Source organism: Oryzias latipes, chromosome 17 (assembly GCF_053564925.1).
Source record: "Oryzias latipes strain Hd-rR chromosome 17, Olatipes_Hd-rR_3.1".
Classification (NCBI taxonomy): domain Eukaryota; kingdom Metazoa; phylum Chordata; class Actinopteri; order Beloniformes; family Adrianichthyidae; genus Oryzias; species Oryzias latipes.
The window spans coordinates 32,827,579-32,899,667 of record NC_136253.1 but is presented as its reverse complement, the minus strand read 5'-3'; the positions used below and the strand labels follow the sequence as shown (position 1 = coordinate 32,899,667).

Sequence of the window (72,089 nt, the reverse complement as noted above, 5' to 3'; positions counted from 1 at the left end):
TCTGACCTACTTATTATTTTTTTAAAAGCGGATGAATTATGCAATTTTTACAGATTTTTTATTACTTGGCTAAAATGAGAATTTGAGAAGCCTGAATAATAAGAGTTAGCAACTATTGGTTTAATCTTTCGACTCATTTGGAACATTTGGTTTGCCTTTTTTTTTTTGGATATGTTTAGTCTTTACCTATGATAAGTGCAAGTTAAAAGAAACTTTTCCATAAAAGACTAATATGACAGGTTTGTGAAAATAAAAGAAGAACTACAGAAAACATTTCAAAAGAGACCCTCCTTCAAATGCATCAGTGCCAGAATGCTCATGCTGTCCCTCTCAGCTAACTTCATTTAACAAGATCACAGACAAATGCTGACATTTTCTAAAAATACATCTTCAGAGGCTTGCAGACGCGTTATCAAGTCCAATTAAATCTATCAGATTTATCTAATCAGGTGTATCTTCACACTAGGTAATTTGCTGGCAGGGGAGGAGCTTGACAGTGAGTTGGAAGAGACACTCTGAGAGTGTCAGAGACGGGGTAAATCTCAGAGGAGAAACCCAGAAAATAATTCAAGTAGACAAGCAGGACACATGGGAATGAGGGACACACATGACGGGGAAATAAAAGGAATTTCTGAAATTCATTAAAAAATAAAAAAAGGTGAATAAAACTCAAGCTTAATTCGGTTTCCTCGTGGGAAAAAGTGCTTTCAACAAGGAAAATATGGATGCAAAGCTGCATTACACATAGCAGGAGGATCATAAACCGTATACCTCAGCAGGGATAAAAGTCAACCTTTGCTGATTCACATTCTGATTTGCACGAATGACTTTTAAAGGGCCTGCCGGATATCTCGCTCAGCTGCGGGGCAACCGACCTTTTTTCCCATGTTAACGTTCTATGACTGAACAATAAGCCAACGTGGCAGTGACAGGGTCAGCCGCGATCTACCCCGGGGTTTTCAACTACCAGTGGCTTCCTACAAACCCTGCTGGATAGCTCTCAGGTCTGAAAAAAGTGCTTTTTTTCCTCCCAAATCTAACACCAGTCATCCAGGAGTCCCAAGTGCTTCAGAAGTTCTGGGCAAAACAGATAATCGTTGTTCACCTCCGGCGTTCAGATCAGGATGACAAAAGGGAGATTCACCAGAATGAGCAGATTATTCCTTCAGGAGTCTGCCCCCCCACGACCTCAATTAAGCTTACATCCTGTTCTTACACCTCTTCATTTCTTCTGTACCTTTATTAGATGAGATCTTGTAAATGAAGACTAAAGGTTTAAACATAGACTGTTGCTCCACTGGATTGCCTGGAGATAATGAACCTTCAAGACTTTAAACTTCAAAACCCCCGGGGTTGCAGATCGGTACTGGTCCGTGGGGGAGTTGTTACCGGGCCACCGGGAGAAAAATAAGACACATGACCAAACATTTTCCCCCTATTTTATTCACAACCTGATTCTGAAGGAAGTTTTATTTTGAAAAAAAACATCCTACCCACTCCTGATGCATGTCAAGTTCAGTTACATGTCCAAATTCCATCCGTTGCCTTCTTGGGGCGGCAGCACCAACTGCTAAACTTGAACCCCAGAGTTAACAAAAAACAAACGTATTTGAAAAGTTTCTTTTAGCTGAAAAAGACGAGTGAGGAAACAGAAGAAGAGCCTTTAATTTTGAAATAAATCTGCATTTAACTGACAAAAACCAGGAGTCTTTAATCCAAATATGGATTTATTGTGACAGTTGTTCCCACATACCATAATAATAATGCAGAATATTCAGCAACTGGCCATCTAATGTTACAAGGATTCTGCTAATAAAGTTGCTCACACTGTTATAAATTTATTTAGAAAACACCAGTTTTTTTTGAGTTTCTTTGTATCTACCATTCACGCCGTAAAAGTTGAACGAGACTGAAGTTAGCGTCTGATTTTTTTCAGCTTTCGCTTTTACAGTCATGGGTTAAGAGAAAATATATTTGACATTTTGGTGGTTCCTACATGAAATCCAGTGTACAAAGAAAGTTTACAGCAGATATTTTACAAGGGATGACATTAAACTTTACCCCCAAAAGTTAAGGGAAACTGGAAGCTATTGGACATTCAATTCAGCCTCGAACAGGTCGGTCCGTGCAACATTGTCTGACATTAAACCCGTCCCTGGCCTGAAAAGGTTGGAGCCCACTGGGTTAGGCTACATTTTGTATTTTCAACTAACCTCTCCTGTTGTGAACATGGAAGTAGACCCACCGCTGTTCTATAGGTCATTGACATTTATGGCGGCATAATGCTGCCTCTTACTGGGTTATGTGGCTATTTTCAGGATCCTGTGTGGCAAAGACGTCTCCTTTTTTTTATGTATTTGTACCTGTGGATCCAGTCTCAAAGCTAATGTTCTGGAACCACTTTCACTCTAATTTGGAGAAAAACAACTTGTAAAAAAGCATTTATGTGTGACGCCCTCACACCCTTTTACCATCCCACGTGCTTTGAGTGTGTGACCTCTGCTGTCTGTTGCTATTCTGCTAAAAGCCAGAATGCTTTTTCTCACAAGTACCCATATAAAAATGTGTAATATTGTGTGTGTTTTATTGTATGTTAAATTGCACTCAAACCATTCAAATTGACATGATTTAGAGAAATAGCATGTAATATTTCTCCTTCACCCATTAAAAGGATTCATCAATCTTATTTAGATGGACATTTCTTAAAAAATAAGTTAACACAAATAGAATCACAAAAAACTGTAAAATAAAAAAAGTTTCAATATACAGCCTAGCCTATATATTAAGAAGATTTAAATTAACCGTGTCGCAGAAAATATCCCTCATCAGAGAAAAGCTGAAGAGTCAGATTGTAGATCAGGAAAGTGGAACGTCAGGCGTTTGTGGGATTTGCTCTAAATAACCACTAAAATAAGAAGGGTTGAAAGCTAGGTGACAGCCTGAGATAACCTACTTACTGCTACCATGGGGAGACGGATTCTAGAATTACTCATTTAATACCTAATCCTTTCTGTGTTACATCAAATGTTATAATTGCACTGCAGATGGACGTCATTACCTTGAAAGTTATACGATTTAGCCAATGTTTATATGGTACAAAGTCACTTAACAACACAGATCTGCAGCTTTATTTGGGTACACTTGTAAAAGTGATCTGAAGTCGGGAAGAGTTTTTAGATCAATGGAAAGAATTGGTTACTGATCGACCACACTGGAGAAGAACCATCGGAAATGTTTGTGAAGCCGTGAATGCAAACCGAATTGCAAGCTATAACCGTAGAAAGGAGCACCGAGCTCGAAAGAAAGCCTTGAATGGAATTTGAACTTGATAGAATTTGTCTTTATTATTTATGCTTTAAAGTGTTTTTACCCGTAACGTATTATTATTATTATTATTATTGAGGAAAAGAGCAAAGTAACCTGCTAAATAGGTGACTGTGGATGCTATCAAAACAGAGTAGATGTTGTTGGACTCTATAATGGTCCATTTGCAGCTTTAAAAGGTTATACATGATTTTTTTCATAATTAAAAAGAATATTTATGTGAGTTATATTTATTTTTTAAGAAATACCTCATGTGTAAAATGGTTTCTGTTTTTATGTTATTTTAATAAAGTTGTTACAAACAGTTTTTTTTTTGTTTTTTTTACAGATGAACAGGCTTGACTGTGTTAATCCATATGCTTCATGCGTTTGTGTGCTCTGGGATTAAGGAACATCAGGAAAACTTTCAAAAGCATGTTCCTAATACATCACTTGTCCCCAGACTTACTGCAGCTTCACTTGAGCACATATGCTTCCTGAAAGTAACACTGAAAGGCTGAGGTCAAGAGGAAGTCTGTCTGCTGTTCCACAAAACACTGCAGCTGATGTCCCACTTACTGCAGCAAGATGTGGGAATATGCTGGACTGCTGCCACAGATTCTTTTTATTCCTAGCTTTTTTTGAGCTGGATGGGAGAAATTGATCAGCTTTGTATATGAACTGAAGCTCACTTTCCTTTTAAAGTTAAACAAATATCTATTGTTGTTGAAGCATCTAACATATGAACACGGTGGCCTTGAAGTGCAAATCAACAAATTCCTCAGTTAACATATTAAAGATCACAATGACAATTAACCCTTGTGCTATCTTAGATGACCCCACCCTTACATTGACGTGTTCTCCCTACCATGACAAAGGTGGATAAAGGTGGAAAGATTTCATGTAATCCATGGACACCAGTGAGGATCACAAATCATTGAAGAAAAAAGGTTCAGAGCTCTGTCTAGTGGGTCTAGATGACCCAACTCCCAATGTTAAAGTGCCTAGGATAGCACAAGGGTTAAAAAAGCAAAACAGTTGATAAAAAACCATTTTTAAAATCGAAACAAAATTCCAGACACCTAAACATTCAAACATTCAAAATAGAAAAGTAATTTCCCTTAAATTCAAATGAAATGTTAAAAAATAAGAAACCGGTAAAGGTAGGTATTCTGGAACCTGTCCTTCTTTTGAAGAAGAGGGAATGCATACGAATGTTTTGCTCGATCTTTGGTAAACATGTGATTCAGCAATCGTCGCCCTTTTGCAGTGGGCGGGGCCGGGAGTTTAAAGAATAATCTGGTGTTGGAAGATTTTGCCATGCCAAATAAATTCCTGTTCAAAAGGTGAACAAACGTCAGCATTAAATCAGGGATATCCCATAATACCTACCTTTTCCGGTGTCTCTATTTTGTTTCAGTTTTTTAACATTTTATTTTTATTTTGGGAAATTAATTTTGTTTTTTCAAAATGTTTCCTTTGTCTTTTCTTTGATTGCTTTAAATATGTTTTGGTTACTGTATTTTTTAAAAATTGATTTCTAATGCTGTTTTTTATTATTTGTTTTGCTTTCTTAATTGCTGTTGTGGTCTTTAATATATTTTTACATTGAGTGATTTCTTGATGGGATTTGGACATCAGGGCCACCGTAGAACACCTCATTTGCACCAACTCACTTTTAAAGCTATTTTTGATTATTCCTCTGTTGCTTTAGAGTCCAATTGTGCGATTTTCAAAATACTTTTCCGGGTTGTAGTATCAGCAAACGATGAAAGATACCTTTATTGCTTTAGCTTTTTTCTGATGAAGAGAACCATATGGATCAAGCACAGCACACAGTACTACTACACACACACACACAAACACACACACACACCCACACACAAAACTCTGAGATCATCCAACATCCTCAGTGAGTCTGGGATGACTGAAATGTGAGCAGGAACCTCGATATCTCCCTCTTATCCAGATGGAAACCACCATTTTTGGTTGCCAGGGACATTCAAATTACGATCCTATGGGGTTTTGTTTACAAACTGAAGCAGCAGATGCTGCAAGAAAGTGGAAGTAATTACTGAACAGAAGAAATACTGCATTAGAATGTCCACTGACAGATTCCATACAATTCATTTTATTTGTGCTGTAGCTTTGGGCAAAAACCAGGAAACAAAGAGACATGATTTATCTCAAAATACATTTGAAAAATATTTATAAGCTATATTCTCCAGCCTCAGAGACAATGCATTACCAAGGAAGTAAGTACCGAGTCAGATGAAGAGTTTTATGGTTCCTCTACAGCTCTAATGTTCTCGTTTAGGGAGTGATAAGTTTGTAAAATCTTTATTTCCTTCATTTCTCATGGTGTGCATCGGAACACCTGTTTCAGGTTAGAGCAGAGATGACACACCCCGAGGGATGCAAATCAGAGCAGAGCCCGATATCTCTGAGCAAACTTAAATCTGATAACAGAACTCATACTGTTCTCATATCTGACAGAGTGAGGAGCATTTCAAATGCTGTTGCATGTGAGTGTTCATTCGGTTTTCCATATTTTAAGTCCAAATCTGATCATATTTTTATCTAATGTTAAACAATTCATTATGATTATGCTATCTTTAGCCAAAATCTTAGAACCTGTGTCGTTTTCTAGGACATAGTTTCTGCAGAGTGGCAGGAGTTTGTTAGAAATTCACCTCTGAGTTGTGGGTGGGATCCTTGGCACAGAGGATTTCCCGTCATCCCTTTGTTTACACTCTCCAATTACAGCCCTTCACAGCCTAACATTACTGATGAGGTAATGTTAGGTGAATGCATCAGAATAAAGCAGAGCGGAAAGCTTGTGGCTTGCCATTCTAGGTCCTACGTCACTGCTGCAAACTTTTTCAAACAGCATTTCTTTTTGTTGTTTGTATGTTTTTTTTTTAGGCGTTTTTCCTTACAGAGAAGGAGGAGCTAAGGGCAGGGATGTCAGTTTAGTTTAGTCTGTTTAGTTAAAGTTTTAGTATTATCCTATTCAATTCTATGCATTTATGATCCTTTTTGATTGTATGTTTACCTTACAATTACCGGCACGAAGCCCATTGAGATGACTGTTGTTGTGAATTAGGGCTATTTAAATAACATTGAAATTGAATTGAATCATGAGAAAACTGCTGCAAGAACACATCAGAAACACCAAAAACACAATTTTCACCACCAAAGATAAAGTAGGATCATCTAAAATTCATTCTCCGTCCTCCTGAAATCTAGTATATTCTTGAGTTTGCTAAAAAACAGGTTTTTAAACAGTCAATAGCATGAACTGCTGCTGCTGTTGTTGCTGTTATCTCACACTAAGAGGCTTTGTTATAGTTCTACTCACGTCCCAAGTCAGGGGAACACAACAGATTTAATCACTTTTCAGGGGTGATATCTGTGGTGATCTTCATCATATCCAATATACAGAAATAAACTCCAGAAGTGATATGTTTTGCGATGCTATGCCTGTCTATTTAGAAAAAAAAAAAGCTGTGTCAACTGAGACTTTAAGGATGTGGGATTAAAAAGCTTAAACAGAATTCCCTTCAGCTATGTGGCTTTTAAATAAATTAAACTACAGAGGCTACAGTGTGGAGACATTTCTCTAAAACATATAATGTGACTCATCCTTAGGATGCAAGAGGAACTATTGATTTTAAAAATCTCCACTCTCCTTGCAAAGTCTTTATGCTAATACTCTTTAATATGGGAATTGATAAAATTCAAAATTTATGCAAAAGTCAACCATAAAGAAGCCAAGAAAGAAAAAAATGTATTTTACAGGAAGCTGTACTCCTTTTTTACCTTTTATGTCTTGTGAAAAATGTCCGACAGGATTTTCTGACACTTGTGCAGGTTCTGAAATAGCCATCATGGCTTTTATTAGAAATCCTCTTAAGCCTGCATCAGCATCCTGGCCTGCATGGTTTCAATCCCGCAAAGAGAGCAGGGTGTAATCTGTCGAAGAGTGACATCTGGTCAAAGGTGCGTGGAATGCAGAATTGCTTTCTCTCTATAGGAGGGGCGAGTGGCAAAAGTATCACCTCTATTAGCCTCTGTTAGTCCCTTCATGATGAAGATGCTTCACTAAATGAGGCTAATGATGTCAGCAATAACTGCTATTGATGGCAATCTCAGAGAGTGCGTGTAAATGCCTCCTTTTTTTTTTAAATAAAAAACTCTGTAAGACAGAAAAAAGGTAATAAAATTAGACTAACCATAGTCTAAAGTGTTTCACTTAAGCTTTGTAAAAATAGCAGCCATTATAAGAATGGCTTTAAATTAAGTGGGGATTTCATAAAACACTAATCTGGAATTATTTTCTTAAATCAAAACTGCTAATATTCACAGGTTTTTGTGTACTTGCAGGCCACATTGCAACTATTGCATGCCCATAAACATATTTGTTTGAGCCCTGAACTGTAACTAAAATTCCACACAGGAGTGATAAACATATCTTTGACCTGGTTTTCACAGTAAGGACTGTAGGGTTGTTATTTGGTCTTCATACGTTACAAATAATTTTAAACAGCATTTTTTCATCTGCTCCTGATTCACAACAATTTGAAAAAAAAATTCTCAGTATCTCTCAATATACATCTCCAGCCCTGGCTAACTAGAATAGGCTATGCAATTCATTTACAAATTAACCCTCATTGAAATTCTATAGTGCATGACGTTATACTACTCTTCTCCCTTTCAGTGCTGCACTGTCACAGCTACCTTTGGTCTACAGGGCTTCATAGCAGAAGAAACAAGGTGTTCGCTGCACCACACTTCATTTCCTTATCGACAAACAGTCATAAACCAAAAACCATAGAAAACTGATTGCTTTTTAAATTAGAAAACTCAGTGTTTAAAAGCCATCAAGCGTTTTATGGTGGTGTTTTGCTTCCAAACTTTTTTTATTTTTTTTATGAGTCTTTCATTCCCAAAATTAGCTTTAATGTTCTTCCATGGAAGCTGGTTTTCACTTTAGCCGTCGATTCTCATTTCCCTGCCTCTTAACTGAAAACATGAAGACAAGGAGAAAAAGTTGGGTTCATTTCAACCAGGAGCCCCATTATCTAAATTACCCCGGTGTTTACCGAGTTTGCTGACTGGAATAATTTAGAGCTGCTGTGTTGAAAAGGGACTCAAGGGAGTTTGGTCATCCAACTGTGGTGCTCAAACACCTGTACCGCAGGTTGAGCTTTCAGTGGCACCTCTGTGGATACGTTTGGCTATTTTTTCTTTAATATAATTTCTAAATCTTGTAATTTTTCTATTTGACTAAGTTTTTATCAGTTATTTTTTATATATTTATTCATTTTCAAATAGTTCAAGAGAGACCACTAACTCCAAAACAGGCATTTTGCCCAACATTTAAAATTACTTTTATTAGATATAAACTGCAGAGGTTTATTTTTTATTTGCATAAATTTTTTGTCAATGTCTTTTCTTCCACGTCCTTTTATTTTTATGCAGTAGAAACAAAGCATCCCTGTTCTGTTCATTGGGTATTTGGTTGAAAGTGTCATGTCACTGGGGAATATGAATAAAAATAAGTTTAAAACCTTTCATTAATCTTTCTTCATCTTGGTTCTTAAAGTTAACCACACTGTCTGTTTGATATGTTATTCCTGATTCAGTTACACATTTTTATTGATTATGTGAAGGCAAAACCTGTTGGGAAACTTCCTGGACATGGAGCCCTAAAGGCCACGACTTAGGAAGTATCACTGCTCCAGGTATGTTTCTGCATAAATAAACAGCTAAAGTGACAAAGTAGCTAATAATACAAATACATTATTTTTTACCTAAAACAAAACAAAAACATTACAAATGAGCCCGAAAATAACTTTAAGTCTCATGGCAAAGAGATTAAAACAAAAAATCGTAAATAAAAGACTTGAGAACTCAGTTTCTCTCACTGGTAAATGTTATAAACCAAAAACAGATGTCTTGTGTATTTCAAATAATCTGTCACTTTTTTATTTCATTTGCTAAAGTAATTGAACTTTTAGGTTACCATGACAGTCTTCATTAAAGAGGTAATATATTATGCAAATTTTTCTTCAAGTAAACCAGCTTCTCAGTTTCATTTTCCAGAGAGTTAATGATGATTTTTGTGACTCATCATGTCTATTAAAAATTCCCACAGCTTGTATTTGTGTTCTAATTTCCTTTTTTTCCCCTAAATTTTTTGATTAAGTTTCTCCCTGAAATCTTTGAGTGATTACAGAAAAGGTGGAACCAATTTTATTAGGGGTGTTTTTCTGCGCAGTACATGGTGCTGCTTTGTGGATGGGAGGATGAACGGAGCCATGTCTGGTCAAATCCTGAGTGAGAACCTTCTCCCCTCCTTAAGCCAGGAGCCTTAAAATAGGTCTTCCAACAAGGCAATGACCCAAAACCTACAGCCAAAGCAAACAAGGATTGGCTGAAGAAGAAGCATATCAAGGTTCTGGAGTGGTCCAGCCAGTCTCCTGAGCTCACCCATAGAAAACCAATAGAGGGAGTTAAAGCTCAGAGTTGCTAATTCTGTGAGTTCAGAGAAAAAAAATAAAAAAAGAAAGCTTTATTTTCGCTGTTACTCCACTAAGCATGAATCCATCTCACTCTCAGAAAAGAGTGAGTTGCCCCTTAAAAATAGATGGAGCTGACCAAGACAGTCAACATAACAACATGGATGTCAATAAGTCAACAGGAAGCATCTTTTGATGTCAATAGCAGGAAGTACATCAATCCTGCTAGATTCATGTGAACGCAAGATGCGAAATGGTAAGGAACTTGCTTCATTTTGGTGCAGACTGTTGGCCCGAGTGTGTTATGGGGTGGGCGGAGCCTCACAGCATTACCCAACAGAAATAGCTAAACAAAACTAACCACAAAATTTGAGTCTCCAAACACCAGAAAAGTCTCCAATGATAACTGAAAAGTAGGTTTCCAGAAAAGAAGTTTAGTTGGCAAAACTGTGTCACAGAAGCAAATGAGCAGAAAAAAAACTGGCTGGATGGTTGGGAAGATTTAAAGAAGTGCACACTTTGTTGCTGTTTTCTTAAGGGGCAAACATTTCTCTCAGTGCACCAATCCTTTATGTTACCTTCAGCATCACTTGTGAGCAGGACATGTTGGGAAAAAGCACTGTAAGTCTCAATGCAGAAAATATATAATTTCTGTGAAATTTGAGGAGTTTAAACATTTGCATTCTGAGTTGCATTGTTTTTTTTTTAGCCTTTTTTAAGAGGCAGAAGCCCAGTCCTGCTAATGTATATCAACTTCCTGCAGCTCCTCCTGAGAGACACACAGCTGTTTAGAGATGTAAACCCTTAAGCATGTCCTGGGTTGACCTAAAAGCTTCTGCTTAGCCGGTTTCACTTGGAAAAACTCCAAAAGATGTTCCTTTTAAAAGTACCAAGTGAGGCTCCTCTCAAAATGGAGAAATGGGATTGTGATGTGAGCCTTTTTAAATGTGAGAAGCAAGGAAGAACGATGATAAACAGTAAACAATGATACAAAGTAAGAACATTTGTTTGTTTTTTTTAATCAAAGATGTGTTGCATTTTTATTTCACATAGAGTGACAGTCAATACAATAACTGGCATCGCAGCAGGTGAACATTTAGAAAAAACTTTGTGACGAACAGAATCAATGATGCAAAACTCCATAATAATTCCCAGGGCCTCATGTTGATTCTAACACACTTTAACACCTGCTTTAGGAAGTCCCGTTTGAATGGATGTGGGGTTTCCATTTCCCCGTTCTATTGTGATAACCTTCTATTTGTCACGGTTCTGCTTAGTTTGCTTGGAAGCGTAGTCAGATGTTAACAATCTGCTCATTTAGTTCAGCATGTTAATTGAACAAACTGTTCCGCACAAGTTTGAGGTCCCTAAAGAACCAACCACAGATTAGGCAGATTAAAAAACAGACAAACAACTGATTGATTGATTGATTGATTGATACTTTCTTTATCCCACAATTGGGAAATTCTTCTCCACATTGGACCTGTCCCTTGGGGGGAGCGGTGAGCTGCAGACTAGCCAGCAGCTGGCTGGGGCGAGCGGGGATCAATCTGACAACCTTTTGGTTGTTGGACGACCTGCTCTACCGCCTGAGCTAAACTGCCGCCCAAACAAACAAACAAAAAAACAAATTTGTAAGAACACTGATTATGTATGTTACTCACCCAAGGCAAAACGAAACAGAAAAAAGGAAACCTCCATTGATTGTTGTTTCTTATAGTGGGGTCGTTAAAGGGTTAAGTACTTTTTTTTTTCCATTCATGTGGATAGGACCATCCAGGTCTGTTCGAGAACGCGTCTTCCACTGTTAGAACTCATTTTCCGTTTCAACTTTAATCCCACATCCATTTGTTACACCATCCATTAATTTATCATAAATCCAATTTTTTATCCCTCTATCCATCCATTTAGTTTTTCATCTTTACAATTATCTACTCATTCATTCATCCATCCAATAATTAATCCATCCATCCATTTATAAATGAATGGACAAAAAAACAATGAATGATTGACATTGTTCATGTTGTCATTTACACAATCATCCATCCATCCATCCATCCATCCATCCATCCATCCATCCATCCATCCATCCATCCATCCATCCATCCATCCATCCATCCATCCATCCATCCATCCATCCATCCATCCATCCATCCAGCCATCCATTTTTCGATCCATCGATCTGTTCATTTTATTATCTATCCAGTTATCCATCCATCCGGCTATCCATCATCATACACCACATTGATTTCTGGTACCAAATTTTAAACAATTAAAAAATCTTCAAATGACAATGTAATCCTTGTAAATAGCCACTTGGTACGGTCTTTTGTTATATGTCTAGTAGTATTTTACAATAAAAAAATGTTTCCAGTTAAACTTTAGGTACAACTCTGACAATTATTATTCTGATAACTCATTTAAAGTATATATATAAAAACGTTAAAGGTTGAATATTATAAGCAAGAGAGTCAGTTTAATTTTTAAACTCTGCCATCTAACAAATATTCATTAAACTGTCAGAGAATGTAACACATTCTGTGACCCGATCCAGTCTTTCCTTCCTTTGACACTGCTTAGACTGTCCCTGTCCATCATTCCACCCAATCGTTCTCCTTTCGCAGGATTTGAGCCGGCAGTAAACTCCAAAGATGCGAGACAGAAACAAAACGTGAAGTCTCCAACACTGCGATCTGCTACAAGACGAACAGAAAGCCTGATCAAACCATTTATCATTCATGTTAGAATGAACTCAAGCTGACAACTTTTCCAAATTTTCTTTGATGTTCTTTGTACAACTGAATCCGATTTAGTCAAATGCTGCTCACCTGTGATGTTTATTTAAGTATCAACTTCTTTTTGATCATTTTCCATTTTGGTTTATGAAAATTTTTTAAGAATTGATTTGGATACAAACATTTTTATTGGTAATCTGCAATAATGTAATGTTTTGGTCTGTCTTGTGGTGCAAACTGTAACGTTTTTCTATTTCAGTTAGAAGTCCTTTTTAAACGTTTCATTTTTTGTTGTTTATGAATGGGTTTTTAAAATGGTATTTTTGATTTAGGAATAAATATTCTGAGAAAAACCAGAGTGAAAGGTTAACACTGAGGCATTTTTCCAGGTCAGCTGGATTAATTTACTCCTTCCCCTCTGAAATCATCCATGTTTTCTTTCCAAAATAGACTGTCTTCCAGGGAACGCCCAGAGATTCTCCTGCATTTTGGCTAAATGACTCACAATATGTTGCTGTTGTCAGTGTGAGTTGGCAGCAGCAACATACCGTGGCTTCCCAATGAATCATAGCGTCCAAACCCAGCAGGAGTCAAACTACACTGGCAGAGCTTATCAATTATTTCACCTAAGCAGGAACTTGGTATGTTTGTGCTGAGCTGTCAGATGGTTTTATAATTTGATTAATTCACCTCGCGGCCTGCATAACAGTGCATAAAAACATGTATTCAGCGGCTGTCATTTCCCCCGGATGGAGTCAAATGAAACGACCCAGGCTGACTGATGGGATCATTCTTTCCTATAATGCTGTGGACCCTCAAGTGAAGCTCAATCAATTGCTGTCAGTGTTTTCTGGAATGCACTGACCTTGTGGATTTAGCTTTTCTCCAAACTTTGTTCTGCTTTTTTTGCTTCATGTCTGTGATTTGCTGGAAAAAAACATTTGACAAATTTCTTCAAAAACATTTTAAGGGCTAAAAACTTCTCCTGACTGATCTTGTTAACATGCTCAGCAAATATCAGATAGAGCCTTATCTATTAGAGTAATTCGATCTCTAATTGACCATGTAAAAAGGATAACTCAATGTAAATGATCTGGTAATGGCAGTTTGGGATAACATGTGTATCGTTGTTTATTTAAAACCTTGTAGCTCAACAGCTGTGTAAAGTCACACGTGCCTGTATGGAGGTTGACCCATATGAATACTGCTGGTTTTTCGGTTTGTCGGGGCTTGTGGAGGGTTGTTGAGAGGAGCAGAAGCATCTTACGGGGTGTGTCTTGCAGTTCACTTGAGGCTTGTAAGGCCAGACAGCCCGTATCCACCTCTAAGGGCAGTTGTGACTAAGGGTCAAACAAAACGCAATAGACAGAAGTCGCATTATCAAGACGTGAAATCTGGAGTGGAGAAATGTATCAGAGGTACGTGAACACAAGTTGCAATGTGTTGCCATTCATGCAGTCATTGGTTCCCATACTGGCAAGACGAAGGATATGACCGTTCACACCGCCGTGTTTCCCAAGAAAAGATGGACAAAGGTTTTAAAAGAAACCAGGGGTTTGATAGTGATATAATTTTTGAAATAAATCAAATAAAGGACTAAAATTGACACAGACTAACATTTTCTTGTGACCCATCTGTCCATTTTCTGAGTCCCTTTTGGGGTTATGGGGCTGCTGGAGCCTATCCCAGGCACTGTTGTGCAAAAGGCGAGGTACACCCTGAACAGATCGCCGGTTCATCAGGGCTACACAACCACACGCAATCTCATACCACCATGCAGCCTGTGATCAATTTTTTTTAGTGAATTTCTAAAAACCTGATAATTGATAGTAAATAAATGTTGGGGTGTAAAGAGGTTCTCTTTCTAATACAATCTGATCAGTCAGATCTCAGCGGGATGCAGCTAGCTTCTTCTGTGTAGCTCAAACTTACATTACTACATAAAACATTGGGTCATCAAACCTCCTAATGCTCAAAATCCCCAGAAAAATCCTAAATAAAACCTACAGCCTGTTCAAAAAAATAAGCACAGCAGCAGCGGTTGAGTCGATTTATGTGAGATTAAACCAACTCTAAACTCTGAACATTTTTTCCGGCTGCCACATGTGAGGTTCACAACACAACCTTTATGAAATGATTCTCAGTGGAGTTATACCAACTTGCCCTGATAGAAATAGATGAAACAGGCTCCAACTCAGTCTGATATCTGAGCTGCACTAAACTTCCTTGAGGCTGCATGGCTAAATAAAGCTTCCGCTGGCTGGTTAAGAGATCCATACCTGGTTTTTATCAGTCTTTTTTGTTGCAGAAAGTTAGTTAAAGGACACTAAAGTCCAAAAATGTACATATAAATACGTTTCCAGGTCAAAATTGAAACACAATGCTTCAGGATGAGAGTTTTTAATAAATAGCAGCAGCAACTTTGCCTCGGCGTCATGGAAAGCCTCCCGCCGACATCAAACGCTTGTTCTGGACTCTGTGCTTTTGAGGCGATGCTTTTAGATTCTGACATGTCATTCTAAAGATCATACGCCTCCATGCCATTAAGATGTTAAGAGGCCATTTTTCTGGAAGACCATGCTTTTATAGCACATGTGTCAAAGCCTCTAATCTTTACTGTGTTTGGCCTTGTCCTTTTATTGGTTACCCATATTGTTGTGAGGCTTACTTCTGAAGAACGGCTGCTTGTTTTAGCTCGTTTTTCTTTAGCTGCAGCTCGCTAAATTGAAAGTTTTCTGCTGTCCAGCTGACCGACCTTTTCACAGCCTTCCATCTCACATTCTCCAACAAATGAACTTTTCAAGGTTCATCAAGGAAAAGTGAGGGAGGATGAAGACAAACAAGTTCTGTCTCTTCATACTTGTACGCGGACTAAAATTCTCCACATTGTACAGGTGAACTTAGCACAAGTCATCTTAACATTTTTCCTCAGAAAGGACGGGCGGCACTGTCTGCCAAACAGACTTCACCTTTATAAAGGGCCTATATCATGCTTTTCTAAAACCTTTCAGAGTAAACTGCATCCATATATCTGATTATATATTACTTTTGTCCCACTGAAGAACGATTTTTTTTCATGGAATATGAGTTATTTTCGCAGCTAATTGTCCCACCCAGAAGTAGGACGACTCCATCTCTGAGGCTCCGCCTGTTGCTCCTTGTGGGTGCCGCCCATTTCATGACGTCTACCTAGAGCCGGCCTCGGCAGCGTGTCTGTGTTTTATCCTCAAAAACAAACAGCATTTGAACTTTTGCATAGATAGATTTGCATATAAAAGGAAAGCGTTTCGCCGATCAATGTTAGCTCCCACCGAGAAAGTGTTAATCTTCAGTTAACCTGGGGGCGGTGCTGGTAGCGCAGAGTCTCTTCCTTCAAGGGGCGGTTCCTCACTTATCCATAAGTGACCCGCTTGTTTTCATGAATTGTGAGGGGCTCAAAACGCAGGATTTTAGAGGGATATTCACAAATGCGTGAATGAATAAAAATGGATCAAAATACCGCTTTGGGTTTTTTTTCTGTGAGGAATCAACATTGTAATACACTTAAAAGCTCAAAAAGTTGCTTTTGCAAGACATAGGCCATTTAAAATAAATGAGTTTTCTTTTTTTCAACCCTTTTTTAATGTCAAAAGCATCATCTTTTCATGCACACAGTTTATTAAAGTTTTTTTAAATCTTCAGAGGATGAATTAATAAATATGCTCTCACTGCACTACTTACATTAACATTTTTATGCCTGAATTTATTTTCAATTATATAGAAAAATAAGAGCTTAATTAAAGACCAAATGATGAAAAATTGTGTTTTGGGGTTTTCAGCGTGTCCTTGTGGTATTTCTTTTGATGATGGAGGACTTTCATAAAGAAAAAACAAGGTAAAACTGCATTTCTTCATTCAAATTGTGAAACAGGAGCAGACAAAAAATGTTGTATGAAAAAGACTTATTGGGGATCGAGAAAAATACACTGGGCGGGCCACAAGCTCCCTGTTCTGCCACATTCTGTTGCGTCCACTTGTAGAAGACTAGAAATGGATCTAGTCAGTGGCTCAGGTGGTTGAGCGGGTTGTCCAATGATTGAAGTGTCCAATGATTGAAGTGTCGGTGGTTCGATCCCCACTCCCCCCAGCCAACTGTTGTTGTGTCCTTGGGCAAGACACTTCACCCTCCTTGCCTCCAGTGTGGCTCCACTGGTGTTTGAATGTGTTTGACTGTCCCGGTGATGGTCAGAGGGGCCGTAGGCACGAAATGGCAGCCACGCCTCTGTCAGTCTGCCCCAGGGCAGCGGTGGCTACGATAGTAGCTTACCATCACCAATTATGAATGAGGACTGAATGAATAATGGACACAATGTAAGCGCTTTGAGTGACTTGAAAAGCACAGATAAATCCAATCCATTATTATTATTTTCCTCGTCTGAGCTGACATCTGACTCAAAACTGTGCACCTGGATGGCTCCAGTCTTACTCGCCATTTTTGTTGCACAGCTAATGTTAGGTCGGGGATGTGAGGGGCTGTAAGCTAGAGTGTAAACAGAGAGCTCTCCGTTATGAGTGATAGGAAGGAGGAGCTGGGTTGATCTGCACCAACTCAGTGCCAAATTTCTGATGAAGTACTACCGCTTTGCAGAAACTATGTCCTAGAAAATGACATTTAGAAAAAAAACTTCATAATCGTAATTAAAAGACCACGGGAAACGCTTTGAAAATAGATCAAAAGATGATCGGAGTGGCACTTTAAGCGTAGTCCTAGAATAAATAGTACGTTGTGAATCAGTGTCATATAAGGCGTAAAGGGCTTAAACTAAAATTTAAGGCGTTTTAGTTAATTACAATTATAACAATAAAGCTATATCTACAAAGTGCTGCCTCAAAAATGAACCCCTTTTGAACCAGCAGATTTATATTGAGCTAATCATGTTGACTTTCATCGCGGTAAGATTTATGGCAAACACCAGAATTTATGTTCTCAAAGTAAGGACACATATATGTAAATGTGTTTCAATTAACTGGCTTAGCTTTGTTAACACTCACAAACTAGGCTCATTTGTCTAATATTCGTTTTTGCAAAAATGTGAGACACTTAACATTCAGATGGATGTTAGGATCATAATCATTGTTAGAAATGAGCTTGTTATCCCTTGTGCTATCTTAGATGACCCCACCCTTCCATTGACGTGTTCTCCCTACCATTACAAAGGTGGATAAAGGTGGAAAGATTTCATGTAATCCATGGACACCAGTGAAGATCACAAATCATTGAAGAAACAAGGTTCAGAGCACTGTCTAGTGGGTCTAGATGACCCAACTCCCAATGTTAATGTGCCAAGGATAGCACAAGGGTTACATATGTAATGAGCTGTCCAAATGTGAAAAATGACCAGTTTTGATTGCGTTGCAATTTACATTTTCACCACAAGACTACAAGACTACAGAATTTATAAGAAAATAAAAGAAAAAAACACGTCTCTTCCCGCAGAAAGGGATTTATCACAGAGTGTTCATGTTCTATTGTCAGACGAGCAATTAGTGTTCATCACGTGGCCAATTCAATTTTCAGATGCTGGTCAAATCTGTGTGTGTGCGGTTGGGAGGCGCTGCAGTGGAGAATGAGTGCTGCTTAGTGAGGAAGCCACTTTCTGGTGAAAAGGTCAAGACTTTGAAAGGTAAACAGCCGAGATATTTGAACCAGTTATGAGCTGGATTTTCAAGATGAAGACGGTTTTATTGAACAGGATTACAGTCTTAGCTTCGTAAAACCTTTATTAAGTTTATCTATTTGTTTGCGGTGCTTTATTTATTTTTAATATTGTATTCATTTACCATAATTTAGACAGTCATTTTAGCCTCCTGGTACACAGAAACCTCTAGAGGGATATTTTTGCAAATCTTTTTTTACCTTTACTTTATTTACTATATAATTGGGCTGCTCTGTAAAAAAAGGACAAAACCAATTCTTATGAAAGAGCAGATTTTTCGTCTCCAGGTTGAAAGAAGCAGAACTGAAGTTCAAGTCTGAGAAGTAAACGTCTCTCTGGTGAGCTGACAAATGGATCCACTACAGTCACTAATGCACTCTTTTCCGGCGAACTGTAAAGAGCTCCAGCTTCTGTGTGATCCATCCTCAGCCAGCTGACAGCAGTGCAGAGAGATGCTCAACATTATTACAGTTTTCTAGGGAAAATGTTAAGTATGCCGAGTGTTCATCTGTGTGTTACCTTTCATTGGCCTGTTAAACAGAGAGGGTATCTATTTGTGGAACTGTCAGTCTTTTTTTTTTCCAAATGACACTCATCGAAATGTGAAATCCCACTCGGCTTCATGAAAACATTACATAAAGCTGCAGGTGCCAAGTTGGGCTCATCATACAAATTATTTCTATTATTTTTAGCAGGACTGAGAGCTGCAAATCAGATTTTATTCAGAAATATATGAACCATAACAATCCTCAACTTAAAAACTGCAGCAGCTGTCTGCTCAAAAGTTAAGGAGTTTGTGAAAGTGTGGCACACCTTTAGACTTTTGTGTATTGGTGGTAATGCAAGAACTGATAATAATGTTGTTTAAACACTGCAAAATAGGCAGCTGTGCTTCATAATACCTCATATCGAGTCCAGAGATGGCAGTAATGAATTTGAGCAACGGTGTTGGGAACTCTTTTAAAAAGGTGACATTTTAAAAGTCATATATATGGATAAGCCTTTCTGAGTAAACTATATCCATATAGATATATGATAATATTACCCCTGGCACAGTGACTTGCGGTGCGATTTCTGGCTGGTGAGGCGCAGACGTCATCAGTCAGATTTACAAACATATGAATCTTACAGAGTAGCTTATTCACCATTTGATTGGCAACAGTTAAAGTGTTTGGGTTTAAAATTTCATTCCAACTTTTTTTTTCCATTTGCAAACTGTGGCATAGAAAAAAAAATCACCAAAATTGTTATTATTGACTTACTTTGACTCATAAATGAAGTTCGTAGGGCTCTACTTCTGAAGAAACACATGGATGAGCTGTTTGTAGAAGTCTTCCTTTTCTTTCTTCAGTTTAACCCTTGTGCTATCTTCGATGACCCCACCCTCACATTGAGTGTTCACCCTACCATGACAAAGGTGGATAAAGGTGGAAAGATTTCATTTAATCCATGGACACCAGTGAAGATCACAAATCATTGAAGAAAAAAGGTTCAGAGCACTGTCTAGTGGGTCTAGATGACCCAACTCCCAATGTTAAAGTGCCTAGGATAGCACAAGGGTTACACGTCTCTCTGGCTCAATGAAGGTCTCTGCCAGAGACGTGTGTGTCCACAAATTCACTGAGCGTTTTTCTAATGCGCATTTTTAGCGGTTAAAAAAGACAACACAGGTCACAATGTGGGACCAATGCAATCAGACAACTGACAAGAAATAAGCAAATTAATTATTTCAAAAATAAAGTGTCTTTTATGATGATAGAAAAGGGTGAAATAGTAAAGCACATGTGTCAGCTGCAGCTCGGTCAGTGTGTGCAGGGGAGGCACAAGTGACCGGTGCCTCACCTGCCGCTTTCTCATGTTTTTTGGACAGAAAATTCACAAATTTGCTGCATTTCTTTTAAAGTAGTCAGTAGTAATGTAATTAATACAATTTGACTTTAATTTCAAACAAAAAATCTGTGCATTCATCTTATTTGATTAATGTGTTTTTTTTTAAAGCTGTATCTAAGCCTCCCTTCACTGCACGGTTCTGCTTTGGCATACTAAAGAACAATTTTTTTAAATGAAATCTGAGTTTTTTTCTAAGCGAATTTTCCTACAGGGAAGTAAACGACTTAATCTCTGAGGCTCTGCCTGTCGCTCCTTGTGGTTGCCGCTCATGTCCTGACATCAACCTAGCGTCGGCCTCGGCAGCGTGTCTGAGTTTCGCCCACGAAAACAAACAACGTCCGAACTTTGTGATGGATGGATGTGCATGTTGTGCATATGAAAGGAAAACGTTTTACCAATCACCGCTAGCTCCACAGAGAAAGTGGATGTGTGTGTTAGCCTGGGGTGGTGCTGGCAGCACAGATTCTTCATGGAAGGGGCTGTTCCTCACTTATCCACGTCCCAATGTGAGAAACCGCTCATTTTCTGGGACTGGGAGGGGCTGGTGCTCAGAGAGCAGGTTTACTCAGAGGAATACTCAGAAATGTGTGAATGGATCAGTCTCTGGGTTTGTTTTTCATGAGGAATTAAAATTCCAAACACTTAAAAGTCTTTTCTTAAAAAGTTGATTTGGAATGTTATAGGCCTTTAAACTCATTAATTAAAAACAAACTCAATGGAAATGCCCCCTGACCCTAAGCGGTAAAGTAGGAGACCGCATTTAGTCAAGTATCAAAAACGCATTGTGATGGTCATCACATTCAATATGTCACACATTTAATGTTTGCTGTCTTTGCAGTTTTATTGGTTTCTTGGTCACGTTATTAGCACGTCTGTTCAAATGTTTAATCTGCACGTGTGTTTTTGTGTGTAATTTATTCATTATGAAGATTTTGCACAAACGTTTGGTTAGTTATTTTAAACAAACCAGGCAAAAAAAAAGTGTTTGGTAAATTTAATTTAATTCTACCTGCGAAGTTGTCTAATGTGTTCTAATGTGTATGTGTTTTTTTTAATTAGCCGAATGTTTTTAGCCCTTCGTGAATCCTGGTCCTTATTCTTCTCCAGCACATCTCCTGTATGTTACCTGCTATTGCCGGCTCCCCGCAGAAACGAGGACATTTGCGTGGCAGGTGTGAAATGTCAAACGCCAACGATGTGGTCAGTTCGGTTAGTCGGCTGTCTCTCATATGGATGCGCGAGCTCCGATTGGCCGTGCGTGCATGCGCTCCCGGGATGCGCGCGGAGCTCTCCGCTTGTCGTTTAGCCTCGCGCCGCTTCACACGCTCTTGAGCGCCGCTGGGCTCAGTGCGCACAGTTTCCTCTGGAACTTGGAAGATTTGTCTCATCTCCAAGAAGCAGCGGCTGTCGTGATGGATGCTACCATTTATGAAATCATCTTCGGAGAACTCGGGGATCTAAATTGTAGTTTGGTAGAGGCTTTTCATGACACTTTTTTGGAAAATGCTTCTTTATCACTGCTGAGCGCTGATGGTAAGGTTAAATTGATCTCTCTTTTTTGCGCTAAGTAGCTTTAACAAGAGTTTTTATTTAGTATTTTTTTTTCTAAAAAGGATGATATTTTCTTTTCTTTAAAATATATGTATATTTTGCTTTATTCTTGCAAACCTCAAAGGTTTGTATTGCAATGCCACAGTCGATGAGATTGGAACCTGCTGGCCGCGCAGCAGCACCGGGAGGATCGTGGAGAGACCCTGCCCTGCCTACATCAACGGGGTGAAGTACAACGCAACAAGTAAGACATTTGTCATCACAAAAGTTTTACTTAATTGTTTTTTTTAATGTTCATTTCAGTCAACTCACTTTACAATGAGTGTTTAATCCAGGTAAATGAATTTACCCGTTCCTAATGCGCAAAGTAGACAGATGTGAGTGTTTCTTGGCGCAAAAAAGAGGAAATAAAAGACAATCAATATAGAAAAATGAGCAGTTTGTTCATAGTTCAGTGACCCCCTCCTCCTGCGCTCACACCTGCTGTTACTGAAACAGCTGCTCCGTGGGCGTCTTTAGAAAAATGCACTACACTTTTTTTTAATGCAAATCTCAGCTGGATTCAAATGTTAAATTGAGTTATTAGTCAGAGTTGAGTTTCTGGAGCTGTGAATTGTTGGGGGAAAAAAAAGTCTATCCGTGCGTGAGATGTAAAAATGTCCAAAACCAGCAACAGGGATGATATTATGGTCTCAGAAACTGTTTGGGCAATGAAAGCACCATAACTCTTTAAAATTCCAGTTTTTACAATAAAAAGACAGAGTAATACTGAGAAGAATACACACTTCATGTGGTGATGGTCTACAAAACGTTGTTTCTTCTCCAATGGGCTGCCTTTCCCTCTTGATTTTAAAAATTTTCATGTACAACTCTGTCAAATGTTTATGAACCATTTCCCTTTAATCACAAGTCCTGACTATTCGAAAATCTCAAATTAATTTGTCCCCCCCCCCAAAAAAAAACAACAATTAATTTTAAGATGATAAATCCGGGATCGGAAAATCTAAAGTGCAAAAGTCATTTATTGTTTCATGTTTTCAATGATAACATTTGATAACATTTTTAGGATTTCAGCTGTGTTCACGACTTAATAAACTAAATTTAAAATAAAAATTTTGTTGTCTCACAGTTTACATGAGGATTTTTACATTCGCATTTCCCCAGTTGGAACATGTCAGTTTAACATCCCAGGATTTTTCTGTGATACAAACACATTGAAATGCTCATAAAATCTTTGCCTAAATGGAAAACTATTTACTCTCTGAGACATAAAGGAATGAAATGTCTGTCAAAGATGCTGAGGGTTTACTGAACGCATGATTCACAGATATTTAGAAAATTATTTCACATGTTGAATTATTTATATATTATATCTTTCTTTCTGTAATGTGGTTTTCTAAAAACCTGCAATCAAATCCATAAACTGAGATGTTAAATAAAACTGAGTTCTAAAGACAGAAGAGTAAATATGAGCAAACTAAAAATAAAGGCAACCCAACATAGCCAGGAACAAAATGACCGCTTTTTACATTTTTCTCTTATTTGAAATTAACAGTTATTGAGCAACTGAGTGTAATTTGTGACTCCAAAGTGACTGGACGGATGTGGACAGTTTTGAGACAAACTTCGAAGAAATAGACTTTTGCAGGTAGACAGACCTTTATTCTGAAGAAGAGGGTTGTCTTGGTTTATTTTAAAAGTCATTTTAAAGTGAAAATATATGTTGTGATCACATAAGAGGAAGGTATCTTGAGATGTGTTGCTTTAAAATCTCTACGCAGCATAAAAATGGGATTTTAAACAGATTTGTTTCATTCAATTGAAATTCGTTGCTGTGGACTGTTGATCCAAAGGCTTTAGTCCTCCACCTTCTTCACCTCTCCTCCGTATAACCTGGCCGTTCCTCATGAGTCCTCTCATGATCCACAGGTACTCTGTCTCCTTGCAGCTGACCTTCATATCACTCATTCCAGAGCAAACCTCCACCTCTCTAAATGTTCCTCCACCTGCCCCCCTGCTCTCATTACAGATCCTAATGTCATCCGCAAACAGAGTTTCTGTCTGTCCATCACCACAGCAAACAAGAAGGAGCTCAAAGCTGATCCTTGGTGCAGTGCCACCTCCTCATTGAGCTCCTCTGTCAGGCTTCCGCCTTCAAAAGTCTTGTGTTCACGGATCGCTACGCAAGTTTCCACGACAGTTTTTGGGCTCTACCTACAAAACGTGAGGTCATGGAAACCTGAGGCGTTTCGAACTAACTCAAGTCAAACTTTGACCAATCAGGAACGCGCATTCACTGTGACATACGGATGGCGTCCCCTTTAATTCATGGAAGTGTCAACCGTTTGAAAATCGATCATGGAGGAGAAATTATTAATTGCAGTTTGTCCCCGGCTGGAATTCTAAGTCTTTCATATAGAGGTGTGAAAGAAAAAACCCAGAACAGAAATGTCACCACCTTGACATTTCGCACCAAGACTCTTCCAACTGTAGGTAGCGGACATGCACTAGCAAACAGTAGCAGAAGAAAAAGAAGCCCCTCGCTGCTTGTCCAGTGTGAACACCATGGGCCATGGTTTAGTGCCTTCTTGAATGCACGTCCCATCCCCGGTGTGTTCATAGCCAGCAGAACATCTGACCCTTGTCGTCCAGCTCTCCTACAACTCTTCTTCTCTCAACTTCACTCCACACTTCCTCATGTGAACCACAGCTCCTCTCTCTGAATCCTGTCATATTCACAAAGATATACAAAGATGTAAAGCAGCTTCTTCTGACCTCTAGAAACATCCTCAGAGCAAATATTTCCTCTGGGGTTCTTTTTCTCCTCATGAAACCAAACAGTTGCTCCCAGATGTTAACCTCTGATCTCAACTTCAACTACTCTTTCTCATAACTTCATGAATCTTCAGTTTTATTCTTCGGTAGTTTCCACAACTCTTCATATCTCCCTTCTTCTTGAAAATGGACACCAGAGCAACAGTTCAGTCAGAAACTCTTCTGCTACCTCTCCTAAACATTTCCATGCCGCCATATATACATGTTGTCCTCTCCTCATCTTCTTCAGTGTCTTCCTCTTCGGATGTTTTCTGATCTTTATTTACTTGCTGCTCCACAAAATCCACCTCTTCAATTCTGTGATTTCCAACATTTTCCTCATTCATCAGCTCCTCAAAGATTTCCTTCCATCTTTCCATCACACTTTTGAAACAACACATTGGCATCTCTGTCCTTCGTCTTCCTACTGTGCTGCACATCCTTCCATCTGTTTCTTCCAAGTAGATCCGCCTCTCCCTTCTTAATGTCCAACCTGTCTAAAAGTCCTCACGCACCTTTGTCTGGACTTTCTGCTCCAGGTTTAACTCATGCTGCATCTTCCTGTACTTCCGTCAGCCGTCCTCTCAGTGTGTTTTTTTTAAAACTATTTCCTCTTGTCCCGGGGTCAGTTTTGTTTAAAAAAAAAGTTTTTTTTATTAATGTTGTGCTCATGATTCATATCTCTAATTTGGCTTTGGTTTTATGATGGATGCCCTTCCTTACACAACCTCACGCATTTACCCGGACTTGGGACCAGCACAAGAAAGTCCAGAATTCTGCCCCCTTGTGGTTAGTCTTATTACATTCAGTCAATATAAAACAATTACAATAGTTTTAAATTCAATGTAATGCAATTGAGTTAGCATGTATTTTAATTTAAGTAATTTCAGTGCCCACAGGTAATTTACAGTTAAAGCAAACACGTCAAGCTTAAATCCAGTTACATTATTATTTTTTGCTTTTATAAGTACATACGTTTATTTTCTTCTGGTTATGTACTGTATCAAAAAAAGTACATACTTCAAAAGGAACAGTGCGCATAGGGAATGTCCCTTGGCTTATAAGAGTATAATTAAAGGGGTGTCAAAAGGTCACTTGAGCCAACCTTGACTATAATTATTTTTTTAAAGGAAAGCTTTAAGCCTAATCTTAATAACATAGAGGGTTCTTGCCCTCTGAAGTCACACCAGGCTCTGGTAGAAACTATTAGCTTCAGGCTGTGGCGTTGAAAAGCCTTTGAAATAAATGAATAGCATAATAATAGAACAGTTATTTGTTACACTTTTGATGTAAGAGAAATTAAGCGGATAAAAGGTGAATAATTAACTCCCTTTTAAACGATCTCATGTTGGAGGATACAGGTCACTATTACAACCTTCTGAAACAATTGAAGACACTCCAGTCTGAACAAAAAAAGGGTTTGGCCTAAATTTGTTTCATTTTTTGTAACTTTGATTGGCTGAGATTTTGTCAGTGTCACACAGCTATTTGAAGGACTGGATAATAATTTTAAGAATGAATTAAAAAAATCCTTATTATAAAAAACTCAAAAAATCCTCATTTTAGAATAACTGGTGCAGAAAACGGCAGAACCTCAACACTAATTGCGGCTGTAAAGAGCAATCGACCTCTGATCAAAAGGTTCAGATCCCGTTTTGCCTGCCCATGAGTCAAAGTGTCCTTGGGCAAGATACTGAACGAATCCCTCATCCCTCCTGGTGGTCTTGGATGTTGGATTTGATTGGCAGCTCTGCCACCATCAGTGTATGACTGTGTATCCCTTGTGCTATCCTATGACCCCACCCTTACATTGACGTGTTCTCCCTACCATGACAAAGGTGGATAAAGGTGGAAAGATTTCATGTAATCCATGGACACCAGTGAAGATCACAAATCATTGAAGAAAAAAGGTTCAACACACTGTCTAGTGGGTCTAGATGACCCAACTCTCAACATTAAAATGCCTAGGATAGCATAAGGGTTACAAATGGGACAGGGGCTGAAAAGGGCTTTAAAGAAAACTGTGATTTTGGTGTTTTTAACACGTTTTTGCGGATTTTTTCTGATAAGACAGGATTTCAGCTCCAAATTGAATTTCTGATGATTTCTTTATTCCACTCCTTGTGAATCTGCAGAAATGTCCTAGAAAACGACACAGGTTTTTTGATTTTGGCAAAAAAATGGCACAATTTTAATTAAAAGACCGCTTGGGACGCTTTAAAATCAGATCAAAAGATGATCAGAGTGGGACTTTGAAGGTACTAAAGCGCCACATAAGAACACACCATTATTTAACCTAATGTGAATGAAGGTTCTCATTTATCCGGGTGAAGTTTTGAAGTTGAAGATGATTCAACTTTATAACATTTAGCCTTGTGAACGTGTGGATAAGGAAAAAATACGCAAAATCTTTAACTAAAGCTCTAAAAATCCCTAATAAGATTAAGCTGACTATGATGTCATTTCAGGTGAATGGTGGGGACCAAAGCCAAACTTTACCAAAAGATGATTAGAAAAACATTGAATCAAAAAAAAAAAAATCCATAGGGAGAACAACACAAACAAAAGCACACTTTGTAAAGAAGGAAGGCCACAAAGCTTGTGTCTTTCAGTGATTAACTTTATTGTATTTTAGATGTATTGTCACTTATTTAGTAGGAGATACTTTTCTTTGTGTGTCTTTATGAACACAATCTTTGCTGGTGTAATCCTATCAGGTAGTCAGAGAACAGTTCCATGGTAGTAACTTAAACATCGTCAGAAAGCTGTAGGCGTGTTGCTGCTTTTAGCTGTTTCAACGGGTTTTCAGAAATAACGGGCACTGAAACGGCCATCCTGACAGATGGTAGTGTGGAGCCCTGGGTAGCACTGTCACCACAGAGCAGAACATGTTATGCTGGTTGTCTTCTGTAAGAACTTTGCATATTCATGTTGTTCTGGACTAGCTCCAGTCCCAGCTGACCCTGTGCAGGAAAATGCCACAACAGCTTAGGCCTTAATTGAAAAAGATTTATATTTAAAATCCAAAATGTATTTCTTCCAGAAGTGTTTGCTGTTAATTTGTCACATAGTTGCGTTCTTATTTGTGATAAACTCCAAAGTATGTATTAAGAGTGTTGCATACATTAAAAGAATTGTCCGACGCATCAATTTAACCATTAATTCCTGATGTTGAGTTGACTGCATCAGGAACAGCATAGCAGGAGGAGCGCTCTGGTGAAACTCACAATTGCACAATGGATACAGGAGACACATGGAGGCGGGATCTTTTCACAGGAAACCAACATGGACATGAAAAACATTAATGTGTTTAGATCCAGCTGGGTAACGGCAGCACTCACCGAGAGGTAGAACATCCCATAATCAAGTATCAATGATCAGAAAAAATAGACATCCTCCAAAAAAACTTTAATTTAAAGTTGTGGCTAAGTGTTTGTATATTTGTTCATTTAAAGATCCCCATTAGTCTTGTTAACAGTCCTGGGATCAACTTTTTAAAAATTCATACATTATTACATTATTGAGTTTTGGATAAAGACGTCATTAATGAAAAGCGTTCTCATAGTCTTAGTTATTCATTCACGGACGAAGCAAAACAATACAATATATGAGACTCCTAATTTAAATTAGTTATTTAATATAATTCATTTCTTAAGATTAGCTTTAAAACTACTAGGACTGCGTTTTACTATTATTTTTGGAGGCAGCATATTCCAGACAGAATTGGCTCCAAATATGGATGTTTTTTTGAGTGCATTAGTTCATGGCAAAGGAAGAGTAGAAGTAAAATGAGAGGCTCTTCTTGTGTTAATACCGTGTCTATTACAGGTGGGCAATAACTGAGGGTTCTTTGCAATGTCCAGATTTAATGTGCAGACAGAACCAGACTCCACGGAAGTTTGTCATTGTGGAAAATAGGAAACCATAGCGGCGCAGATGTTTGTTCTCCGAGTGCTTAGGCGACGCCCCCTTTAAATTGCCGCTTCCGTACCTAAAACTGCCACTGAGTGGGACTTTAACTTGTTTTTTACCACTCACTCAGAAATAGAAGTTAGCAAGTTAGCAAGTTACCAACCTAAGCTTAGCTAGAAGGGGAGACTGAAGCCGTTGTATCATCTGCATATAATGTGAGCAGTATTGGTCTCATGAAGCAAAAATTGCATTACCATCAAGCTGCACATAAAATGTGTCTGTCAACAGATGCACTGGTGTAACATGAATACAATGGCTTTGTTTTGATCTTTCAGTAGCAATATTGTGTATGAAAATGAGGCTTTCTTCTGAGTGACAGGCTGAGAGTCAGCAGAACAGAGAAGCTCCATTATAAAAATTAGTAGTTTCACTAATTTAGCAGGCGTGCTCAGGTAGATGGTCATAAATTCTTTACCCTTTCTCCAAACTCCAATTAATATTAATGTTAGCAGAGAGTGTCTTAAGAGCTTTATGTATTTTTAAAGCATTCTGTGCCCCTGTTTTTGCGGGGTCTGTATTTCCTTCTCTGGTTCACATGAGAGGAACATCAGCAGATTTTGGGCGTGGCTTGGACACATTCACGGTTTCTGTTTCTGAAAACATTGTGCAATAGCAATTATTCACTGTGCTCAGTCTGGGTAAATTAGATCAACGTTGGATGTTTGTTTTTCTTTTCATTCTCAAACTTTAATTTCAGGTAAAGTTGAGGTAAGAATCAAGGTTTTGCTAAACTCCTCCCTCTGTTGTTTTGCCTGTTTGCAGTGAGCACAGGTTTCTGTCTACATCCTCCACTCACCTAACTCAAGCTCTGGATTTCTTTTTCTTCAATAGAACTTTATTGATTCTCTTATCGAGATTAATAAAGGCTGAGACATATCAGTGCCACGGGGCGTACCGACCTCTAAGATGAGGGTGTCCCTTTATCTTTAATCAGTCAGGGCGAGTTTGGCTCTGCCTCGCTTTCACTGGCAGACATTACACTGAAATGAGCAATGATTAAATAAAGATTAGCATTACCATCAGACCTAAAAATGACAGACTCTGGGGCCATGGGTATTTTATTTTTACATGTTTTGTTTGCATTATTTAAACAGCAATAGGTAAACTTTGTAAATTTAGCAACATGTAGCTTCAAAAAGCTTCAGATTATCTAACAGTGTTTCCATCCAGGTGCCACTTTCACACAGTAAAACTGCAGCATTATCCTCAATAACAGTGGCTTGTTCAGAGTTTGGTTCATTAAGTTGTTAAAACATTTGCAGTTTTTTACATTTTCTTTCATGTGTGAAATCGATTTCTAAACGTCTCGCAATCCCGAACTCAGCGGTGCGTGTTATCCTCTTAACCTCACATAAACAAAAAAAACACTTCAGTTAACTTTGAACTTAGGCAGTGGAAGAAATGTGTGAGAACTTCAATTAGACATGCTTTTATTTTCTCATTTATGTGTAAATCACGAGTGCACAAAAAAACATAAATAGATACTACTTCCTGTTGACTTCAAAACAGCTTAGTGGTTTTTCTTTGTGTTTAACCTCTTAAGACCTGGCATCCACATGAGGTGTTATTGTCACAGTAGTCAATTCTGCTTAACTGGGACCCTGTGATTATGTGTGTTGGTGTCAAATATTGACTTAAGATGGGTAAAGGTGAGTTTTGGTCATTTCATATCAATTATTTGATGCTTATTTTAAGCTCCTGGTCCAGGAGAGCTTCTCCCCTGCCTGTGTTCCAGTTATCTCTGCCTTACTAATTACATGGATCGGGTGAAATCAGTCAATCAGAATCTGGAATCACCTGATCCATGTATCCAGCAGTGAACACGGAAAACACAGCTGGAAAACAAGCTTGTAAAATCCAGGGTCAGGCAGCCTACGTGTTTTTTTCCTTGATGCTTTTTTGCTGCTGAGAGTTTTTATTTTGTGACACAGTGTCAGCAAACACATTTTAATCATAGCTGAGACAAAGTGATAATTCATAACAAATAAATAAACCACACTAACGCAACTTAACCTTTGGTGGAAAAACACTTTCAAATGTTGCGCACATCTCATTCCTAGCGTCTTAAAACTGGAATGCAGAGCTGAAAGGAATGGAAGGATCTCAAAGTTGACAGGTCTCCTCCAACCTTCATCTTGACCTGCTGGGACATTTTCCTTTGCAACTTACGTTGCTTTCAAAAGCATTTTGAAAACCAAGCTTTAAAAAAAATAATGCTTTAATATGTTCATGTCATTCATTCACGCAGGTTTGGTTAGTAATCTTTTCTGTTAATTTGATGCCATTTCAGGTTTCTCTTTCAGTTCAATAAATATTAAAACTGCAGACATTTAAAACCAGTCTTCCTCTTGACAAAATCTCATCTCAGTCCATGGATTTTGTTATCAATGTTCTGATGTAAGTGCATAGCTGTCATGGTGACTCATAATTAAGAATATGTTGTATGCCTCTTGAGTGCAGTTTGTCATGTAAAGGATCATGCAATTATATCTGCCAGGGTGCGTGCTGTTACTTCTTCTCCGAGTCTAACAGAGATTTATGTTTTGGGACAACACAGATTCCTTTAGGTTTCATGTCATAAAAACCAGAAGAAGAGTAAAATCAAATGTAAAAATAAAAAGTAAAATTGTTTGTATTTAGGAATGCACCTAAGAGTTTGTAAACTGGGATGATTGCATACATATGTTTTGGTGTGCTTTCCCTCCGGTATGCATGTTTTCGATGTGTTCATCAGCCTGGCTGGTTCTCATGATCCACAGTCTTCTGCCAGACGGGCGTGTTGTGGAAAGTCTGGGTCTGGGATGGAAAGGATCAGCTGTAATCTTCTCTGCTCTCTCATGATGCAGTCCACATACTGAGGATCAGATGGCAGACAATCTTCTCCCAACAAAAACCATGCTCCACTGCTTTTTTTCCATCTAGCAACGGCGCACCAGCTGTTGATGGAGGAAGGGATTGATTCAGTGATCAAGGTGCAGATCGATCATTGTCTTTGGTAGATTGAATTTATACAGATGGAGGTTAAATCTCAAGGTCCCACTTGAGATCCTGATTCATGGCGTAGCCAGGAAAAAAAAAAGATTTCCTGGTGACCAGAAATTCTCTTTTATATCCGTATCTTCCAGGTTTTGGGAAGAAAGCTATCACACCAAGCAATAAATTCCACCCCTTAATCTCCAGCTAAATTCACACCACCCTCAGCGGGCAAAGAAAAGTCTACGTAAATGACACAGCAAGACTTTCTGATAGGTGAGAAGATGGAGTAGTCGTATTTAGAGCGTGCTCCGGCCGACCTCTTATTTTTCATACCTTTCAGCCCTCATATGCTTTAATCCTGTTTACGTTTTTCCTGTTATCACTTCTTTATATCATCGCATCTGAAAAAAATGGAACACAAAAAAAGCTACTGATAAAGAGGATGCTAGTTTTAGCCCTAGCTTAACACTTTATGCCATTAAAGTGCTACTTGAAGAACACCGTGAAAACCTGTCCGCAGAGTTCAAGTCGTCCTTTGATGCGATTGACTCCAAATTAGACCAAAATAAACTTATACTGGATAATCTTGACCAGCGCATCTCTTCACTTGATCTTGTCACTGATGATCTAAGCCAGCGTGTTATGAATTTGGAAAATACCTGATCTTCTCTCCAGAATGAGAATGCTAAGAGAAAGGCTAAGGCTGGCGATTTGGAGAATCGCAGTTGCCGTCAAAACGTGCGTATTCTTGGATTGGCAGAAGCTTCTGAAAGCGGTAATCCTACAGGGATTTTCTCCCAACTACTGCAAGATTTATATGGGAAGGAAACCCTGCCATCGCTCCCTGAAATAGACAGAGCCCATCGATTGCTAGTTTCCAAGCTGACTACTGGAAAGCCGTCGCGTCCTGTCATCCTCCACCTGCACCGCTTCCGGACGAAAGAGCTGCTCATCAGAGGGCTTTACTGTATGCAGTCCGCATCCGCATAACAACACCCAATGGAGCCAGAAAGTGGATTAACACAGTTGAAGAAGCACAGAAATATATCGATGAGCATTCTGAACTATCTGGTCCTGTTTGAAGGATGTGTTGACAAGGATTACTTCTTCAACACTGATTGCCACCTCTTCAGTCTTGAGCGCCATTCTGAGTGATACATTTCTCATTGAATTTTTTTTGGAGGTGCTGTCTTCTTTTCTCTCTTTGGGCCAGAGCATTGACTTTTGATGCTTTGTTGCTGTTGTTTTTGGGGGAAGAATGGGAACTCGAAGAGTACTTGTGAGATGTTGTCTTGGTTGGGGAGGGTGGGGAGGGGGAATTTTCACTGTCAATAATGCTACTGAATAAAGTGCTGATTACATAGTTCTGTTGCTTCAATTACTGGGTCTTTGTGACTTTTTTTCTCTCTCTCCACCACATCTTTCTAATTATGCAGTATGACTAACCACATCAATTTTACATGTAATGTCAAGGGTTTAAACCATCCTGTCAAGAGGAGAAAGGTTTTCTTCCATCTCAAACACTTTAAGACCAAAATTTCTTTTTTTTTTAACGTGAAACCCATGTTCGTAGCATGGATTCCAATCGGCTGCTGTCATGTTGGTCCGGTCAGCGATTTCATTCCTCCTTTGAGGGGAGGGCACGAGGGGTCTCAATTCTTATCAGCCATCATGTCCCATTTTAATCTCATAATGTGGTTTCAGATAAATTTGAATGGTATGTGATTGTTTCTGGCAGACTGACAAAACAATGGTTGTTTTGGTAAATGTTTATGCTCCAATTGTAATTTCTGTCTTTCCCTGGTATTATCTCTGAAAACGGGGCAGTGATGATTTAATTCTGTTCATCTATCGGACACTAATTTAACTAAGTTTATTGAAGAGGAAATAACTTTTTTTTGTTGACAGTAATGCTGATCCACTGATATCATATCTTACTCTGTGGGATGCCCTCAAAGCTTACCTATGGGGACAGATCATTTCTCATACTGCTCGTCTGAAGTGCGAATAAAATAGAGAAAGAAATGAGCTCATTCACCAAATTGGACCAATCGATAGTCAATATGCTCAAAACAATTGCCCAGCGCTGTAAAAAAACCCAAGTTGAACTCAAATCTAGATTTGACTTGCTAAGTACTCACCATACCGAGCGTTTGCTTCTAAAAAACAGGACCATGATTTATACCTATGGAGATAAGTCTGACAAATCACTAGCCAACCAACTCAAAGGATTTAAAACAAAACAGACTATCTCCAAAATACAAGTAGCAGCTGGTCGAACTACAACTGACCCATTAGATATCAATGTGACATTTAAAGAATTCTACACTAAACTGTACACATCAGAGTCCCATGGGGATGCCAGTGACATTTATAACTTTTTCAGCAATCTTGATATTCCTGCTCTTTCAGAGGACTCTCGGAAAAAATTGGAAGAGCCCATATCGGAGGCAGAAATAGTTGCGGCCATCAAATTAATGCAGTCAAACAAGTGTCCTGGTCCAGATGGCTTTCCCAAAGAATTTTTTAAAAGATTTTCTAGGTTACTCTCACCGATACTTTGTTCAGTCTTTTTAGAATCTTGTAAATTGGATGGATTAGCTCAGTCCTTTACTGAGGCCTGCATTACACTTATTGCAAAGAAAGACAAGGATCCTACTGATTGCACACCATACAGACCCATCTCACTTTGAATACGGATGCTAAGATCCTAGTAAAAATTTTAGCTCATGGATTGGAGAGCAACCTTCCTACCATTATTTCCAAAGATCAAACTGGCTCCATTAAGGGAAGACAGGAATATTCTAATATTCCTTTAGTTGGATATTATGAAAAATAATGGAAAATGAAACTCCTTTAAAAACCAAAATTACGAACTTATTTGCAAATTAAGGACACATTTTCTGCTGAGCCATATGATATGCATAACTTAAAAAGAGGACAAAGATCCTTATGTGCTCAACTGAGAGCAGGAGTGCTCCCTCTACAGGTGGAAGTAGGGCGCTTTAAAGCCATTCCTGAGGAGGAAAGACTGTGAGGTCTGTGAACTGCAAGTGGAGGAGGATGAATTTCATTTTTTGTTTTATTGTCCTTTATATGAAAAACAGAGACTTTGTATGTATGAGGTCATAGAAAAGAAATATCCTGATTTGTTTTGGTTATCTGAAGATACAATTTTACGTTGGCTTATTGAAAATTAAATCTTTTGTTTGGCAAATTTTGTCTCAAAGGCATGGACAATAAGAATGGACACTTTGTATTCTGTTAGACTCTGATTAGGGGGGTTATTGGATTTTTGTGATGGGCATGTATCTTTATGTATTATGTATTTTGTCTTTCAGTGTCATACAAGCCTGTGTGGGCTGGGCACATTAGTGCATGACACTTAAATAAATCAAATCAAATTAGACAGCTCTTTAATATAATCTATTCCTCCCCTGAAGACATACCTGAATCTGTGATTACTATTGATGCAGAAAAGGAATTTGATCGGGTCGAGTGGCCTTATCTGCTGGCTGTACTGGATGCATTTGGTTTTGAGCCTGCCTTTAATCTACGGATCAAGTTACTCTATTGTAAACCCACTGCAAGGATTTGCACTAACCCCCAAATATCAAGCCCCTTTAAGTTGTACCGTGGCACACGACAAGGCCCTTGAGCCCTATACTCTTCAATATAGCAATAGAACCTCTTGCTATTGTACTTCACAGCTGTAAAGACCTATCTGGTATTAGGAAAAGAGGTGTGGAGCACAGGGTCTCCTTATATGCAGACGACCTGTTGCGCTATGTCTCCAACCCAGCTCAGTCCCTTCCCTCTGCCTTGTCATTGCTCAGTCACTTTGGAAGTTTTTCAGGCTATAAGGTGAATATTAGTAAGAGTGAGCTCTTCCCAGTTAACGAAGCAGCATGAAGCCTAGACCTCAATAGTTTCACTCTGAAAGTCAAGCGCAGTAGATTCACTTACCTTGAAGTCACAGTTACCAAAAAATATTAATATTTATTCAAAGAAAATGTTGCAGTCTCTTTAAAACAGAACAAACTGATAGTCCGGCAGTAGTCTAGCCTTTCGATGTCTTTAGTTGGACGAGTGAACTCTGTTAAAATGGTTATACTGGCTAAACTTCTGTATCTTTTCCAAACTCTACCAATATGCATTACTGGCTCATTTTTTCAGCAACTAGACTATCTTATATTCTCTTATATATGGCAAGGTAAGCGACCTCGTCTAAATAAAATCTACCTCCAGAAAACTAAAATAGAAGGGGGACTTTCACTTCTATTACTGGGCATCCAACATAAGAAATATTGTGAATTGGTCTTTCTACTATGACCACTCGGACTGTCCTGACTGGATTGCGCTCGAGCTTTGCCAAGACAACAATGTCTCGCCTCTGACCTTTGTTGGCTCTGGTTTGCCTCTATGTTTTATTGCATCTCTTAACAACCCTGAAGTTAAACACATACTGAAGATATGGTCCCAGTTTAGAAAACAGTTTGGCCTTCACAGTTTCTCTATTTGGATTCCTATTGCTATGAATCACTTTTTTAAGCCATCGACTATGGATCCAGGCCTCCTGCAGTGGCATCACAGCGGTATCACTCGCTTTCAAGATCTACTTATAGAGGATACCTTGGCCTCATTTGCTCAACTGAAAGAGAAATTCGATCTTTTAAATTGAGATTTTTTTTCGTTACCTTCAAGTACGTTGTTTCTTTGTTTCACAACTACCAAAATTCCCAACCACTACAGAAACAGAAATAACTGACAAGATTTTTTCACTAGATCCATCCAGGAAGGGTCTTATTTCTAAATTGTATATCATTATGTTAAACTTTAAATGTCCCTCTGTGGATAAATTTAAGATGGCTTGGGAAGAAGATATGGGGCTCGCTATATCAGATGATATGAACTAGTAAGCTCATCTTCATTTTGTGCTCGACACCAACTAATTCAGTTCAAGGTGGTACATCGGGTCCATATTTCCAGGGTTAGGCTGGCCTCTATGTACCCCACAGTTAGTCCACTGTGTATACGATGTAACCTTACAGATGTCTCTTTGTACCATATGTTCTTTTCATGCCCTCATTTGAATGTATATTGGATGAGAATCTTTGATATAATGTCTCATGTATTTAATACTGATTTAAAACCAAATCCATTAACAGCCATTTTGGGAGTTGTGAAGGACCAAGCTGTTTTAAGTACCGCCAAAAAACACTGCATAGCCTTTGCATCACTCCTGGCACGACGTGCTATACTGCTTAAATGGAAAGATGCCTCTCCCCCCTCTCATTCACAGTGGCTACAGGATATCATGTCCTGCTTCAAATTGGAGAAAATTAGGTGTTCATTCAAAAAGTCTCTTGACATATTTGAAGATTTATGGGGTCCCATTTTGAGAACTTTTCCAGCTCTTTAGTAATGCAAGCTTACAGCAGCTTAGTTGCATGTGGTAGCACATAATGCAGGTCCTTCGTGATGGAGGGATATTATGACTGTGGCAGAGACAGGGAATGGCATGGGGTATTTTGTTTATTTTATTTACTATTCTTACATATTATTATGTTGTTCTTTTTCCTTAGCTTTTTTTTTTTAGTAATTTGTCTTTCAGAACTCTGTAATTGTGTTTGTATAATGTAAAACTTCATTAAAAATACCTTGGGTTGAAAAAAAAGTCTATGTAAATGTGCATAAAAGTTCAAAACTCACGCATCGCTATGCAAGTTCTACAAGCATTTTCGGGCTTTAAATACAAAACACACGGCCATTAAATGTGCGTTGAAAGTTCTATTACGTCAGACTTCAACCAATCAGGAACTCTCAAATGGTCTCAAATGGTCTTTTTAAGCAATTCCTTTTAAATTTCGAAAATGCCAACTATTGATTATAGAGGAAAAATTAATAAATGTGGTTTGTGCCTGGCTGAAAGTATATATGGGAATACACCTGTGAAAGAAAAGGCCTGGAGCACGATTCCCGCTTTCACATTTCGCACCGAACTTCTTCCAACTGTAGGTGATGGACGTGCGTTAGAGCCAAAGACGAAAAATCGCCTTCCTGTTTGTCCGGTCAAGAATGCGTGTTCAGCCTGATGTGGATGTAGCATCAGAGAAAAGATGGATGAGGGTGGTGTCATCAGCAAACCTTCCGGGCTGTGATATCACGTTGGTTCTGCTTTAGAGTTGAACCGAAAGAAACCGAAGCCTTGAGGAAAGTCTGTGCAGAACATCAGGAAAGTGTTTCCAGAGACTTTTTTTTACCCCGCTGCTTGGTGTAAAACACATTTCCTGCAGTGAGTTAACCCCTTGAAACATTTAATGCACTCTACATGGTTTGGCTGGGTAAGACTTTAGTCACTCAGCATATTCAGGTCACACATGTAACAAACATTTCACTTGCCACTGCACACCACGTTCCCCGAGGGCTCCAATCAGCACCAGCCTCTCCTGGCTCTTCTCACAACTGGCACTGCATCTACACTTTACAGTTCACACTGCAGTACAAAGCTGAGGGCACATGTTTTTGTCAAACACAAAAATGCACTTTCCAACTGAAAAGGAGCTCTTAGTCTTTAAAATCATATATTATTCTCTGTTGCATTGGAGAATAGTCTTTTCATTGCCCTTAAATGAACAATCAGCCAAGTTTTTCTTCTGCCTTTTTTTTTGTGAATAGTTCTAATTGCTCCAATTAAAATTACTTTTCATTTGTTCTAGATTTGCACACAGCATCTTTACCAATGTGCAACCTGTTTTCATAGATTCCTTCAGATTTTTCAGAGAAGCTTCTTCATTTTAAGTTCTGTATTCATGTCTTAGCAAACGACTATATTGTTTCTCACATTCCAAAATTGCTTTCCCAGCCCATCTTAGATTAGGGTATTCACACTTTACAGCTGAGAGGATGGGGCAGCTTGCCAGTCAAGCAGTTAGCGGTTCCTCGGGGGTACCACTGAGAACAGTGGTTCTGCTGTGGCCCAGTTAACTTTGTCTGCTATCCAACACCCCTAGAACTGTCTTTCCACTGCCTCAGAAGATCAATATAATGCAAAAAAAAAACAACAAAAAAAGGCTCACAAGACCTTAAGCTGAGAACAAAATTATTACAAATAAATCTTATTTTTTTCTTCAGAAAAAAAGGTACAAACTGTTTACACCATGCAATGAACAAATCAAACACAAAAAGTTGAGAAAAAATCTGCACAAAATCTAAATTTGACTATCAGTGATAGTGTCAACATGTTTGCCTCGAACACTTTTGGGTTTTTATTTTGCCAAAAAAAATTGCAAGAACTGTTATAATATTTTGACTATATCATGCACAAGACACTTAATGATTTTTTTAAGACTAAAGTCAGAAAATTCATTTCTGACTTTGATACAGTTGAGCTACAGACCCCCATCTGAAGATGTGAAATGGAGCCAATCGATCCACAATCCTGGTCAGCTGGCTCTACTTCTTTTTCTTAATTATATTTGATCTGCTTTTATCTGAACTTATGCTTTATTCATGGAAGAGGGTTGTAAGAGACTCTGATTAGCATTAGGAAATGAAAAAGAAAGATTTAATTACATAACCTCTCAGTATATCCTCAAAAAAGCAAACCAGAGCAGCTCACTCAAATGTCATTACACTGATCTCAACAAAGGAGGATTGAAACTTTAAAATCAAGGCTAAGAGTTTGTAAAAGATGAGAAACAAACATCCAGAGTTATTCAGTATTTTTCCTTTTGTAGAAACAGGTTTCATTTTAGAGGAAGAAAGGAGAAAGCACTTCATTTCAGGATTTTTCAACCCTAAACATTAAACGTTTCTTTTCTTATTTTACTTAACTTAATAGTTGCTGTTGCTAAAACTCCAGCAGATGCAAAGACAGTGAAATTTTATTTCACATACCAAAGGCGATGCAGTAATATATTAACGGTTCAATATAAGGCGTTTTAACCGTATCTAGTTTCTATAATTCAAACCAACTTTTGCTTTCTGTCTGCTTTTACAGATGTTAAAACACTTCATTTCTTTGTTCAGCTCTGAAGGGCAAATGGGGAAGAAAAACCTCAGTAATTTATCAAATGAACAAACACGACAAATGATCTGAACTTCTGCAAAGATGGATGTGCATATTGTGCATCTAAAAGGAGAGCCTTTTAGCCGAACAACGCTAGCTCCGTGCAGATAGTGGGTTTTTGTGTGTCAGCAGGGGGGCGGTGCTGGCGACACAGACTCTTCCTGGAAGGGGCTGTTCTTACTTTATGATGTCACAATGTGAGAGCCCTCTTCTGGATTAGGAAGTGGCTGGTGCTCAGAGAGAAGGTTCTTAGAGGAATGCTCAGAAATGTGGGAATGGATCAAAATACCGCTTTGGGTTGTTTTTTTTTAACCTTATAATACATTTAAAAGCTCTAAAACTCATAATTAGTAGATACCTGGACACACAGGATGAAAGCTTTTATAGTGACGTTTGCAATCAGTTTCATAGCAAATTTATGTAGAGGGAAAATCAACAGTCAAGCAGTACTCTACTAAGAAAGCACAAGCAAGTGACTGATGCTATTACCAAAAAACTTGAAGGAGTAGAAATGTGGAGTTCTACCCACAAAAATAGAGCTGAGATGGAGAAGTGGAGCAGACTAAGCCTCTTGGTAATACATTTCAGTGAGATCCTTTCATGGTTGCCACACATCTCCCTTTATTACACTTACAAATTCTTAAGAACAAATCTATCAGCTCACCTCTATAGCACGACAATTGAAAAAGCCACAGGGTGGGAAGCAGAAACTTCCCTTTTTCTCTTTGAATTCCCTAAAGGACTTTTCAATAGAAGTACGTTTTTTAAGTTAATTTATGAAACTTTACTCATCATCTGCTTTTATTTGAACGGATGAGGTTGGAGCGGAATGACTTCAAAAGGTACTTGACCCAAAAAGCTAAATAAAGGGAAATCCAGGTCCAGCCCTTGTAGTTTGTTAAACGGCTCATCAGCTTCCACATAACCAGTTTGGTGTTGATGGTCTGGAAAAAAGACTCAATAAGTTCCTAATGTAATATTTAATTCTCGATAATGATAATGTTATTAGTACTAAAAAAGTGAAGTGAAATGATGCTCTGCAGTTATGAAGTGCATGATGACCAAATCGTACATCCTGCTTGTTTTGTTTCGGAGTTTCCCTGGGGGGGTCACAGACTTAGCACACACGCCTTTGCTCAATTTCTCTCACCAACTGACTTCCATATTGCTTTAAGCAGTCAGAGTCTGACAGCAAACAAGGACCCAAGTGTTTGTCTTCACAGCTTTACCCAGTATGTCACGGGGACACGGAATTAAAGCAGCAGTCCTTGCGAGACACCACTGTGGGTAAAAAGATTTGGTCTTTCATCTTCCTCAGGCTCTGTTGGTTGGTCTGCTTCAGTGGTCATTACTTCAGGCGCGTACAGAGAAAATCTACTCCACGTTGAACAAGAATAGGCAGACATAAAATTACCCAATCTCCTTTTCCTATGAATTGTTCTGGGTCTAATATGATCAAGACATACGCGCTGAACCAAATTGTTCAACTATAAATCTAAGCTGCTGAAATAATCCACACTAGACGTTGTGTTGCTTAACTGACCAGCCGACAGCACTTGTGTTTGGATTAGTGTCACTTTAACCAATTCCTTCATCAGTGAAGTCCCCATCTTGTCTTATGGTGCCGTTATCTTTGTGAATATAAGTGACATTGTCAAGACCGGTGTGGACAAAATATGTAGGATGCATCAGGGAGGGCAGGTGAAAACACTGAGGGGGAATTACACTGGGAATGAGATGTTAAGACAACTGAAACGAGAGGACAAAAGCCTCTTTTCCAGATAAACACTTACTAAAAGCCATTTTCACACTGAGAGCTATCAGAACATTACCAAAGAATATACGGTAATTACCAATTACCTTGTTTTTAAAGAATTGGGATTTGTCTAAGTCAGTTTTTTGGTTAAATACTGTATCTGAATGTATTAAATAAAAGAGGGCATTTGGTGGCTTGTTGTAATGTGAATATCACAAAATACGTAAAGAGCCACTCTGAAAAAAATTGATTTTTTAATATTGCTGTTGGCCATTTTTGTTGCACTGCTAATGTTAGGTTGGGGGTGTGAGGGTCTAAAGCTAGTGGGAGAGCATGTAAAAAGATTGATGATGGGAAGGGGAGGAATTGCTCCGTGCTAGCCATCCCGCCCACAACTCAGAAGTGAATTTCTGATGAACTCCTGCCGCTCTGCAGAAACTATGTCCTAGAAAACGACACAGGATTTTGGGATTTTGGTTAAAAACTGCATAATCATAATTAAAAGACAATTAAAAAAAACAATTAAAAGATGTTTGGATGATGATATAAGATGAATTTGCTGACACTAGACTATAAACAATTTATAGCAGTTTACACTAAGCTTTTTTGCTTGGGAAGTTTTCATGGGGAGATAATTGTTCAGAGGCTTTCTTACACTAAAATAATCAATTATTTCAGCTTTTTAATGTTTTAGTTGTATTTGTTGGTGCAAGCTGTAACAGATAGACCTGCTCAGTATGAAACAACAAATACATATGACTTGATAAAAAAAGAAAAACACCTGGCAGATCAGAGTAACATGTCTGCATGAAGCTTGAGCATTCCTTATTTTCAAGTGTATTTAAATAACTTTTTTTGACCACCTAGCAACTTTTCTTACAGTTTTTATAGGTTTTCTTTTTATAGCTAAACTCTGACTTCTGTTGTTTCCAAAACTCCCCGGGGCTTAATGCACCAAGCCAGTGTGCTGTAGGCAAAGTCTGACACCTTTTCCTTCTGCTGTGCAACCCATCGTCAGCACAGTCAGGCTTACTTTTTTACTTTTTTATTTTCTACATGTTGACCCAATGTCTGTGAGGGAGAACACAGAAAAGTGTCCAAGTGTTATTTTTTGGGGGGGGACCAAACAGTGATGATGTGAACAGACAAATGTTGCCTTTGTTTTTCTCATCATTTGTGTGTTTATGTGGGGTCATTTTGGGTGAAGAAAGAGTTGACTTTTGGACACCTTAGTTCCCTTCTATTAAATAAAATTATCATTAGAGTGAAAGATGCAAATAACTTGAAGTTGCTTTCTGCAAAAATAAAATTAAACCACACCAAATAGTTTTGTGTGTGAATAGTTGGAAAACACATCCCTTGAATTCATTATTGTTCCTCTCCACATGTCTCCAAAATTTCTAGCTGACTGACCCTGAAACCCAAACAAATGCTGTCTCTTTCTATATCTTCCGTTAGGAACAGCTGCCTTCTTTTCACTTTGGATTTAGATCTTTATTACAAATTCCCTGTTTACTGAGCTGGTCAGGGAAGAATATGTTCACTCCAGTCATGTTATTTTTTTATTACAGAGCTATTTTTATACATGTTCTTATGTAGTGGCATTTAATGCCATGAGTCGTATTCAAATTTAAAAAAATGAAATACATACTCATGTATATTCTTTGCTGTAATTAACATATTTTACTTATAACTGCTAAATCGTCATTGTTAGTTTCTCTACCTAAATGACACAAACACATATCTGACTGCACATATTGAAGCAGATGTGTGTGTTTTTTTTAAATTTGTCATTATTAGGGTTGTTCGATCTGTTTCTTTTGATCTTTTAGGAGCTGATTGCAGGCGACAGCAACTCCAAGAAGTTTAAATCTTTTTTTTTTTAAATAGACAGCAACATATATAAATAAAATAGAAACATCATCAGCACTTTTTGGAAGTTATAAAAAAACAATCATTTCTTTTTGTATTGTTTTATTTTAGATTTTTATTTTTTTGCTCACTGTTTCCCTGTGCGCTTATGCTGTTGGACCACCTATAATTTAACTGCTGCTGGCAAATACTGTAAAGTCTATTCTATTCTATTCTATTCTATTCTATTCTATTCTATTCTATTCTATTCTATTCTATTCTATACGTTATCAAAGCAAACCGATGAGAACATTATTTATAAAGCTTTTTTCTTTTAACCTTTATTTGTGCTGACAGATTAAGAACAATATTATTTATTTCAATTGTGACCTGATTAATTCTATAAGACTCACTCCAATGAAATTCATGTTTTTAGCTTGTTCTTGTAGCATTTTTCTGATGACAGAAGACATCTTAAAATCTTAAAACTGCATTGCTGCCACATGTTTTTTAATTTTACCTAAAAGCAGCATAACCATATTTAAAAGACCCTGGGAAACGCTTTTAAATGACATCAAAAGATGATTGGAGTGGAACTTTAAAAACCAAAACCTGTACAGTTTTTCTCATCAGTTTTTCTTCAAGCAGTAGGCCTGCAACAGCATAATAGGATCACGAGTACATATTATCTGCTGAGTTGAAGGGAAGAGCTCAGTATTCACATATTCTCTGCAGCAATAATCAAGTGGCAAACACAGCTTGGCGCAGTGGCAGTAATAACATATCAGACGAAAACAAGTCAATGCATTTGTTGGAAAAGCAAAAACAATATGCTGTTGTGTAATCAAACACAGCCAGGACACACTTACTGAACGCAAAGCTGTGCGATAAATATGTCACTAAATCTAAGAAGTTTCTGGAAGAACATCCACAATTGACATAAAATTGTTCCTGAATGTGGTTTCTAGACTCAAAAGCTTATAAGAATTTCTGAGAATCATGGTAAAAACATGGCAAAGGTATAGTAGATATTATTTCGTAACGGCCCTGAGAAGGACTGGCAGTTATCCGGGGTGTCCCCACCTTGATTGTGATAGGCTCCAGCCTCCCATGTGACTCCAATAGGGATTAAGCCGGTTAAGAAAACGGTTGGATTGATTTTTTTTTCTTTTACAATTTCTAGTCAACCGCTATTTTAAAAACATAATTGATATTTAGCCTAAATCCAAAACCCTTTCTTGTTTTCTGGGACATAGTTTCTGCAGAGCGGCAGGAGTTCATTAAAAATTCACCTCTAAGTTGTGGGCGGGACCATTGGCATGGAGGGACCTCCCCTCCTTTTTGTCACCTTTCTTTGCTCGCTCTCCCACTAGCTTACAGCTCCTCACACCCCCAACCTAACATTACAGGTGCAACAAAAATGGTAGGAAATACTGGAGCTTTCCAGCCGTACAGTTTTGAGCCAAACGGCAGCTAGAACGAGGAAAACCAAGACGAACATGGATCTAGCCGTCCGCAAGTCGATAGATCAGAATGCATCAGGGAGCTTTTGTGTTTTCTACATCACAAATAAAGTCTTTTTCCAACAGAATTTTTTTGTCTGCAAAAAATACTCAGACATGCAATTTTAAGCTTAATTTTCTTAATACTTGTCCCCCATCATGGGAAAAATGCATGTGAAAAACACAATTTTCATCAATGTGAGTCCTTAAAGGATCATTTCATGAATGGTTTTGTTTTTTTATTTCAAAGCTCAGTTGCTCTTATATTGGTTAAAAAAAAGTTTATAAATGATGGAATGAAAGTTTGAAGTTTTTACTCTAAAAACAAGGCGGTCAAGTAACCCATGTCATGTCAATGGAAAAGGTTATAGAGAGCAGTAGAGACAACGACAAGTCATGACCTTTACTTTTTCAGTTGTTTAGATTGTTACTTCAAGGCCAGTAAAGACTGAACATAGACAGATGGAACTGGTGCCTCTCCCCCAGAGTCAGTGAAGTCAGTGATGAGGCCGAAAGGGCTTCATTGCTTTCATGACAAACATTGTGGATCACTTTATGCCCATCAATGCTGATTGAAACTGGAGCCGATAAATATCCATGACTTCTGCAGAGTAATTGGACCAATGCTTGAATGCATTTTCCATTAAACCCAACAAGACGGTTGTCTGTGACTCTCAGCCCTGTGTGGAAGAAGAGTAAGTCTTGTTTCCTGTTTATTTTACCTGCAGTAGAAGGTGACCAACACATCAGAACTGAACTTGCACAAATGGAGATATGCAGACAGAGTACATATGTATGGTTAGGGTCGGCCAGCGATCTAATAAAATCGAATCAGACCAATCGTTCACTGATAACATGTCTCCCAGATGTCAACCTGCAACCTAAAATAATGATGGGCTACTTATTAAAGCATTTATCATTGATTTGTCTTAAAAAAATAAAAATAATCTAAAACTTACAGGAGTAACCTGGTACTCTTATTTAGTTTAAAATAGCAACTCTGCTTCAGATGACAGAATGAGGCATTGCTTTCATGGTTTGTTCATAAACCTTTTATTTCTTTACTGGTTTTCTGCTATTATAGTGCAACAGCAGAGTAACAAAGCAACAAAAGTAGGATGAGCAGCCCTGAAATAAAAGAAATAAAAATTTCTTATCTCTAATAATATAGTTTCAGATCTTAATGGGTTTGACATAGTGAGTCAATTTTGTCCATAAAAATTGACACATTGAATCTTAAAGAGAGTTTTTTCTTTAATAAAAAAGCCTTTTTTTAAAAGTATTTTTCTAGTTCGTGTACATTTTTTTTTCCAAATAAAATTGACTTTTCTAACGATTAGATTCAGCAGGCAATTGTGTTTAGATATTATCAATTTGGAAAAAATGTGTTTTAACAGCAAGTTACAAGTCAGATGCATGAGACACAAATAATAAGTTAGAGAAAACACATTCCAAAGGAAAAAAGCTTCAGCTATTAGAGAAGTCTAATGCTAGATAGAAAATAAATGAATAAATAACACTTTTCTTTATCAATTGCATAGTAAGTGAAAATAAGTAAATAAGCAAAAGGTTCATTTTGTCTGTTTCAGAGGGAGTGAGGATGTTCACAGGATGGGATGGATCATGGGTTCACTGAGCTGAACAGCTTAGCCCATGATCTTTTGGTGTGTGGGGGATTACCAGCTGCTGCTTTTTTATTAGATGCTGTTGAGTTGACCACTTTAATAGTCAAGTGTTGTGGATTTAACCCCTGAAACAGTCAGCTGCAGGAAGTCGGTCCAGATGTCCTCACGTTGGTCTGACATGCGTCCTCATCAGATGAGCAGAGTTATATTGAACAGCTGCATCTGGATCGTCTGGAGGTTCGATGCTCTTGTTAAAATTGCGGTGGAAAAGTCAAGCCAGCACCAGCTGTGGTGAACAGATGTGTTCTTTAGAGAGATAAAGCTGGAATCGTTTTTCAGACATCCAAAAAAAAAGATGTTAGTGAGAAGAGCACTGTCAAGTCATCAAACAGCCAGACTTGTGTCCTCAGCACAACAAAAGAATTAAAAGTGGCATATGATGCAGCATTCCCACTGATTTGTGTGGCGGTGGTGTCAATTTTCAAGGTTAAGACAATGTACGGATGTGATCGAAGGAACTGCATTTTGAGCATCGGGCACAGTGTGATTTTCAATCATCATCATATTTTGGGAGGTGCAGCGATGCTTCCAGAGTTTAAATGTCTGGACTTTGGTGAAGCCGTATCACAATCAGGAACTCAGCTTCAGTAGTGACATGTTGATGATGTAATCAGAGGGTGACCAACATGGAGGAGAATCTGATCATAGTCATCCTGAACGTTAGAAACATTTTTTGTATTTATATGGAGACAGCAATAATTTTATTTTTATTTTATTTTTTCTTCCTCAGTCTAATAATGCAGGACAGCAAGTCGTCAAACTGGGTCACAGAGAGACCAAAGTACCGCTAAAAGCAACCGTCATTCAGACGCAGCTTCTGCAGTAGATGGTGAAGCTCACCGTGTTAGGAGAGTCTGTGAATTATCTCATAAACCCAGTTAAGGTGACGTGATTACCAATATTTGTTTTTTTTACAGCTCTTCATAACATCTACACCTGATTTCTCAACATCATCCATGATGTAGCAATGAGGCTACATCATGTGGTTGGAGTGGCAGGTTCATGAACACTTTTTTAGACAGGCGTCAACCAGAGGGTCAAAGGTGTGTCAAAACAGAGATTAATTGGCCACACAAATGTACTTGTTAGCCTGTTAGTAACTGCACTGCAGTGCTGCGTGGTATGGACTTCTGTGTCAAACTTCACCCGGATAAATTTCTCCAGAATCATATAGTCACACTCACAAACAATTCCTTTTTCTCTGACCTTACTCTCAGCCACACAGCAGCTGGGAGTGATCGCTGCATTTATTTAGACACACCCATATTCATGAACCTATCACACCTGGACAAGAAACAAAACAGGAAATCATACAAACCAGTTTCAAAATAAAATACACAATAGAAAATAAATGCAAAATAAAGCAGAAATTGAGATCACTTTCCAACAGAACCATTAGAGTGGAGATTCAAACCAAAAAGAGAAGGAGGCTGAGAGCAGCGCCCTGTGGAACACCTGCCACATTTTTCTGTGTTGAGAAAGTACGAGCAGAAATATGACAGAGTATTGTGCTGAGGAGCACAACGTTTTAGGGCTTTTGAGCACATATAAAAGAAAATACCAACTGGCCTGTAATTTTTATGCAAGACAGGTTGTGCTTTCAAAGCTGTGCTCTAATTTCTGGCTAATATTGAGCAATGGCTTGTAGAAAATGTGGAACAGGGTCAAGCGGACAGGTGGTAGAGTCCATTTCATTAACCACCATTACCAGAAATAGTTGAAGTAGCCTCTTGGGAAATTGGTTAGCTCGTGAATGCATTTGTTTAGCACTCCAATACGTGTAGACATAATTTACAGATCCATAGGACAAAAATGATGTTGACTCCATCCAGAAGAAAGGGGATCAATAGATCAATCTCTCCCAGTACGGGTCTTTGGGAACCACTGTCCTGCATGTTTTCTATGTTGCCCCTGCTTAAACACGCCTGATTTAGGTCATCACCAGCTTGATATTGGCCATCATTGCAACAGATTTTTTCATATTTTCTGTTGTATTTTATTTAAAAAGAGTCTATCCATTTTTATATGAATAATAAAACTACTAAATCATGTTCACTAAAAGAATTGTTAGAAAAGGAATGTCAACTACTAAAAATTGTCTGACCGTCTGGGAAGAATTCCATCAGAACCTGAATATTTCAACACAAAACTATGTTGCAGCTCAGCAGCAACCAGCGTTTCTGTACAAGGAACACATCCCATTGATCCAGCAGCTACCTGTACTTTGGCGAGCCCCATTTGCTGCTGGAGTTTTCTGCTGTAATACCCCATTTGTCCTTTGTTGATGTCAACCCCTGCCTGGGAAGCTAAGTGGTCCACCAGGCGGCTCCAGAAAGTCTGCAGCAGCATTCAACCTCCAGCTGTAATAGCTGTTGATCACAGAAGGAGAAATCACTACAACTGTTTTAGCTTTAAATTTCGTCTCATGCATTGAATTTTATGAAGCCAAATCAATTTACAACTTGTAAGAATCCTAAATATTGAGTATTGACAAAATGCAGAATACTTCTAATTGTGCAAAGCTTGGACAGTAGAAGTAGGTGACTACATTTGTCATTGGAAATATGTCTTTCCTGAGCAGGACTGTGTAGCCAACTGTTCTTTAGAGTGATTTTCTCCCTTGGGCTGTTTTCTTTATAGACAGCATGAGTAAGCATTGATTCATTTCAGTTTGCTTGCCAAAAGTGCTTCTTTTTCTTACATTTTCAAGGTTTGGATTTACTTTTTTCCTATCACAAATTCACCAGCCAAATTCTATTTTGGTGATAACTGATAGGCAATAAATGTTCCTGCAAATTTAAATGTAAATAAGATAATATACCAAAACACCATTACTGTTTTTATGGGGTAAAAGTCTTTTGTTTTAATAATTTTAACTCTGAAGAGCTTGGTAAAATTGATTTTTTTGGTTATCTGTGCATTCTGGTGAGCAGCAATTAACAGCGGGAAAATAAAATAAAATACAGCGCCCAAATACGACTGTAGGTTCTTAGGTGGAAACAGTCTGTTATTCATTCATTCCTAATGTCTGTGAAGGTTTTCTCATTCAGCCAGGTCATGATGTTACATTTTATGATCCTTAGTTGGATTATAGAGATTCTGAGACATCCTCAAGGTGTGAAACTTTTCTCTGACGATCAGTAAAGACGTTAGGTGAACCTCTAAATTGCTCAAAAGTACAGAAGTCCATCGACATTTCACGTAAAGACCCAATTAGATAAAAAATGGTGTTTTTAACATATTCTTGAGGCATTTTTCGGATGATGGAGAAATAATCTAAAAATACATTTCTGAGTATTTCTTTATTCTGATTGTTGTGAATGAGGAGCAGATGAAAAAATGCAGTTTAAAAAAGAGACTATTTGTGATGTAGAAAACACACTGAGCAGGCGTCAAGCTCCTTGCTCCACTTCGTATGCATCAACTTGTAGACAAATAGATCCATGTACTTCTTGGTTTTCCTTGTCTCAACAAGGAACAACACTTGTCTCAACACTTTTTTAGGACTCACAACAAACCCTGAGCTATGGTGCTCCTCAGAGCCCCAAGGCACCTGTGCACGTGCAGAGTAACGATGGCTGGAGGAGGAGGTAAAGCGAACATGGCTTTACCTCCTCCTCCAGCCATCGTTACTCCGCACGTGCACAATATTGGATAGCTCCAATAGTTCTAGCCATTTTTGTTGCACTGGTAATGTTAGGTCAGGGTCGTGAGGGGCTGTAAGCCAACCGGGAGAGCATGTAAACAGAGAGCTCTCAGTTATGGCGGGTGGGCACTACAAAGGTCTCAACCACAACTAACAGGCAAATTTCTATGTCCAAGAAAATGATACGTTTTTGATTTGGGCTAAAAATAATTAATTAAGTGATCACTGGGAACCTTTTAACCCTTGTGCTATCTTAGATGACCCCACCCTTACATTTACGTGTTCTCCCTACCATGACAAAGGTGGATAAAGGTGGAAAGATTTCATGTAATCCATGCACACCAGTGAAGATCACAAATCATTGAAGAAAAAAGGTTCAGCGCAACTTTCGACTTCTAGATTTTTAGAGATATGCAAATTCTCAGTTCAGAGGACTTAAGTGGATGGGAGTAGGTATGGCTTACTCTGTAAAACAACAAAAGATTTTTTCCTTTTATAAAACATCCCTAACCTCATAGATCTAAAGCAGATCCAAAGATTATCAAGTGGTCACTAGATTATGGTGCTTGTTTAATCTGTCTAAATGTCTGAGGCAAAAGAGATGTCATATAAAAATCTTAACAAATAATGTTCACTCTAAGCGCTCTGAGGTTTTAAAGATTTGTCGATAAAGCTGGGGAGTTGGGGACAAATGGATTGCAGCACAAAATGAATGTGACAAGGACAGGACTGGATGCTTCTGTTAGCTTGTTTAGCTGCCATGTTAGGTCTTATCAACCCGGGCCACTCAAGGGCGTTTTGGAGCAGCCACATGTAAAGGAGGTCAGGAGCTCGAGGTGGCAGGTCACGCTCTATTAGATCTAACATTTGTAAAAAACGTAAGACACTGAGATCATTTTACTGATTTTCTTTTAATACAGCATCTGTTTATTTGTTTGATTTTTGCACAAGTGTTCTGTTTTGTGTTCTCGTCCAGCATGACATTCATCTTGTTCCTTTTAGTGACAATAGAGAGGAACAGTGACACAAAAACAGATGACAGTTCCTTAGGATGTTGTCCAAAAAGCTCCTGGGAGACACTCAAAATGCAGAGAGGACCTTAAAGGGCCCATATCATGCTATTCTTTAGCCTTTCAGAGTAAACTATATCCACGTAGATGATAATATATTACCTTTAGCACACTAAAGAAATAGGAAATAATTTCACAGTGTATTTTCCTATCACTGAAGAAAGATGACTTGATCTCTGAGGCTCCGCCTTTCGTTCCTTCTGGGTGCCGCCCATTTTATGACATCAAACTAACACTAACAGTGTGTCTACGTTTCGCCCACAAAAAAAAAAAAAAACATATCTGAACTTTTGCAAAGATGGATGTGCATTTTGTGCATAGAAAGTAAAGTGTTTTAGCCGATCGCCACTAGCTCAAAGGAGAAAGGGGCTGTGTCTGTTAGCCTGGGGGCGGGACTTGGAGCGCAGACTTATAATAATAATAATGATGATGGACTTGTCCTGGAAGCAACTGTTCCTCAATCATCTACGTCATAATGTGCGTGAATGGTTTAAAATACCGCTTTGGGATTGTTTATAGAGAGAAATGAACATTATTATACACTTAAAAGCTCAAAAGGTTGATTTTGCAAATATAAAAAAAACAAAAATTGTCAATAAATAAGAGATATAATTAGTTATAAGTGTTTTTATGTTTTTAATATTGAATTTTCAATATTTGAATCATTCTTTCTGTTTTCATTTTATTTTTGTATGTGACCCTGTTTTTTATTATTTAATTGTGTGATTTTCACAACAGGCAAACTCCCCATAGCAGCTTCTGTATCAGTGAGCTTATGTAAGTCCTATAGGGAGCTTCTGGTGACTTTCTGCTGCACTTGAGACCACAGACACATGTGAAATGACTGTGGCATTCACTAGTATGTTAATAAAACATAAGCTAAAAGAAACATAAACAGGTAATGGCTTGGATTTTTTTAATAACAGCTTTGCAGATAAATTTTGATTTTTGAATTAAGTGAAACTAATTTTTTAATGTATTCTTCATGTTAAAACCAAAGAGTTTTGCAAATAAGAATGTTAAATGCATACTTCATAGATGCAAACATAAAGAAACTATCTAAAATGTAAAGAAAATATTTTTTGGATCATATTTTTTTTTTTTTTTTTTGTTCTTCCTTTATTTTCAGTCAAGAAAATCCGGCCTTCCACTATAACATTTATGTCCCAGACATATTTGAAATATTTGATTTTATTTAAAAAAGCACATTTATTTTGCCTGTTTTGCAAGGCCCATCTGCCTATTAATTCAGTTATCAAGTACACTTTTTTAAACATTTAGGCATCCTTCTGCATATATGAGTAGGAGTATACAAGAAAAGAATGAAAGTTGGCAGTTTTGCTGGCAGAATAGCCGTGAAATGTTGGCATTTAACTTGTCAGGTGGGGATTTCACATTTCATTCCATCCTCCTTTACAAGACAAAAGTGTAGTTGGATTTACTTACTGCATTGATTCATTCCTTAAATGCAAGATTTGTCTCCCACTCAAACTGACTCATTAAGTGGTTTCAGCGTGAAAATAATACACAGACTCCAATAAAAGGCAAGAGAAGCCGTTCATGGTCAATGCACAGATGGTTTGTCAGAAATGTGGCTTTCCTGCGCTGAGCTTCGAATTAGTCCTGCCTCAGTGGAACCGCTCACAGGGGCAAACCTGATAAGCTGCTTCCTTTTTCTTTGTGTGCACCTTCCCTTCTTCTTTTTTTTTTTTCCACAAACATGATGTGTGATATTTGCCTGAAGAGCATGAGAACTTTATCTTTGAAATGCTAATATTAGCTCAGCTGCTACCCACATGCAAAAAAGTATGTCAATGACATTTGTCCAGCCCTGTTTGCAAATGTAATACAGTTACGAAATGTATGATGTTTTAAACACAAATCTGAAATTTGAAGGGGATTAAATACCCTGAACGGTTATAAACACCAGCTGTCTGACTGGCTGGGGTGTTACCTCTGACGTTGCAGACTTGCATCATGGGAGGAATTTATTAGCAAGTTGGTAATTTTCAGACATGCCAGTGCGCTGCTGATGCCATTGCACCCACTTCCAGCTTTCAGCTCCAGAATAAGTTTCCTGTGATTGATATTCCACTGCCAAAACCAAAACCAATGGAGAAAAAGATCAAATTTAAGAAAGGCACATACATTCTGGTGAACTGTACATCCTTCAATTCTTTACGCTGCAGAAAAGTGGAATTGTGACCCTTCATGGAAACACACAGCATGTTTACCTTTATTTCCTTGCTGCATTTTTACATGATGGATTTTGTTGTTTTTCCAGCGTGTCAAATTGAAGTATGGTTTGTGGCTGTGGCATTTAATCAACAATAGTTTGCTCAAAATATTGTGGTCAGGTTGTGCAAATTTAGACTTCTTTTCCTGGCCGGGCAGATGGGAGTTTTCGACCATTTGTGGATCCCCTTTAAAACTGACAACAAAAACAAAAAATCATTTGGAAAGGACATTTGATTTAGATGTTCAGCCTCTCACTTCCAAAAATAAAAACAAGCATGGAAAAACTTATTAGGCACTCTAAAGTGTTTAAGTACATGTCTTACATTGTCAAAGCCGTCACAAACCAGCAGTTTTTAAAAAAGTAATCATATTTAACTGAGGAAAAAACGTCAAAAATGACAGTTCAGCAAGACACTCCCACATTGAACCAGAAGTTAGTGGCTGATTAAGAGAGTGGACAGACAAGCTCTTGGCCACAGGGGGGGGGGGGGGGGGGGGGGGGAATCCACACCTCAGTTTATAGTTTTTCGCTAATGTGTGGTAAATAAAAAAATAAAAAAAACAGCCATACATGCAAATGTTGCATCAATGAATCAGTCATCCTAAGGAAGCTGCTCAAAAAAGGAGTCTTTATCCCTTGTGCTATCTTAGATGACCCCCCCCCTTACATGGACGTGTTATCCCTACCATGACAAAGGTGGATAAAGGTGGAAAGATTTCATGTAATCCATGGACACCAGTGAAGATCACAAATCATTGAAGAAAAAGGTTCAGAGCAGTCTCTAGTGGGTCTAGATGACCCAACTCCCACTGTTAAAGTGCCTAGGATAGCACAAGGGTTAAACACCCACTCTGATCATCCCTTGATCTACTTTATAATTCTGATTATAATAATTATAATTGTTTGTATTCCTAGAAATCTTTTAATTATGATTATGATAGGAACATAGTTTCTGCAAAGTGGCAGTAGTTAATCAGAAATTGTTGTAGGTGTAACTGTTGGCCCAGAGCAACCCCGCTCCGCTTCCCCTCCCTGTTGCTGAGAGCTCTCTGTTCACACACTCTCCAATATGGATCCATTTGGATCTATTCGTCAAAAAGAGGATGCATCATCTGATTCATAACTATTTGAATTGCGAAATACTCAGAAATGCAGTTCTGATCTCAACTTTATTTATACATGTCCTTCATTATTAGAAATGTGTCGTTTTGACAATTTTCAGACTTTCCAATCCTGGGCTACAACACATATGTTTCTTGCTCAACTTACCGATAAATGTTCTCATTAAATTTGCCGTAATTTGTTGTCATGCCACCAATTATCTTAAGAAATAATTTTACTTTTTACACAGAAAAAAACAAATGTAGCCAAACCAAAACACACTATAAGATTTTAGAGAGCCATGATTTGGAGAATTTCTTCTGTTTATCTTTCCGCTGGCCACAAGCATTTTCTGCTGCCTTCTCCTAAATAACAAAATGTCACATTACATAAGACTCATTTGATTGCAAAAGACATTACTCTGCTGCTGTCGCTGCCTCAAAAGTTGCTAAAGGCATTTCTGAGGTGGATGGTTCTCCCTTTATTGTTAGCACGAATCCTCGAGTGAGGGATAAGCACGCATTAACCGCAGACTCGTGCGAGATTTCAGAGGAGTCTACACTTGTCGGAGATTTGTCTGAACTGTTTATTGCCATGGGGAGGGAGAAAATCTAAATGTGCAGAGGATGAATCAAGTTATTTATTCATCTCCTCATGTATGTAGGCAAACTTAACACTGACTCAAGGGCTCATTTACTCCACAGTTGTTTTTATTACGTTTATTTTTATTCTTGCTCAAATTCCAACATTAATATTTATACATTTTATGTCACCTTTCAAAATGTGCACAGTTTTTTCATTATATTTAAATATTTCTTTACATTTTTATGCTGAAAAACCAATGGCAATATCAAATAAATTACCCAATTAATGAACATATTTCTGAAAATGCTCTGTACACAATATTACTTGTCTTTGCCACTCATTCTTACAAAATAATTATTTAAATTTTTCATTTTTTCTTTAATAGAGATAAGGGGCTCTCTCGTTCTGAGGGACTTCAAAATGAAAAACTGTTCAAAGTTGATTGTCGAAAGCAGGTTTTAGGAGATATGCAAATAAAGTGACAGTAAGAGGCTTTGCATTTCCTTCCTATGAATAAAAATTTGTGTTTGCTGAATTGGTATTCTGTGCAGGAGTCAGACAGATACGACAGCTCAACTTTGAAATGAGCTTGGGAGAAATTACAAGCATATTTCAGCTCACCTATGTAGCACTCCAACGTAAATGTTTAAGAAGAAAAAAAAGCTTGAAAAGGGTATTAAACTGCTTCCCTCCACAGGTAAACACAGATTCTGATGTGTGTGTATGGAGCATTTCATGCTTTTGTTCCTTTTTTCTTGCAGGGAGTGCGTACAGGGAGTGCATGGATAATGGAACGTGGGCTTTGAAGATCAATTACTCTAATTGTGAGCCCATTTTAGAAGAGAAGGTCAGTGGGGTGATAAGGGGGTCCATTTGAAAACAGCCTGATAACCGTCTTAGTTCAGTAGTTGGAGTTAAATATCACAATTTTCCAGTTTATAAAAAAAGGTAAATGTGCTGCTCTGTTCCTTTTTGGCTCATTAAACTGCAGTTTTCTGTTTGATGTGCTGCTATTAAATACTTCAAAAAGCATGAAAACATGCAAATCCATTCTCATGTCACCACAAAGGCTGGAGGAGGAACACGCAGTTTGTGCTGAGCCGTGGCCTGGTTACCTCCATTCGTGTTTCTCCAGGTCATGTGTGTTTCTGGGTCTTGCTGTATTTTTATCGGATCCTTTTAAGAAAAGAAGTATGTCAATGACATTTGCATTTTCAAGCTTTGACAGAAACGCAGCTGTGACACATTTTTTTCTTTTTAGATATCTCAAGTGTCTCCAGTGCGGTCACAATGTTGTAGAGATACGTTTAATTTAATGTATTGTTACAAAAAAATCCACTTTTACTCCACCAATAGGGTCCTAAAATACCTATTTTATTACCAGAGAAGGTGTTTATTTTGTCTGCTTTTAAACGTTCGTTATTTCTGGATGATGAAAAACCTTGATAATGTTTTCTGTGATGTCTCTGCAGAGGAAATATCCCATGCATTATAAGATTGCTCTGATCATCAACTACCTGGGCCACTGTATCTCTGTGGGGGCTCTGGTCGTAGCCTTCGTTCTCTTCTTGTGCTTAAGGCAAGTACAGAAATAATTCGGTAATGCATGAAACCACATTGAGGACAATCAGTAGAATTCATGTCATATCTGAGACTGCATACCATTAACTCGCTCATGTCAAATGAGCAGAGCTCTGTATCTCCGTGCAGACGACCACTCTGACTAACAGAGGCTTCATCTCCCAACACTTCGCTCTTCAGGGCAGCAGCTCCTCTTTGAGTGTCCTAGTTTAAAGACCTACTCTGATGAAAAAATGTGTTTTTTATATGTTCTTCTCATGAATCAATGCCGCTCTGCAGAAACTATGGCCGAATCTGAATATAAACTTGCTGCTTCCCACTCCTTTTCAAGCAATAAATCAAGCTCAGCATGACTTTGGTTAATGATTACTATATTTAATTAAGCAAAGTGATTTCAATGTTTCCTGGTTTTGTTTTCTGTTTTTTTTTTAATGATCTATGCTTTTCATCATTTCTGTAAGTAATTTGAAAAATCTGTGGAAATTCTTTATTGCTTTGACTACAATGCTTGAAATCAATCAATCAATCAACCAACCAACCAGAGAGTTATGGAAAAATAGCATCTTCAAAAACCTTATTCCCACTTGATGACGACATCAATAGTCACCGTTCATCTACGTCAGCGCATAGCTGCCAGCGCTCAGAAAATACGAAACATCGGTTTAAACTTTAAAACTTTAAAACTTTTTTTATTTGGATTTAAATGTAATGTAAACTTCTGGGCTTCAGAGCACACCCATAGGAAGGAATGTGGTTGATGCGTAGCCTTAAGTCACTACAGCTTAAGTTTGGACACCACTAAAGCTCCACATGCCCCTACAGTTGGAGCAATAGGGAGCGGCCGTAGGGGTAGGGAGTGAATTCAGATCCGGCCTATGTTCCACTCAAAAGAATTTCAGAGAGGGTCTTCAAAGATTATTTTTTGAATATTATCTTAAAAAAATGCTCTTACAAAATGCTGTTTTGACTCTATTGTGCCCCATGCCTACCATCTGCTCTTTTATGTAAACTTAATGTAAAATCTTGCATAGAGTTGATTTTTAAGTAGCTCCTGAGTAGCTCTTAGTAGTAAGATGAGCCAGGAGACAGAGTCTACATCTTAAGCAGTGAAACCTGTATTTGCATGTAAATGCTTTTGCTTCTGAGTCATAGAAACATTTATCAGAGTTCATGTGTTTTAGAATTTGTTCTGAAGTAAATCACAGCTATCACACCAAGAATAAGAGTGCAGTTGGAATAACTTAATAGGTTTTAGTTGAAAAAAACTGCATGCATGATGTTTGTTTGCTCTCCTCAAAGAAAAATAAAATGAAAAACTATGCAGAGAAAATGCAGAGAAGCTGAAACCGTGAAATGCTGGATGTTTTGAAAAACTTGCTACATTGTGTTCTTGAGATCTTGACCATTACCCTGTCTATTATTATTATTATTGCTGCAGCAGTGTTGGACCACAAGGACAAGATTGTTTTCACAACTTTTCCTTCTTACTGTGCTTTTGAGCAAAAATGTCACCCCAGCCACATCTCACACACACCTAGCAGCCGGTGAAAATACCTTATGATGACATCACCACGGGAGAAACCATCAAAAAAAGAATGGGACCAAAATCTTGTATGAGGCTCAAAAAAAAAAAAAAGATGGTAAATTCTTTAAGATCCACCAAAGAAACCAAAATACAGGCGTCAGGGATATCCAAAGAAAGTTTGGAAATGAAAATGGGATGGCCACAGGACCGATGGCTTTCTAGCCAGTAGCGTGGGGATCTTGCAAAAGTGGTTTTTCCCTGTTGCTTTCACTTTTTACAAATACTGTTTTGAAAGTGTAATACATGAATTGTTTCCTCACGTTGAAAAAACGATATACATTTTGACATATTAGGAATGTGGGCGTGGTTGACAAAAACACAGAGGAAATCCAAAAGTTTACTTTTGCTGATTCTAAAAATTACAAAGACGTGTTCGTCTCGTGGTACATGAGTATAAGTATCTACAAGGACAGATGTAGACAGTGAAGCAAACCTCAAGCACCTTTGTCATAATAATCCCAGTTTCTGTCGTGGTTCAGGAGCATACGGTGTCTTCGAAACATCATCCACTGGAACTTGATCACCACCTTCATACTGAGGAACGTGATGTGGTTTTTGCTTCAGCTGATTGACCACAACATCCACGAAAGCAATGAGGTACTACCACTGATGATCATCGAACAGAATTCTTCAGAATCCTCTGGTTGACTCAGTCTCTCCTTTTTTTCAGCCGTGGTGTCGACTGATTACAACCATATACAACTACTTTGTGGTGACGAACTTTTTCTGGATGTTCGTTGAAGGATGCTACCTTCACACGGCCATCGTCATGACTTATTCCACCGATAAGCTGAGAAAGTGGGTTTTCCTCTTCATCGGATGGTGTAAGTGCTTTCACAGTAACAGCACACGCTTCATTTACATCACCAATTGCACAGATTAAAAATGCAAAGCAAGATGTCTCTCTGTTTTGCCCTCACTAAGCAGTTGTTTGTCTGAAATGGCTCATTTTTACAATTTGACCCACACAAAAGTATTTTTTTTTCCTTTTAGACACAGTACTTTGTATTTTCCCTTCTCTAAAGATATAAAAAGTAGTTTACCTAAATTTTGGAATATTTTTAAAGTAATTAAAAATGTTTTATCCAAGTATTTACCAAGTTTATTTATTTGTTTTGTGCAAAAAGTAAACTTGATATTGGACAACACACATTTGAATATATTTGTATTATGAAAAATACATTTCCCATCATCGCTAAATGTATATTCTGTTTTAGCATTCATTTAGGTTATATTAGAGTTAAGTAGAGTGTAATAAGTACCTTGGAAACATGTTAAAAAAAGAGAAAAAATTACCAAAACAACATGAAAAACTGTTCAAATTATTCTATTTGATGCTTTTATTTTATCTGACACTATGGTTTAGAAAATTGAGTAAATAAGTGTTGTGAGCACATTTATTTGATATGTTCAGTTTGATGAAACAAGCCTCATTTACAGCCTGAGTGTCAGAGAAATGAAAAACACCCTGTGACGGTGTGGCACCGTCAGATGACGAGGGGGGGCCACACCGTGTTTTATTGTTTGTGCATTTATGTATTTTATGTTTAAAATTATTACCTGTGGTGCCACCTGGGTGAGGATTAAGAGCCACGCCCCATGGGAGGGGCTCCTCATTTAAAAGGAGCATCACAGGTTAGAGAGAAGGGGAGTGACAGAGAGTGCTGCATGCTGCATGGCCCTGCGTGGTGCTCACCAGGTCTTTAATAAAAACAGATCCTCCTCACCTTGGCTCCTCTGCATCCTTTCTCGGCGGGACCCCGCCACATATGGTGTCAGAAGTGGGATCGCAGAGGGGCCACAAAAAGGTGAGGACGCAGCGGCGTGGTGGGGACAACGATTCCCCGGCAGCTCAGCGCCTCCTCAGAGCAGTCCATCCTCTGAGGAAGAGGGGGTGGATCCGGGTCGCCTCGCCGGAGCGTCAGGCCTGGCCAGGGGCCCGGAAAGAACTACGGCATCCAGATCGGCGTCCATGACGAGCGGAGGACCTCGCGGGCAGCAGGGGCGGACCGCCGGAGCGCGGGGACAGCCGGAGGCGGGACGGCACACCGCCCGGTTCCACTGCCGCGGATGCGGGCGTTGGAGGCCTGCGCGGAGCGGGACAAGGGGCGGACCGACGTCTACCGGGCCGTCAGGGGAGTGCTCCGGGAGAGGCGCATCATCTCGCCTGTAACCTGCTGTCGGCGGCTCCGATCAGCGGAGGTGCCATCCGGAAGGGGACCAGCGGGGGCGTGTTGCCGTTTGAAGGGCCCTTGCCGGGGCTGGGACCGACCGGAGCGGCACCGAGGAGCAGATCGGAGGGGTCGCCGTCGTGGAGCAGCAGTCCATGCAACCATCCGACGCGACGCAAGGACGTGTTTCTGGCGGATCGGCGTGGGGAATGCACGGCGGCGGACTGCGGAGGGGATTGCCGCACATCGTCAATCCCTCAGAGGAGGGGGATGGTGTGACGGTGTGGCACCGTCAGATGACGAGGGGGGGCCACACCGTGTTTTATTGTTTGTGCATTTATGTATTTTATGTTTAAAATTATTACCTGTGGTGCCACCTGGGTGAGGATTAAGAGCCACGCCCCATGGGAGGGGCTCCTCATTTAAAAGGAGCATCACAGGTTAGAGAGAAGGGGAGTGACAGAGAGTGCTGCATGCTGCATGGCCCTGCGTGGTGCTCACCAGGTCTTTAATAAAAACAGATCCTCCTCACCTTGGCTCCTCTGCATCCTTTCTCGGCGGGACCCCGCCACACACCCGCTTAATGCCCCTGGGATTGACTTCATGTCTGTGCTTGTGTTTATTTAACAATATCATCGATTTAATGCGATCTAGAAAACGTTAAGCTAAACAAATAGATGCATTTGCTATAATAATGAACTTTTTGTTGTAATAGTCAACAAATGTGTGGTTAAATGCTGTCACACAGACACAAACTCACAGCTGCAACAAAAGAACATTGCAATAAAAATCAGATAAATGATGCTTTTGTTGCTGTCAATTTATCCTCAAATTTTAACTTTCAAGCTTAGATTTATTAACGATAAGGTAATTCTGCAGAGTGATCTGAGCTGACTTCTGCAGTCCTGAAGCTGAAATTCAAAAGCCGTAAACAGCCTCACTTCCCCACAGACGTGAACTGGATGAGGCAGATAGGAAAAATGGATTGTTGGAAATCCTGCTGGTTGTTGTGGAGTGTTGGTCTTTTAGAGCCCAGACCATTTGTGTGCCCAGACTGGAGACGTTTATATATTTAAAAAAAAAAACAGATAAATTACCCCCACCAGTATTGGAAAATGAAAGCGGTTTTAGTCATTTTCCCAAATTTATTTTTACACAGAGCAAAAGCAGAGTGTTTTGTAAAGGCCCAGAAGCTTAGAAAAAAATATATTAAAAATGCAACTAAAACAAATACAAGACTATAAGAGTGCTATCAGTCAAACTGAGCATTCATCCTAATCCTAATCCTAATGTTGATTTTGAAATAAACCACGAGGTACCTGTAATCCATCAGAACAAATCATCAAAATTACAGCAATTTAAGAGCAAGAGCAACACAGATCTATTTCAAACCCATAATTGTTTTTGAAATGTTTTCAATAGTTTTGTTGGTTGAACCAGTTTTAATAAGGAATCCCTGCATTATCACACTCCCCAAAGTGGTGCAGAGGGACAGTGTGAGAAAACATGTTTCCTCTGACTGCAGCTGTAGTCTCAGCAAAGACGCATAAATAAATAGATCTTAGCAATGGAGACTGTTGATGACAGATGGATGAAGCGTTGGCAAAACTTTAAAAAAAGAGCAGATAAAAAGAAAAAAAAAACATCTTAAATTAGTAAACTGACAAAAATATACACTTTATCATCCTACTTTAAATAGATTAAATAATCTCTGTTCTTTTGTCAAACCCTTAGATGTCAATTCATACAGTCTGTGTAGAAATCCATTATCGCTTCCCATTTTTACTAGATCGTAAACAAACCTGTAAATACGCCGTTAAGAATATTTCACTGAATTTTGTGTGTCTGAAAACGTTTTTTGCCACTTTTTGAACTCTATGCTGGAAAAGGTCAGATTAAATCTGTGCTTTACCCTGGATTTGATGCGATTTTAGACCTGGATTTCAATGTCCATTAAGTGTCACTTTACTTTGGAGTCTAAACATCTGATCTACTGGCTGAGAGCTCTAATGGACAAGTTTATTTTATCTGTTCAGGAGAGTTTTAAATGAAAATGTGGTCCTCAGTGGAATAAATCAATGAAAAATCACAAGATTGAATCATAAAAGCTTCTTCAAAGACCAAAAGAATCAAACATTTTTCTAAAAAGGATCTGATTCTCCTGATGTCGGGTCATAAGTGTGAAATTGACATTGCCAGTTTGTATTTTTTTTAGCTTTCAGTCTAATTTTTCAACCAAATACGGCAAAATACATTTCAAAGTGGCAGAGTCTTATTTACCAAAAACAAGTAAATTCTATGAAAAGAGTTCACAGTGGCATTGACGCTTTTATGAATACTTTCAGTGGAAAAAAAAGGATTAAAAACATCAACATAAGAAACTCTCCCGCCTTTCACACATCTTTTGATTTATTTCCATGTCTTTTTATCTTTCTTTACATACTTAAGATAATTTCATGTTCTTGTATTTTGAACTACTTTTCTAAAACATTTCAAACCAAAGCAGTTTTAACAAAACAGGTGAATCCTAAAAGCATTTTATACAGCAATAAATCTTTCTTAGGATTAATTTGTAAACATTGTAAACCACCACAGCATAGTTTTCTTTAAACAACCATTTAATATAGTTGATATCTTTTGGACCTTAATGCTCCACTCTGATGAAAATGGTATTTTTGATGTTTTAACATGTTCTTTTGGCATATATGAAGACATTTATTCCTAAATTGCATATGTGAACATTTTTTTATTCAAATCATAATGAATCCTGAGTAGATAAAAAATGCTGTTTGAAAAAGGGCTTATATGTGCCGTAGAAAATAAGAAAACAAGCACCCTGTTCTGCTTTATTCTGATATATCAATAGATCCATGTACGTCTGTGTTTTCCTCGTCTGAGCTGGGATCTGGATTAAAACTTTACGGCTGGATAGCTCCAATATTGCTCAACATTTAGGTTAGGATGGGGTCTTGACAGGCTAGTGGGAGAGCATGTAAACAGAGTGCTCTCACTTATACTATAGGTAAAGGGAAGGGGGTGGGGTTGCTTGTTGCAAGTTTTGTTTTTTTAATTTTGGTTAGAAATAGCACAGTCATAATTAAAAGACCACTGGGAATGCTTTGAAAATAGATTAAAAAAATAATTGGAGTGAGTCTTTAAATAGAAAAAGACCACTTTGACCTCAGACATGGTTTTTTATTATACAATAGAGAATGAGTTGCTGTTTCTTTGCGGTGAACCAAAGTCAGTATTTTTCTTTCGTGTTTCTGTGTTCTACATTCAGAATAAAAAAGAACATTGTTTGGTTTTGTCTGCTGCTGCTCTGTACTATCCCCCTCTGTGCCGTTGAATGGAAAACCTTTTTTGTAGTCCATATATTCAGTTATATAAATCCATGCATTATTTATTTTTTTTTAAACCAAAACTGAATCCAGTTTGATCATTTTTATTTTGTTGCAGGTATTCCATGCCCTATAATTGTCACTTGGGCCATTGGAAAGCTTTATTTTGAAAATGAAAAGTAAGTTTTTCTGAAAGCATGGAGATATTTTTTACTTTTTCAATATGCAATGGTTTGTCATATGTCTTTTTTGTATTACTCTCAACAGATGTTGGTTTGGTAAAGAACCTGGAAAATATATGGACTACATTTACCAAGGACCAGTCATCCTTGTACTCCTGGTGAGCAGGAACCAGACACTCATTACAGCTGTTTTTTTTTTAATTGGTTTTTCACGTAGCCTTTAGCATGCATTTTGCACCAGTGTAATATCTGACATTAATACCAACTTACTTCTTTAACCTGATTTTAAAAACCCGCCTCAGACTAAATGTTATGATAAAAATTGTAAGTGTGTTGCCATCTTCCTGATGGCTAGAGTCATTTTCAAGCGTGAGTCACCTGAACATAAGAAATGTTATTTCTACAAGTGCATCCGTGGTTATGGTTTTTATAGAAGCTCTCACCAGCAGGTAGCATCGTGATGCCTTTTTTCTGATCCTTGTTTCCTTCATCTCTGTGCTCTGAGATTCGGTTTCTCATCTTCTTCTCACTCTGCCCATCTCACCAAGCCGCCTGTTGAAGCCAGATAATTGTTCTCTCTGTTCTTCAATTCAAATCACAACCCCAGGGTTTCTCAGACTCTTTTCTTCTTTTTTTTTTTTTTTGCTTCTAGATAAACTTTGTTTTCCTATTCAACATAGTACGAATTCTTATGACCAAGCTAAGAGCATCAACCACATCGGAAACCATTCAATACAGGTAGGAGAATTTTCTGAATTTTAACTTTCACGGACAGGATGAAGATTCACCCTGGATTTCAGCAGGAACATTTGCATCTAGAGGCACCATCTGCTACAATGTCATAGAAAGTTTGAATTACCCAAAATCAAGATTGGAATAAATGGATTTAATGTTAACGAGGGTTAAATCAAATCAGCACCAAAACAAGTTTGTTCAAATGTGTCACTTTGTGCAAATCTTGTGTGATTTTCATAAATAAGTTTGCATTTGATGCAGTAGATTAAAACAATAAATCACAAAAGCAATTTCCCTACATTTTTTATGTTAAGTGTTTCTTTATGACGATAACACTTTGAGCGAGACAAGTGTAATTTTGGCAAAACTTGCTGATTGTTGACATTTCCCTAAATGTTAAATTGATTTAATTTTATTGATGTATTTACACATGAACGAAAACATTCATGTGCAACAAGTTTCATAAAACAATAAATAAATCGTCATTCGTTGATGTGCGCAGATATCCGTTGAGGGTTTTCCCAAACGGTTTTCCCAGCTTGAATACACCCTTTATCTTGTTGCCATTTTATTTTGAAAAGAGCCATAAAAAATCCTTTTTACATACATTTTATTGTAGCCAGAAAAATTTAGCATTTTCTGTTCTCGTGTTTGCAAATATGATTGCAGCCTTTTAAGCTTTGAGATGTGCCTGCTATGCTTTAGGCCCCAAACAAGGACAGTCTATTGCTTTCTAAATGAGTCTGCTTTCTTTACTCCCACCATGAAGGGTTGGAAAAGAGCGTAGAGTCTCGCGTCCTTCTTTTTGAGCCCAGACATGATGAGGGAGCAAAAGTAGTCATTTGGTGTAGGCTTGGGAGAAATGAGGTGAGGGGTCTTCTGTCTTGATTTGTGTTGCTGTGCGTCTGATGGCCATCAGGGGAAACTAGCTTTCAGTGCCTGCTGTCAGTCAGAGCGCCACATGTTATTTCCTTCTCCTAATATGAGGATTGTTGTCGATAAAAACACGAACGCTCTCGCAGTTCAGGCAGGGTTTTCAGGGTGGGTGAACATGAACTGTGAACGTATGTTTGTTCCTATCCAGCAACACATTGAAGTCATTTCTTTAATGGTTTTAGGGGATCCATGTAATCTCTTCAGTTTTGAACTTATTAAACAAGAAAAACATAAGAAAATTTTTACAAGTGGAAGAATTGACCTTTAAAATCCCACTCCGATCATATTTAAATCAATTTTCAAAGCGTTACCAGTCGTTTTTTCATTATGGTTTTGCCATTTTTAGCCTAAATAAATAAATAAATAAATGAACCTGTGTTGTTTTTTAGGAGCGACAGGAGTTCATCAGAATTTCAACATCCCATCACCCATCTGTTTATATGCCTCACACCCTTAAACTAACATTACTGGTGCAACAAAAACGGGGAGCAATGTTGGAGCTATCCAGCCGTACAGTTTAGATCCAGATTCCAGCTCTAACAAGGAAAGTCAAACTCCAGTCCAATCCTCAAGGGCAAGTGCCTTACATCTTTTCCAACCAACCTACCAATCAAAATCCTTACAGGGTAAACAGACTTAATTCAAGTAATCAGCAGCAGATGAGGCAGGGTTTGTGGAAAACCAGCAGGGGGCCGGCCCTCGAGGCCTTGAGTTTGACACCCCGTGAATGCATCGGAATAGGGCTGAACTGGAGGCTTGTAGCCCATCCCTTGTATTTTCTACGTCACCAGTAAGGTCTTTTCCAAACAGCATTTTTTCGTCTGCCCCTGATTTGCAATTTTGAACTTGATTGCTTTTTTATATCTAATATTCCATTCCTTTATTTATAGAGTATCTTCCATTAACACGCTGCCCTGCTGATCACAAGGTGCTCGACATAAAATATGTATATAAACAATAAAAAGTAACAAGACACAATAGATTCAGAGTGACAACAATAAAGCATAAAATGGAAGGAAACGGTGAGGTTATACTTTGAGGCTTTGCGACCTTATTCTATGTCCTCCATCAATAGAAAAATGCCACTAGAACATGTCAAAACACCATCAGAGTGGGTCTTTAAGGGTACAATTTACTCAAAATGTAACTATTTTCACGCTGATTATGATTCTGTCAGACCAGAAAACATGAGAAAATGCTTACAAGTTCATCAAATGTATGTTGAGACTGAATATAAATGACATTATTACAAACCTGAATCTGATTAAAAAACTTTTGAATTTTTTATAAAAAAATGTGAACAGTATTTAAGGGAAGAGGCAGATCGTGATCATCTATTTTCTACAAAGATCGGCCAATTTGAAGCATTTTCTACATTTAGAAACTTGGCTTGCTGATGTTTCCTTCTTGTCTTTATAGAAAAGCTGTGAAAGCCACACTCGTCTTGCTGCCTCTGCTGGGCATCACCTACATGCTGTTCTTTGTGAATCCGGGGGAGGACGACATCTCACAAATTGTTTTCATCTATTTTAACTCGTTTTTACAGTCCTTTCAGGTGAGAAGAAGAGTAAAACTGCAGAGAGCTGTTAAACATGCTCCTGCGCGTGTTGCCTTTTTTCATGCTTGTATCAGGTTAGACGTTGCAGCTCTTTGAGCGCGCTCCAGACTCGATTTAAAGCTCTCCTGTGGGAGGATGATTTGAAGGAGCATCCTGGCTGTGCTTTCACACATGAGATCCCCTCTCCCTTATGCTCCATGCTCTCTGCTGTCAAGATGAACCGGGTCATGTGGGCATGAGTTCTGCTTTGTGGCTAATTTATCTTTTTTTTTTTTTTTTTTGAGGTAGAATTGTTGTTTCCTTTTACTTATGATATGTTCTGGCAAAGTGAGAGGTGGAAAATGTAGATCTCAAAAAAAGAAAAAGAAAAAAGAATTGATTTTGCTGCCGTCAAATTTGCCTCAAAAATGTGTCTCTTTCTTTTAGTTTAGTTTTTCTTATCATACTTGTTAAATTTGTCCGTATGCTGGAATATAATTAGGCATTCCTATGTGCTCCGAGGCTAAAACTATTTTTCTTTTTTTCTGCAGGGATTCTTTGTGTCTGTCTTTTACTGTTTCCTAAATGGAGAGGTGAGTCACCAAAGTTGAGCGAAAAAAAAAGTTTTGTTTTGTTTTTTTATGTAACGTTTTGTATATAATGTCTTTTGAATAGTTGAGCTGCAGTGGTTTAAAGAAAAGTCAACGTACTTTTTTTCTTAAAGTGCCTTTATTTGTAAATAGAAGCTAATTTAATCATTTGGACTTTATTTAAGATCCCAATGAAGCCCTAAATGTAATTCCTTCATTGATTATTCATTTTTTTCACTGGTTTAGCTTTTTATTACCGACAGTATTTGTTTAATTCACTCCGCCAGCAAATGCTGCTTTGCAAATAGATTTTGTCGTCATTGATGATATTGTGGTTTGCTGTTGTGCTCATTAAGGATATTAGAAAAGCCTTCAGTAGAGTTCATCATTTTCCTCCTGATTAGCATGAAAGCAGATTACCAGAATGCCAACAGCTGTTTAAAAGTCATTCTAGCCATTTATAGGAATTATCCAGTTGATGCTAATTTTGAAAAATGATTGTCCTTCGTTCTCCTCTCTCTCCATCATGCTTAATGTTTAAGGATTTTCACGTCAAAGACAAAAGAAAAAATTAATTGTAGTTTGTAGGAAAGCATTGGCAGAATATTAGGAAAGTCATCCTCTAAATTATCATAAATTAGAAAATTAATTAAAAACCTGTCTTTGTGACAGCTACAATTTTAAACTTTTTACTGTAAAATGTGCCTGATTTTAACTAAGATAAAACAAATAGAAGCTTCTAAAAACTCAGCACTAATTGGTTGTTTTAGTAAATTTCCCCTCTGGACAAATATGAAACAAGAAGGTCAATAACAGTCTTGTGTGTGATCTTAAATAAAGATGCTAGACATGCTGTATAGCCTGAGGACTGGTACCAGAAGAGTAGTCTGTCTGCTTGCTGATGGCTTCATATTCACATTTTTTATGGATTAAATGAACCACATATGATGCTGTAACTAATTGTTTAAAATTAGCAACCAATATCCCTCCATGCACTTTGTTCATTAAAACATAGAAAGGCAACTTTTTGTGAGCTGGTTCAGCTGAAAATGATTTAGTATTTACAAGAAAAATATATATTTTTTGTTCTGTCTGGGGATTTTTATCTATTAGGAATGCAAGTTGAGCATGTTTTGAACAAAACATTACATCAATGTTCGTCTTATGTCATTGTGCCATACAGATAAATAGACTAAAAACCTGTTTTGAAGTTGAGGCCTCTGCTTTAAGTCTCCTCTCATCCAATCTGTAAATAAAAGTCTGTCTTGTAAGTGACAGTTTAGCTTGTGTGTACAGTGTGACCTACAGTATGCAATCTCCACTTTCTAGGTGCGCTCCGCTGTCAGGAAACGTTGGCACCGCTGGCAGGACAACCACGCCCTTCGAGTGCGAGTGGCGCGAGCCATGTCCATCCCCACATCGCCAACCAGGATCAGCTTCCACAGCATCAAGCAGACCACAGCGGTGTGAAGCAGAGACACGGATGCTGACGTGCAGAGGTCATCAAGTTTCTCCTGCATGGACGGAGCAGGAACAGTGTTTACAAGATTCCTTTACTGCAACAACTGTGTGCCTGAGTGCTCGGGGTGTTTTTTATTTTGTCATAAAAATAGTTTCTTGGATGATTCATCCACATATCTATCTATCAAATGTTCTATACGCCACTCTGTTCAGTCAGGGAGGCTGCAGGAAGTGATTCACCTGCTTTTAATATGTAACATATGAGCCGTTTGGTCTGAATTTGTTGGAAAACTGGGGTATTTTACAGAGAACTTCATTACCATGTCCTCTCTGTAGCCTCGCTGCTTTTGTCTGTTTGAAAGGGTTCTGCATCCCTGTCCTTTTTTTTTTTTGCTTCAGAGACATTTTAAAGGTGAAATATGACCCAAAAACGGTTGTAACAGATGGGATGGAATTTGAAAGCATTGAATTTGATTGAAATGGTCTCCAAAACGCAGCACATGACTGGTTTGTATCAGACGTGTGCTGAAGCTGCAACAAATGACCCTTTTTCGAACCTCCTGTCAAGTTTTACCTTGACCTCAATGACAGATGGGATTTTTGTGGATTTTTTTGTGGAATCATCGTACCCTAATATTATATATTTTTTACCCAATTCTTTTTAAAGTGCAACTGCATAAATCTTTTCATCTGTTGTAAAAGCATTCCCAGTTTTCTTGTTTTTTTAATATGACTATGCAGTTTTTGGTTAAAATCAAAACCTTGTGTCGTTTTCAAGGACATAGTTTCTGCAGAGCGGCAGTGGTTCATTAGAAATTGGCCTGTGAGTTGTGGGTGGGACTGTCGGCCTGTCCCCACTTCCCGTCACCTATGTATTTACATGCTCTCCTGCCAGCTTCACAAAAATGGCAAGAAATCTCGAGGCAATCCAGCCGTACAGTTTGGATCCAGATGCCAGCTCGGATGAGAAAAAACAAAGACATGCATGGATCTGTTGGTCTACAAGTGGATGCAGCAGAATGGAGCAGAGCAGGAAGAATGTGCTTTCTACGTAACAAATTTATTTTCGTCTGCTCCTGATTCACAATGATTTAAATAAAGAAATACACAGAAAGACAATTTTACGCTTGATTTTCTTTATATATGTCTAGCATCTTCAGAAAAATGGCCCAAAACATGTTAAAAACTCAATTTTCATTTGAGTGAGGAATAAACCCAAAACCCAGACTGGTGCCGGAAAAGAGGAAAAGAAACTTATGAAGCACTTAGAACCCCTTCCAATGCCTCAGAATGACCACCTTTTGCCAAATAAACAAAAAACAGTCCCTTTCCTGTGAGGTGGACAGGATTTTCACTCATTATGTAATGTGTACAAACAGTGCATTAAGTGCCATGCGTGGATTTATGGATCTTGCCCACTGAAAGCAGATTACATTTTTTTGGCTTTATGAAATCTTTGTGGCTTTTTCATAATCAGTGTCACAACTAAGCTTCTGCTTGGAAAGAAGAGAGGCTTGATGGAGGGGGAAGCGGTCATTTCCCTAAAGACGTTCTTTGCTAAGGTCAACAAACTCTGTTTGCCATGCCAGCCTGGATCTCCAAAGGCTTAGCACAGAGCAGATAGAGAAACATCGACAAAAACCTTTGCTTTTCCACATGAAATCAGAATTGAAAGTTGGAATCACATTTTTTTATGATTTAAAGATTTCCTAATTGTTTTAAATGACATAATCCTGTCCTGTATAATGTCATTCTGAATGTTGGGAGAAATAGAAAACGTATTTTTATTTTCTGTACCCTGTAAACCCTGTTATTTTTTTCCTGCCGTTGTGGTGTTTATTCTGTATCATCTGTGCTGTTTGTTCCTCCTTTTCCCAAATTGACAGAACCCATTTCTAATGTATAATCTTGTTCTATTTATTTATTAATTCATGGAGTTGTGTTTATTTATACGCCGTTAAAGCAAAACCTAAAAACAATAATTTATTGTACGGAACAAAATATTGGATTACATCTTGGTATAAAATACTCTTTTTATATTTGTAACCTTTTCTTATAAAAAAAGACATTTGTTGTCTTTGTTGTCGGTGCGCTGTGTGACTGCGGGGTATTAAAAATTAATCACGCAGAGTGATTTGATGTAAATATTTTACCTGCAGCGCTGCAGCATCAGAACATGTTCAGCTTCATCACTGCACCCCCCCCTTGTACGACCTTGTTCTGTTTTAAACCTTTAGAGGATTAAAGGACATTAAAGTGGTATAACGTGTTTGTTGTAAAACTCAAACTCACCAAAGAGACCACCCAGGCTGACCAACATGCACATTTTTGTCTTTCTTTCTACTGGATCTTTAAATCCAAAGTTTTTCCATCCATCTTTTAATCTTTTTTCCTCTAAAACTAATGTGTACTGAACTGTATTACATTAAACCTGCTGTTGATCAGGAAAGAAAGGTTGAATCACCCATGTTGCCTTACAAACTGAATCTTTTTTTTGTGGAAAAGGAAGCTAATGTCTACAAAATCTCTATCTTGTTGTTAATAAATACTTCTGGTTATGTGAAAGAACTACAATAAAATATAGTTCTACTAATATTTGTTCTGGTTCCTTAAAAGTTGAGATTTTGGTGAAGAAGAAGAAGAAGTGAAATATTCAGTGAAAACATTTTGTTGCTTTACACACTATTGTCACTTTTTAGTTTTAGTTTTTCGCAGCACCAATTGTGTAAAAAAAAACAGTTCAGGCGTCCAGTGATGGTTTATGGAAATATGCATTCTTTTACTGGTGAGGATGGCTGCAATGCTGCAGTACTCCAACTGCAGCATATAATTGGCTGACTTACAAACATAGATGAAGATATATAAAAATATAATTATACTAAATTAGTCATGGAGGGAAAGATGCCCTGAGAGAGTGCCTGCTGGATACAGTTTCCTACATTTCATGCTGACTTGGGGTGAAATGGAGCAGAAACTCCAGGCTTTACCCAGACCCCTCAAGAC

At 38.3% G+C, this 72,089-nt stretch overlaps 1 protein-coding gene across 1 annotated transcript; it reads left to right on the top strand.

Moving 5' to 3' along the window:
- Nucleotides 1-21,255: 21,255 nt before the first annotated feature.
- On the top strand, nucleotides 21,256-71,676 carry crhr2 (corticotropin releasing hormone receptor 2). Its single transcript, XM_004079414.5, has 12 exons — nucleotides 21,256-21,681; nucleotides 21,824-21,943; nucleotides 55,729-55,814; nucleotides 56,440-56,546; nucleotides 58,613-58,730; nucleotides 58,804-58,957; nucleotides 63,764-63,824; nucleotides 63,913-63,985; nucleotides 64,480-64,565; nucleotides 66,918-67,053; nucleotides 67,587-67,628; nucleotides 68,955-71,676. Exons 1-12 carry the CDS (start codon nucleotides 21,378-21,380, stop codon nucleotides 69,093-69,095), a joined length of 1,428 nt encoding a protein of 475 aa, XP_004079462.3. The 5' UTR covers nucleotides 21,256-21,377; the 3' UTR covers nucleotides 69,096-71,676.
- Nucleotides 71,677-72,089: the final 413 nt, after the last annotated feature.

Coding starts and splice junctions, on each gene's coding strand:
- crhr2 (XM_004079414.5), top strand. CDS start 21,378: ATGGATGCGCGAGCTCCGATTGGCCGTGCGTGCATGCGCTCCCGGGAT. Junction 21,682..21,823: donor ATCACTGCTGAGCGCTGATG/GTAAGGTTAAAT, acceptor CAAACCTCAAAG/GTTTGTATTGCAATGCCACA. Junction 67,054..67,586: donor CGTTTTTACAGTCCTTTCAG/GTGAGAAGAAGA, acceptor TTTTTTCTGCAG/GGATTCTTTGTGTCTGTCTT.